Source organism: Haliotis cracherodii, unplaced genomic scaffold (assembly GCF_022045235.1).
Source record: "Haliotis cracherodii isolate W230 unplaced genomic scaffold, xgHalCrac1.p SCAF_4, whole genome shotgun sequence".
Taxonomy (NCBI): Eukaryota; Metazoa; Mollusca; class Gastropoda; order Lepetellida; family Haliotidae; genus Haliotis; species Haliotis cracherodii.
In genome coordinates, this window is record NW_027266297.1 from 12,917,424 (window position 1) to 12,989,512 (window position 72,089).

A 72,089-nucleotide genomic window follows, 5' to 3' on the forward strand; every position below is an offset into this window, starting at 1 on the left:
AAACTGTACAAGAGTTATCCGAAGATACCGGATGTTATTGTGTATGCACGGGATCTGTCAACTCATTTGTTGTATTTGAATTCTTCGTCAAAATATAATGAATTGTATATATATATGATTAAATTCCCTCGTTTGTTTCAAGAAAAGGATCATGCACTCCTTATCAACTCGTATAGTCCACGGCAAATCGACACACTGGTTGACCAGCCTGTGTTTGTACCCTTCGTCATCATTCGTTCAGTCGTGTCGGACTGGTCAAAGTACTGTTGAAGCAAGTCATGCAAAAAACATCTTGAATAGCTTTATAAGAGTATTGAACAATATGTCTAATATACGGTTGTGTAACCCATCATTTTGAACCCGAGGATGGATCTTTCAGTCATTTAAATTTATCGATGTTGACACCACCATTTAATAACGATTGTACGATAAAGCCTATACCAACCATCCCTAACTTAACAGTTTTGTACGTTTGTCATCATTTCTCGAATTTTACATGTGAAACGCAAGGTCAACTGACAAAGATCATTTCTAGTCAATTGGTGTCTTGGACACTACGGTAGTAAGGTTATTACAATTTACGTAAGAATTCATTACATTTTACCGCAAGTGGAGATTATTACAATTTACGTCAGTTTTTATTACAATTTGCGTATTACAATTTACGTCAAATATTATTACAATTTACGTTGTTATTACAATTTACGTCAAAATTATTACAATCTACTTCAAGTATTACAATTTAGCTTTTTATTACAATTTACGTAGTAACACGGCCTATGTTATACTTTTTGTTTTGTTCGTAAATGCGTGTTTCCTTCAGACAGAAAAGGGGTGTTGTATCGTAAAGGCTATAGCGCGGTAATTGAGCGGATGGTAGCGCTCAGTAAACTGCATTGTTGCCGAGCAAGCCCCCAAAGCCCCCAAATGGCAAACTCAACGGAACGCAAATAAGAACGGCAGATTGGGGTTTAGAAGATTTAGCTCCAAATAAAAAATAAGCCATACTCACACTCAAATAAAAGGAAAGTTAAAGTAGCTATCCCACGCCTCAGACTCAAAAAGTACAATGACAAGGGATGTCGATCTTGCATCAGGCGAACACATCCAAGCTGATGGTTGAATACTTTTGTTCAGACAGATATGGGATGGATTCCTCCCATAGTTAGACAGTGGATGACAGACAGACAGACAGTTTATTAGGGTCTCACCTCATGTACAGCAATATATACATAAAAATGATATACATCTATTATCAAAGTACACAAGCCAATCTAAAAGAATTGCGAGAGACCATATATAAAACAGGTTACACATAATATATTTAAAACAGCATTCCCTGAAATAAAATAGAAATACATAATAAAAGCCCTCTTCGCCTGGTTAAGATTAAATACAAGGTTTTGGCCGAAATTAAAACTAAGCTAATAAATGACAGTAAAACACACATCTTATCAATATCAGACAGAGAGTTGTATTGCGGTAATAGCAGCGTTGCGTTCTGCTCTAGCTTGTACCTCAGGTCTGAATATACTGCACAATGTAAAAGGACCTGTATCTCATCTTCGATGCAGTTGTCACAAAAGGGGCATAACCGTTGTTGAATGGACAGTCCTTCATATCGGCCCGTTTCAATAGTATTACGTATGGGGGCGACACCACAGCGAAATTGACTTAATGCACTCCTGAAGTTTTGGGGCATGTTAACTTGAGTATAAGGTTCCATACAGTAATCTTGTTTGAAAAGACGATAAGTTCTCAATTTTCTATCATTTTGCCGAATGTTGTCTCTCCATGCTTCCAATATTTTCAGTTGATAGTCATTAATAACACTATCGATCACATTCTTGGATATAATAGTTTCAACGTTCTAGGAATTACTCGACCCTTGGTTTTCAAAGAACTTAAATTCTGTAGTTTCATATCTTAAATCTTGTTACTCAGTAATTGTCCAGTAAGATGAATATTCTTCTATTCAATCTATCCACATTCATGTTCACCAATCTTTTCCACTGACGTAACGCGGCTTTTCACAGGTCGACACACATAGGGGCCCATCCCATCTCCCCCTGTACTGCATTATTAGAAGTATATTTTCCGACTCCAAGAATATTTGACACGCTCTGTTTTGAATCTTTGTAATTGTGGAAAATCCTCGAGTTCCCCAAACTGATGCACCATACGTAATCACAGGTAGCACAATTGCATCATATAGGTTTGAAATATGCATCGTAGGGCAGACCACCCAGGGCTTTACTCTTAGCAATGATAAGACCCAGGGCTCTACTCGCTGACTATGCTTTTGCCGTCGGGTTAAAATCCAGGAATTCATCAATTAAAAGTCTGAGATAGTTGTATGATGAAACTGTCCTTAAAGGGGTCGTCACCGTAGTAAAAAATACAATTCGTTCTGCTGCACGATGGGTTATGAAAATGTACAACACCAGTCTTTTCTCTGTTTAAACACATCTTGTTATCGACACACCACTTGTGAACATGACTTAGCATTATTTGGAGATACGTTTCATTCTCCGTGAGTAATACAAAGTAAAACACATACTAACTCGTCGTTTATTGTCAAATCCTTTCCCAAGCGCCTTTAAAGTGATTGTTAGAACATTAATATGCGTACTGAAAAGTAATGGAGACAACATTCAACCCCGTTTAATACCACAATGTATTTTAAACCAGTCCGTTTTAAAACAATTTATTCTCACACAACTTGGGGCGTTTGTACATAACTCACGTACTATCTGTAGTATGTTTCCACCCAGACCGAGTTGGTGTAGCTTCTCCCACAATATTCATCTGTCCACTGATTCATACGCCTTTTTAAAGTCTATGAGTACTGCATATGTTGACAATTTCTTTTTTTTTTCTCAGCTCCACAATCGATGTCAGAGTGTTTAAATGATCAACTGTACTTCTTCCCTTTCTGAATCCATTTTGTTCTCCAACTAAAATGCCATTTTGTTCAACCCAATCAGTAAGTCTATAGTTAAGAAATTTGCAAAACAGTTTATTCATAACATTTATGAGAGAAATGCCTCTATATGACATTGGATCTCGCATGTCTGCTGTAGATGCTTAGGGGATTGGTTTGATGATACTGTCAACGCGCATGTGTTGACGGGGAAATTAGCTCAGATTGAAGACGAAGAATACGTTGAGTCCAAACTTTTTTTAGTCGGCAATTAAACAAAATACAATTAGAAATATGTCGAGCGGAAATTCCAACTCAACAAGTACAAGTGAAGTCCAGCAAGCAGGCGTATCCTACTCGCGGCTGTACATACAGGTGCTGTCGGAATACCAGACTGACTAACAGTAAAGATGAAAACATATATATACACTATAGGACAACAATAGACAGACAATGAAACAATGGCGTTGCCCTTGATATGGGGCTTATGGATGTGGTTACAGACACGGCCCGGGGAAAATGGATTAAGGCTATAAATGTCATAATGTGAAATGCTGTGTTAGACAATGGTTCAACTGACCGCCGTTACGCATGGATTACATCATGTTAAAATAGTTCAGATTTCCTAAACGATACTGTACAAAAAGGGATGTTTTTCAGAAGCTACAATTCTTTAACATTGCGTTCTCCAGAGTGCAGGTAAGTCACTCTGTGACAATTGCCGCCCTCTCGAGAAAGACATGTCCTCATGTCGAGATAAGTCGCTATTCAAATGTTCAAATATAAACGTGAAATTGTCAGTTATCATAATATTAAAAATAATTATCCCGAATGCGAACGATCTGTTGCACTCTGGCCCGATGTTCCTGCATGTAGGCCACGTGGGCATCATATGGGGATTCTTCATATGGTTTAGGCCCAGGTACACATTTTTCATTAGTGTCCAGGTATGCTACGGCGACACTGTCAAGATTAGCCTCGGGGATCCAGGTGTTTTTGTTGTTGGGTAGATTCTGCCATTTGATGAGAAATTCGGGTTTGTTGTTCTTGACTCGCCGCTTAAGAACTCTTTCTGTAATTCGGGTAGATCTGGGTTGGTTAGGTGGCGACTGTGTAGTTGTTTTAGTTTTCAGCACTGACGTTGCAGTTTCCATTTTAGTTGAGGTCTGAGAACAAACACTGGCAAACGAGACCGGGTTCGTCATGGTCCCAATGTTGACTGATGTGGACTTCACAGATTGACATGACGCATCACTGTACGTAGGTGTTGCCTTCTTGTTGATATACTTGGCAACTGTACTGACACTATTTACGTTTGGGGTGCTCAGCGAGGGACATTCATCAGCATGGAGTTTGGCACACTTTCTCTTCATATAACTGTTATGGCGTTTCCTATCTCGCTCCATTTTGGCCCGCGACTTCATGGTTGACGACTTTATTATGACATTACTCACTGTGGCTGCTGGCTGTTTCCTCCATTTTAGGTTCACTTGAAGGTTGTCCATACTTTCTTGGATGGTCCATTCAAGATGAAGGTGCTGGAGATCCATGTTGATCAGGACGCTAGCGATTTCATGGGGCAGACACAGGACTTGGGGATTCATCCTCGATATATACACGTATGTAGATGGTAGGCAAGTGGAGAGGTTAGGGGATCGGGAGTAAGCTCAAAAGTTACTCCAGCCGGATTCTAACACCAGTTGTCAACGCGCATGTGTTGACGGGGAAATTAGCTCAGATTGAAGACGAAGAATACGTTGAGTCCAAACTTTTTTTAGTCGGCAATAAAGCAAAATACAATTAGAAATATGTCGAGCGGAAATTCCAACTCAACAAGTACAAGTGAAGTCCAGCAAGCAGGCGTATCCTACTCGCGGCTGTACATACAGGTGCTGTCGGAATACCAGACTGACTAACAGTAAAGATGAAAACATATATATACACTATAGGACAACAATAGACAGACAATGAAACAATGGCGTTGCCCTTGATATGGGGCTTATGGATGTGGTTACAGACACGGCCCGGGGAAAATGGATTAAGGCTATAAATGTCATAATGTGAAATGCTGTGTTAGACAATGGTTCAACTGACCGCCGTTACGCATGGATTACATCATGTTAAAATAGTTCAGATTTCCTAAACGATACTGTACAAAAAGGGATGTTTTTCAGAAGCTACAATTCTTTAACATTGCGTTCTCCAGAGTGCAGGTAAGTCACTCTGTGACAATACCTTGTCGCCATGAATCAGGAATTACGCCACTGCTAAAATATTTGTTGAAAGGCTCAGAAGAAATGCATGCGAAAGTCCATAACGTAATACTTCAATTGGTATTTCATCACTTCCGGTTTCTTTCCCATTTTCCATACTAGAGATGGCACGGGATAATTCTTCCTCCGTTATGGGAATATTCAAAGTATGATCAATATTAGGTAGCTGCATATCTGTGGAGAGATTAATATCAGAGTCTGCGTGAACATTTAAAAGATTTCTAAAATCGGTTTTTTCCATTTGCCCATTACAAAATCAAATGAGTTGGATACAGTCCCATCATCCTTAATCACTTCCATAGGGATTGTCTTTCTGAGTTCATTACCCACGCCCACTTTTCGTGTAGCATACACATAAACTATGTTGAAAGTTCAGTTCTTTATGTGTAACGGATATCCATAGAATATCATCAGTGTTCCTATCTAAAACATCAAGCACATATTATTTTAAAACACAATCCTTTATCAAGAAACCAACCCCACCTGATCCGGACTTGGCCTTACGGTTAACCCTAGTCCGTTATGTCCCACCCATTTGTAACCCGGGGACACATATAACTTTATCTCTTCTTAAATGAGTTTCGCTAAGTCCAGTAATGTCATATTTACCATCTTCTATACAAGCATTACGGACCGAATGCTTATCTGAGTTTATGTTAGTGTTCCACCCGTTGACATTCCAAAACCCTTCCTTACGTTTCGGTGTAGATCCTAACACCTTTATCAAGCAATTCTATTGCTTTATAAAGCTGTTAGGATCTACACCGAAACGTCTCACTAATTGAAATAAAGAAGTTGTTCATCCATAGAACTCGTCTAACTTCATATGAAAGGTTTTCAATATTTTATGTGTTCTGAAACAAGCGCCTTATCTGTAAAACTATCTGCTTCGTGAGTAGACTCATTGTAACTGAAAACATAGTCAAGAACTCTTCAGCAGTCTTTATCTTCTTAAGCGCTTTCTGTACCCATTCACGGCTAATCCATGGATGTGGCACTCGCGGTACCAACAGTAAAACTCTGTGTTCTGCATTCGCAGGGCTATCTGCTGTTCAAATGTGGCGTTTCCGGCCCATAACCGGTTTCTCTATCAGTTCTAATCCTGAAACCAGTAAAAGCAATTGTTAAGCCAATCACAATCACAACAGATTCGGGAGGAAATTCAAATAGGAGTCAAACTACTTATTGTGAAATTTCTTATTTCATATGTACCATTTTGCTATCTTAGAAAGAATACAAAATTGCTACCATCATCTTACATGGACCCTTTGGGGAGCAAATAATATACTAGAAGTCAATTTCTTCTCAAATAAACATTCTTGTTCTTTTGCCTTGAAAGCAAGATTGTAATGGAACTGACTATCCTCAAACAAAAGCAAATTCTACAGTTGATACATTTTAAAAAGGTTATGCCACTTCTTGAAAGAATGATATTTTTGATAATATTAAAGCTTTATGGATTAGATGGTATTTTACAAAAAGGTGGTAAAACATATGTTACACTTGTTGTTGTTTTCATATATCTTAGGGCGGTCGGGTAGCCTAGTGGTTAAAGCGTTCGCTCGTCACGCCGAAGACCCGGGTCCATTCCCGACATGGGCACAATGTGTGAAGCCCATTTCTGGTGTCCCCCGCCGTGATATTGCTGGAATAATGCTAAAAGCGGCGTAAAATCAAACTCACTCACTCACTCATTCATATATCTTACTTAGTTCCATTATATCCATATGTCCCATGTATGAATCCCTGGATTGGTCAAGATTCGATTATTCACAGGCCCCAATCATGCAGCTGGAATATTGACAAGTGCAGTGTCAAACAAGAAACAAATAATCTGCTTCGTTTTGTGACACATTACTTGGAACAGTATTTCAGGCATATCATGGCATGTCACATTAATGGGAGATGAATGCCGAACATGATGCAAGTTGAAGGCGTTTACCACTCTGATGAAAATCAAGAAGACAGGTATTCTGCTGCCAAACCAAGAAACATAACCTGGACAATTCCATGACTTGAACCCACAATCATAGTATTCTGGCATGTATAAGGGAAACGACTCTGCACAGCTAATTGCATGCCTTGGATGACTAGATCTAGTCTGCCATACAGACCCTGAAACAATTATATCCAAAAGAGTCTCTCCTTTTTATTATATTTTTAAAACTATAATTTAACAAATGTTTTGATCTATAAAATATGTTCATTTCAGAGACAAGGTGTTTGTCTAGACTGGGCCATATGTGCTTCTGGAACCCCTAAAAACTGAGAATCTGAGCTACTAGTCAAAGTATACCCATACTTTAAAGAAGGTGTCCTGAGGTTATAATGTGTTGTTTTTTGGTTGTATCACATGTAACGGGTCTACATATCTACAGCTTTCCATATGCCTGTATCTGATGATCTGTTGTTGAACTTCTTTTCTTGGCCAATGACCTTCGCATCATAATAATATCTATCAGCATATAGAGAAAATGTAAATGGTTAGTTTGTAAACGATGAAGGCGTAACAGTATGGTTCTTTAAGATAATATTATCATTATTATTGTGTTGTCATTTAGTTCTGTCTGCACCAAGTAGTCATGACTGTATGGCAGCAATATGGTAAGCTAGTTTGAATCCTGCAATAAAATGTGGGACAAAAAGAAAACATGCCTTATTTTGAAAGGCAGTTATTCTCATTGTCACTTAGTATATAAGTTTTGTAGATATCAGCTTAAAGACTGTTTGAAAATAATGATATGAATATTCTCTTTACAGCCAGACTCTAAACAGAATTTTGCGCAGTTGTTGTGATTGAGCACAAGGTACAAAACAGTGTTGCTCGTTATAACACTTTGTCAAATACTGCTTCTTGCAACTGCCGCACTTGAATATGTTTTTGTTTTGGAAGCTGCATCATTGGCTTGCCACAACATTATCGATTAGAAAGATCAGTGTTAGTGATACTCATAGGTTATCTGTAACTTAGACATACACTCCAGACAAGTGGACATTACAAAAGTTAAAACATAACTTTGCCATATACAATCATATCTAAATTTCACAGATTTACAAATTATTTCACAAAATATTATTAAATCTTCTTTTGTGTACATTCCCATAGGGAATTCAAATAATTCCAGTAAAGTAAAATTATTAACTATATGAGCTAATCACCTTGCTTAAATTTACACTGAGGTTCTCACACCCTTCATAGAGCCAGTTCCTTCTTGGAATTCAAGTATCAACAATCTTCTGAGCAGCGAGAGATATGAACAGACAACTATTCAGTAGTAATTAGGGAATCCTCTGGTGACATGTCTTTATGGCTAGCGTGTACTGTCAGTGCTAGCAGTAGCTTGCCTGTATTCAGTTGTTTGAGCCCTCAACAGACCAATGAACTCTTCAGTATAAACTATCAATATCCACGTCCCCAGTTTGGCATTAGCAAGTCTAGAAATAGACAAATACACATTTCCAAGGAAGGTGGTAATACATCAATCAATACAGATGTTCACAGGTCATAATCAAATCAGAAATGGGATAACACCTTTAAACACTACAATTAAGGTAATCTTAATATTTCCTTTTGGCTACTGATGGTAAATCACATTTCTAACTTGTGAGCAAAATCTGAATGCTATTGGCCAATATTTTTAATTTTAAGAGATTTTTTGCTATTTTATTACTCATATCCCCTCGACCAAAATGGGATAACACCTATAAAATCTACAGTTAACGGAATCTGAAGATTTTCTTTTGGCTGCGCATAGCAAATCACATTTCTAGCTTGTGAGCAGAATCTGAATGCTATGGGTCAATATTTCTATTTTTAAGAATATTTCTACTATATTATTACTCATCTCCTCTCAACCAGAAATTGGATAAAGTCTATAAACTCGACAAATAATGGAATCTTAAGATTTCTTCTTGGCTGATGATAGTAAATAACATGTTTAGCCCCTGAGCAAAGCCTGAACACTATGAGTCAAGATTTCTAATTTTAAGAGATTTTCTACTATATTAATATTCTTATAACCTTGACCGGAAATGGGATAACACCTACAAACTCGACAAATAATGGAATCTTAAGATTTTCTTTTGGCTGATGATAGTAAATCTTATTTCAAACTTGTGAGCAGAATTTGAGTGCTATGGGTCAATATTTCTAATTTTAAAAGATTTTTTTACTATATTATTACTCATATCCCCCTCAATTGGAAATGTGATAAGACCCTTAAAATCTACACTTAATGGAATCTTAAGATTTCTTCTAGGCTGATGATAGTAAATAACATTTCAAACTTGTGAGCAGAATCTGAATGCTATGGGTCAATATTGCTAATGTTAAGAGATTGTTGACTATGTTATTACTCACATCCCCTCGACCAGAAGTGGCATAAATGTAATGCTTTCAAGAATGAAAGGAATCTTGAGATTTCTGTTTTCTGAACATTGTCATTCTCATTTACTACCTTTGATAAACATGTAGTTTGACAATAAGCTTTGCATATGAAACTACATAGTTTTAAAAAAAGCTTCGTCCCCATCACAGCTGTAATGGGCTAACTGATCATCATGGAGGGACTGACTGCACACTATATGACATTGTGCTAGGTCTGTACCTGCCTTGATAGAAACCACAGAAAAAGAGAGAGTAAAAAGTAAAGGTATAATGACTTACCTTGACATTCTCCTCTTTCAAAGAAATATTATCTTAGAAACTTCCGCCACTTGGCCTTCAACAGCAAGGACCAGACGACCATTTTGATCAAGTTGTCAAGGGAGGATAACTCTTACTGTTGCTTTGTCTTGCAAATATTAATGTCAATGATGAAAGAGCATGAGATAACAAGTTCAGTTCTTTATTAGTAATGGGTTTATTAAATATATGTTATCTGTCTTAAGTTGGTAATTGTGAAACCTTTCTAAATATTTCAGTCATATTAAATAATATCATTTAGATTCCATATGATCTCCCCAGAAATATGAGGACATTTTGCTGGCAAAACGGTTATGAAAGCTTCAACGTATATATGTCAATAAGCTACCAGGAATGGTTCAATGGGTTTCCAAGTTATTTCAACGCTGACCAGGAAGGAGAATTAGTCATACCGAGTATTACATATGGTATATGGTATGTTTTTCCTTTAAAACAATGAGAAAAAGAATAGGGTGGTGGGTGAATCAAAGGAACATTAAAGAAATCTTTTTCAACAAGAGAAATCTTTTTCAACAATTTCTACTCTAATATTGCTATATGTGATTAGTTTCTTTTATTTTTTAAGTCAGACTTCTAAGATGAAGCACAAACTCTCTCACATCCTGCATCTGCTATGCCTGGAAGCAGTTACATGCACCTCCAACATTAATATAAAAAAATAGCTGCTTTTATCATCATGTACACATGTACAATAATCTAACATGATAATGATAGTAATATTTACAAAAAATGACTTTGGGACTTGAGAATACAAACAAAAATACACGCATCAGTTGCCAGAGGGCTGTGAGGTATTGGGGCTTAGAAATACCTTGAATAGTACAAATTTAACTGTATCTCTTTCAACCCTGACAGGCTGAGTATTCATTGTTTGATGTTTAATGACACACTTAGTTATATTCAAAATAATTAATTTTATTATATTGATGTACATACCCTCCCACATATATATGAACATCATCGCCTATTGTACAATGTCATGAGTGTTTATTCTTAGACATTTACCTGCAATGTTAATGTGTATGAGAAAAAATATGTCCAACTCTTATAACTTTTGAAAAATACCATAACACAAACAATCATATGAACTTGAATTATTACTCTTGTATCCCCACCAATGAGTGGCATAACATCTTTAAAATACATAAATTAGAGAATAGTTTTATTTTCATTTGGCTTTTGCTATATTGTAGGAAAACACTGTGTTCAGAAGTGGCCAAGATAGCTATTTAACAGAAATTTTACTCTGTTATTAAACATGTCACCAACTCACAAAGGTTGTGATATGATAGACAATTAAATAATACATTTGGGAGTGATATCATGGTTAGAAATTAAACATAGCAATGGGCAGTAATTACAGATAATAAGCAACACGACCATTTTTATAGGAATTGCATTTTTTCATGAGCGATCTGCTTAAAATGAAGAAATTGTATTCCGCGTTAGTTCCGCATTACCACTTTTACACGCTGCTATATTTAGCTGCAAATGTCGGATATCGAGTCAGTAGCATTGCCATTGGCGCACTTTGCAGAATGGAGTAAAAATACAAAACACAAGAAGTGCAGATGATTTTGCTCTTATTAAATGTTTGTCAATTAAACACATAGTTGCATGCCACAGATATAATTCTCTACGGTGTTTATCCCAGTTCTGGTCACTACAAACGTCGCTCAATACGTGACCAGTCTTCACCGCTATTCCCGCTCTCTGTGCCGAAGTCATGTCTTCTTGACGTGGTGTAGCGGTTCTCGGATGAGTCGTACCTATCGCCTCTTGCACGGACGCTTTCATGACGGCTGTTGTTGTGATTGCTTGTACTGACCTTTTAGACACAATGGATGTGTATTGTTTGACAGTATTGTCGTTTTACTAAAATGTCCCTTAGATAAAATATGTATGTTTTATGTGGTCTGAACCGTATGCTGGTGGACTGGAATTTTCGTGTGAGGGAGGGCAAAGCTGAACGAATGGGGTCTGAATTTATGGGAATGTTACTGTGAAAAGTGTAGTTGTACGTGTCCGTGATATATGCACGGAAACGTATGTGTCTGATTGGAATGAAGTGTTATGCAAGCCTGGCTGAAGAACGGGTGGTTTAAAAAATAGAATGTTTAAAGGTGTCTTAGGGTGTGAAAGTTATGTAAGTATGTATGTACCGCTCCTCTTAAGTTGGAAATAAAGTCTCTCGTAACCCTTTACGGGTGGCTCACTTTTATGTCCTGTTATATGCATCCTTGCATATATTTTCGTGAGGTGAGACTCAAATACACTATCTGTCTGTTTGTCTGTCCAAACCACGGTTCACTGGCTAATCCGCCATCTTGTCATTCGTCTCTTTCCTCGTCCTGTTTCCCCCCGCTTTGTCATGTCCATGCTTGAATATTTGAACTTCAGTTTGAATGGGTTCATGCAAGTGTGAATGATTTGAAAGCGCTGATTAATGGCTTGGCCGAATGATATTGCAACAATGATTGCTTTGTCGGTATTTTTGCCGGCTCTCGGTCACAAACTTTTCCCGTATCATACTCAGTAACGCAAAGAAATAAAGTTCTTTGACTATATACAACATAAGCTGAAAATATGTCAACATCAACATAATGTTATTTTCTGAACAAATTTACAAATAACACGTGGGATTAATCTATTCTTAAAACATGATAACAGGAGAGTGAATAAAAATATAAACATGACTCGATGCAATGAGGCAAGGTCAACCTTCGAGAGCTGATTTATATATGACGTCACTGAATTTTGTAAAGAGGTGCATTTAGAGTCGAACGGGATCATAAGAATTTACTTACTGCTTACTGTGAAATTTAGGGAACAGGAAAACACCCCGAGGCATGAAAGCTCTCATGGCACTCGCAAATTAGGAATATGATTGATTTGTGGAGGTGTTGCTTGTGTTTGGATAATCGCAAACCAATTCGGACGATTTGGAATGTTTGTTTGTTTGTTGTTTAACGCCGCACTCAGCAATATTCCAGCTATATGATGGCGGTCGGTAAATAATCGAGTCTCAAACAGACAATCCAGTGATTGACATCATGAGCATCGATCCACGCAATTGGGATACGACCACATGCATCAACCAAGTCAGCGAGCCTGACCACCCGATCCAGTTAGTCGCCTCTTAAGACAAGCAAAGTCGCCTTTAACCGATGTGGAATGGACTGGTGGTGATTGAACGGAGTGCTCTAAAACTTGTGTGTTTTGTGTTTGGACGTCAGAGTGTGTTATGTTTGGAAAACAAAGCATCAAAGTCAATATCGTTCCCCTAAGTAATTTTGCAGATTTCATTTTTTTCCCTTGCGTTACTAGTGTCCATAGATAGCCATTCAATATCCAAATCACCATTTTGTTTCATGGAACAGACGACAACAAACACCAGAACCAAAGCATTTTGCATTTTAAATCGGATAAAATGTTACAGGACAAGGCAAAAATATTAAATTAATTATAATGCTGGAAAATGCAGGCATTAATTGTAACACAGAGACTTCGGAGTAACCCCGGAAAGTAGTTCCGGCCAATGTTCACACGTGAGAACTTTTCTGACCGTTCACAGGCGTGTGAACTCCAAATATCAGATCAGGTGACTACCCATTCAGCCACTCAGCATAAAAGAAACAGTGTAAACTTTAAAGTATGACATTATATAGAGTTTTACGGTTCATATAGTGTTTCACACTTTTATTTAGCATGTTATTTGTTTGTCGATCCACGCAATTGGGATATGATGACATGCATCCACCAAGTCAGCGAGCCTGCCGCAACCGATCCCGCCTCGGACGACATGCATCGTCGCCTTTTACGGCAAGAATGGGTTGCTGAAGACCTATTCTAACCCGGATCTTCACGGGTCAGTATATACTTGTATATGACTTTGTTTATAAATGTACTTAATGCACAAGCAACTTGTGAAAACAACAACACAAACTCTGAAAGACATTCACCACGTTCATCTTCTGGCATATCTATTTTGCATATGCTTCGACGGCATCCGTTATTATTTATCGTTTAAAGAAATTTGATTTTCCTTTGGAACAGTCAACATTTAGACTAATCTAATCTAATACATTTACATGCCTAAAGATGTCACACTTTAAGTGGGAAAGACTGATATCAATGACTATATTATGTCCTGTTCCACACCTTTTCTCATCTATTGAATGCAACATATACGTGTAATACAGTTTGCTTTAACGTCACTTCGAACAGTTTCAGTTATCACGCCATGTCTTGATGTGAGAGGAAAGACCAACCTGAAGCGAGTCTTTGAGGTTTAGCACTTTGGTGAAACCCATGACCATGGTTATGGTGCTGACAAACCCAGAATCAGGGCAAACTTGGATTCGAACCCATGATTAACTTTAATGGCCGCAACTCTGCACAGCAAATTCTGATACATTGCAAAATAAACCTGATTCCCAACCTCAATGATACTTATAAAGATGTAAAATGCCATTTTAGCTTTACATATGTTCCACAACGTGAAACTATTTGATATATAATACAGTAGAGTTTAAGGAAAAATGTGCCTGGAATTATGATCTCTGGCATGTACATGTATATGATTTCAGGCTGTACCAATAAAAATATATTAAGGATCTTCTTATTCGTTACTTTCTGGCAAAAAAACCCCTGAAACTATAAAAAGAGACACCTACAACAGGTTTCGCCACAATCCTTTATTTTTCAATTCATTAAGGTAACTCAATATTACATTCACTTTCACTACATTCATCCCAAGTCCATAATGCTGACCATCAAAACTCGTCATTCCATCCGCCATCTTGAAGGTATCGAAAATAGGAACTTTCCAAGTTCTAAGGAAACTCTCCATGTTGCCATTGTATCGTTTTACACTGTCGTACGACTGGGCCAACACTTTCGGGGACTTCAACGCACCCGGAGCATGACTCGCTGCCCACAGTACTTTTGGCCAAGATCTAGCATTGTTGCGTATATAGGAAAGTGTTGGTAACAAAAACTTCTTTTGAACTTCCTTATGGTTAAAATGATCGTGTGGACCTATACCTACAAAAAGTAATGACTTGTTATTTAAATTTGCAACACTTTGTTTCAATTGTGGGCCATATGCTGCAGAGAAGAAGTACTTCAGTACCAGGTTAACTGTACCGTTGCAAGCACGAAGCTGATACCTCAGATGCAGTCGACACAATTTTTCTGTGAACATATACATTCCGCTACACAAGTTCGTAACATCTGAAAAACAAGATCAACAAGTCGAAGAAAAAATAATCAATATTCCAAATGTATATATTATCAATGGAGCGGTTGTCTATGAATTGTTTAATACTACAACTTCTTCTGCACACAAATGTATCGGTCAGTAAAGAACAGACCTTGATACGTTTGTTGACGTACACGGTATTCCAAAAGAATGATCTCGAATATAGTTTTCTCAAATAATGATCAAATCATATTCATAAGATATACGTTTGACGACAAAGTGCATATATATTATAGGAAAGTGTTCATCACATGTGTACAGTATCAAATATAATCAGAAAATTTAAGAAAATGACGTTTTCCTCCGACATGTTACATTGATATCCTCAATTTTATTGTTTCATCTATTAAACTGTTTTCTTTTATTCTTTTCACTTTGCCATTGCTGTGTACATGTATAAATATGTTTCTCAATTTCAGACCTCAAGTTCTCACACAATAAATTATTTGAACTTACTCTGTGGTACATTTTCATTCATGGGTCCATCTTTCATATTCTCTGTAACAAGCAGTACCATAGCTGTATATACATGGCGAACAAGAGAATCCCCAACAAACAGAATCATGTTTCCGGTGAGGATGCTGCAAGCTTCTTGGGGGCTGTGTTCCTTGTAGCCATATCTTGGGTCTAAAGGGATCCAGGTGGAATATTCAGCATGTTTCTGGTTCCGCATGTCATAGCAATCAGGACACACACATTCCTCCACAGACTTCATAGCACATTTATTGTTGAAGCAGCACGGGGTTGTTCCTCTAGGATCACACAAGGCTCTTATCCACTCAGCAGTTTTAGATCCTGTGTGGGTAACATTTCCACAGAGACCGTCAATCCTTTGATAGGTAAGGTATAGCGGACATTTACGTCAGACAGAAAGTTCAATATATCTTCATCTTCCTTTTTTTTGTCAAAGGACGTGTTTTCCAGTGCCCTGTCAATAAATGCGATAGGATACTCGAATGTTGAGCGAATGGTGTGATGTTTTTAGGTATAGGATAAACCGATATAATACTTGATGGAGGATACTCTTGGAAAATGTGTCTTGAAATATTGCCGAGAATGTCAGAGGTCATGATGTTGGAGTTGCTCATGTACGTAACAAGAGCTACAAACGGTGTTATCAATAACATCATTACGAATACCTTCTGGTATGGAGCCATGGCGCCAACGCTGAAACAAAACAAAACTTATATTCTTTATATTGACATGTTCTACACAGAACTTTACATTAAACAGTTTTGTTATAGCAGATCGTTTGATAAAAATGTCAAGTAAAAAAGGTTGTGTCATGACTCACAAAACCGATTGTTTGCTTATTGCCTAAGGTGCCACAAAAAGATTATGCACTGTGTAAAACTAATCTTTAACTATATATGACATGCTTCATGTTTTTGTGGTTTTCTCTCTGATATTTTTTAACCAATCCACATCGAGTATTTTACAAGCATAGGTTTCAAATCACAATAACACTCTCTGATTGAAGCAGCCTATTTGAAGGCTGCATCACTGAAGAAGCTAAAAACTTTTTTTGGGGGAAAATGGTAAAGCAACCCCAACTGCAGCAACCGTTGCCAAGCAACCCATGTTGCTTATCAATGCAGCGCCCGCTGCCCTGCAAGTACCGATGCCAAGCAACCCATGTTGCTTACCAATGCAGCGCCCGCTGCCCTGCAACTACCGGTGCCAAGCAACCCATGTTGCTTACCAATGCAGCGCCCGCTGCCCTGCAACTACCGTTGCCAAGCAACCCATGTTGCTATGCAGCTATCGCTGCCAGGCAAGTACCATTGCCAAACCATGAGCGAAGGCAACTATAGTTGCCAAGCTGACCATCCGCTGTAAAGCGGACACTAAGCCATCTGCTGTAAAGCAGAATGGATAAATTGTTTCCTGCTGTAAAGCGGGCAGCCCTATCCTAAATAATTTATAATTTGGGATGTATCCCAAGACGCCAAATGTAACTTGTAATGCAGTCCACCAGCACCCCGCCCATCCGCAACATTTTATTCATGACAACATCATTATATACAAACATTATGCTCCAGTAAAATTACACCAACTGCAAAGCTTGAATAACTTGGAATTAAGGATAACAGTGCAACGAACTATAGATGAATGCGCGAATATAACTATGTGTTGTACGGCTGAAAGCTGGAGAGCAAGTGCTGCGTGAGCTGATGTCACGCTACAACAGGTCATAGAAAATATAAACAAACGCTACTTTACCGGACGTGCCAAGAGCGGATCTAGGCCAGAGACGATGGCACCATGCAAAACAGCACGTAGCCACACGGAATGAGTGAGTGAGTGAGTTGGGTTTAACGCCGCTTTTAACAGTATTCCAGTTATATCACGGCGTGTCAGCTTAATGTGGGAGGAAAGCCCGAAGTGATGCAGGTCTCAGACGTTTACCACTTCGGTGAAACCCACGAGCACGGGTATGGTGCAGACAAACCTAGAAACATAATCGGGGCGAAGCGGGATTCGAACCCACAATCATAGGTTTCTGGCGTGACCAAGGGACGCAACTCTGCACAGCGAATCGCGGCGCCTTAGACGACTGGGCCACCCGTGCCCCCCACACGGAATGAAGGTATTTCGCTGTAATAATATTAGCAACTGTGCCAAGCCTAACATAAAGGCATTTAGTTCTAGTCACTAAATGCTATTATATAAGGACATATCCATGGCTGCATTATGACAGGCTCCGCTATCATGCATGATAGCGGTACTTCAATTTAAGACAAGAGATATTATTGGATGACATGGTCGCGGATGTGGAGGTACTGGTGGACTGCAGAAATGAGCTTAACCCCTGTTAAGCAACCCCAACTGCAGCAACCGTTGCCAAGCAACCCATGTTGCTTATCAATGCAGCGCCCGCTGCCCTGCAACTACCGATGCCAAGCAACCCACGTTGCTTACCAATGCAGCGCCCGCTGCCCTGCAACTACCGGTGCCAAGCAACCCATGTTGCTTACCAATGCAGCGCCCGCTGCCCTGCAACTACCGGTGCCAAGCAACCCATGTTGCTTACCAATGCAGCGCCCGCTGCCCTGCAACTACCGTTGCCAAGCAACCCATGATGCTATGCAGCTATCGCTGCCAGGCAAGTACCATTGCCAAACCATGAGCGAAGGCAACTATAGTTGCCAAGCTGACCATCCGCTGTAAAGCGGACACTAAGCCATCTGCTGTAAAGCAGAATGGATAAATTGTTTCAACTGCATCAACCGCTGCCCTGCAACACCCGTTGCCAAGCAACCCATGTTGCTTACCAATGCAGCGCCCGCTGCCCTGCAACTACCGGTGCCAAGCAACCCATGTTGCTTACCAATGCCGCGCCCGCTGCCCTGTAACTACCGTTGCCAAGCAACCCATGTTGCTATGCAGCTATCGCTGCCAGGCAAGTACCATTGCCAAACCATGAGCTAGGGCAACTATTGTTGCCAAGCTGACCATCCGCTGTAAAGCGGACACTCAGCCATCTGCTGTAAAGCAGAATGGATAAATTGGTTCCTGCTGTAAAGCGGGCAGCCCTATCCTAAATAATTTATAATTTGGGATGTATCCCAAGACGCCAAATGTAACTTGTAATGCAGTCCACCAGCACCCCACCACAAGCACCAAGGTGCTTCCCCACAACCATGACCATTCGCGCTCATGTACACCCACCGTGTTATCCTATACTGAAAATGTTTCCTACAGGCATACTGCGGAAAGGGAGCTGCCAATGTTTTGTGTGAATAGATCAAGTCCGGCCGGTGACAAATGAACCCTGTCACACAGGTCCAGTGGCTGCTCTTGCCGGTTGAACACTGTGTGGGGAACCCGTATCCCCCCAAGCTCACTGGCCCTGTTCCCCACTCGTCTGTTCAGCTTCTGCCTGGCCCCGTCCAGGTCCCGGGCACGGCTGGCTACATGCCAGTACCTCCGTGGCAGCATGGAGTGCCAGCTTGATCTCATGATATAGCTGACACGTGTTTACCTTACCCAGGTCGTTCGAACCCATGTGAATCACCACCGCCTTTGGTGGTGTCTGCATTGCTTTGACCTGGGCATCTATCAGCTTGGTCAGCTCCTCCCACCTCATGCCGCCCCTTGCCAACCAGAGACATCCCCCTGGAATACCGAAGTCACTGTCCTGTAGGTGCTCTCTCGCCCGGGTCAGGAAGCTGGACCCAACCAACCATACTGAAAACATGAATCAATAGGAAGAAAACTGTTCTTGCATGGTTGGCGATTTAAATGTTTGCAGTTATGCGTATATAGCTTTTATAACATTCTGACCCCCACCTACCAAAGTGCAGTATCAACTCACTCCGTTACCGGCTGCTGTCGTTTCTGCGCCAATCCTGAAGGAATGCGAAGAGTATGCTGCTGTGCAGATGCAGCTATGCGCCAGTGCTCTTTTTAGCACGGCCTGAAATTGATACCTTGTCAGGGGAGATTTATCAAAGTGTACCAAAGCTTGAGTCTGACCCTGTGATCGAACTGTTAGGTATGCTTTAACTGCAGCCACTGGACACAGATTGTGGCCAGGTATGGCGGAAATGGAAACAACTATACCATGTGACTGCCTGTCCGTTTTTGAATGCCTTACAGCGAATGTTACTGTCTTAGTAGTGTCTTGGACTTCTAGGTCTAAGAAAGCACAACCACAGGCCAGCATATCGTGTATGATTGCGTTGATATTTACAATCTTTTCCTGTGGTATTCTAACCTGCATCCTGACTGTCGATTTCAAGACCTAGGAATGTTAAGCAGGATGCAGGATCTACTGTCTTCTCATGTGCTACGGGTACGCCCAGCTCCTGGAAAGTACTGAGACATGTATCAAGGTTATCACCACAGTCTTTCGTTCCTGCAGTTCCGCCTGTGAGAAAATCATCAAGGTAATGCATGAGTTGGTGGTTAGGCAACTTTTGCTGGACACACCATTGCAAAAAGGTGCTGAATTTTTCAAACACTGAGCATGATATGGAACAGCCAAACGGCAAGCATTTATCAAAGTAGTATTTACCTTGAAAGCACGGAGTATGCTTCGCTGTCTATGTTGTCGTTGATTGATCTGCCTTGAGGATAAGAAAGGTGGTGTATTAAACGAAAATCGTCTGTCCCCAGCAAGGACTGACTCTTACCCGTTTGCTTTTTGGGGACGAGACCGATGGGTGAAACTTGTAGGTTCAGCAGGAGTTAGCTCCCCTTGGTAGCTCGCCTGGGTTGGGAGGCTCGCTTGGGTTTCGCGGTTCGTTTCGAGTGTTGCCAATAAATGTCATCAAGTGTTTACCTGTGTCCTGTCGATGTGTGACAAGTGTACAGTTCCTCTTAACCTAACTTGCGCTGACCTCTTTCATGTTTTAAGATCCTAAACATGTCTCGATAAACATTTACTTCTTTAAAAGGAGCAGCCCATATTTGTTTTATTGAGTTTAAGCAATTGCGATACTACACACTTGTTTATGGCAAAAATGTATCGCTGCAGCTGGGTCAATAATGACAGACAGACAGAGAGATATTATGTATTCAGTGTAAGGCCAGAGGCCCATAATACACTCATTTAATAACATTTGGAGACGCATGCTTGTTTGATTTACATTTTGTGGATACTTAAGAGCACAGTTGTACAAGTTGCGTGACAGGTTCAACTTTCCTTAATTACTATATAATGATACAGGCTTACATTTTACAATACTTCATTCTTCGAAGATGCCAATAGATTTACATGGTGATAGACAGATAGACAGATAGACAGATAGATAGATAGATAGATAGATAGATACTGATAATTTACATGTGTTAGATGGTTGCTTAGATAGATTTCCCTTAATAGATTTTACTACTACATCTACATGTTGCTAAAGCAGACTTTAAGTAAACAGGGATATTTTATGAAAGGAACAATTTAACATTTAAAAGACTTAAACTGTGCATAGTACCTACACTTTGATGAATTGGACATGTCGGTAATCCAGGCTTGCTAGAGATTATCAACGAGTATTTTCTGAAAAATAGTTATAGAACTGTTTATATTTCCAACATTTTGGGCTATCCACTCAAATCCAAAACCGAACAGAAAAAGTATATTTTTTGAATGGATAACCCAATTAACACATCCACTTTCATCCACGGATAACATCTGATATCATTGGTACGGTAATCTATTTTGACTCAGATTTATAATTTTACACCAATATTTCACTGCTCTAGTCATATAAACAAACTGGAGAGGAACTCAACATTCACCAAGAACCATACTTTTTTAAGTTTTATCACCCACTTTCAGCAACCATTTACATAGTTTTACTTGTATTTTTTCAATTTCTTTACAATATTTTACTCCCCATATTTCTGAAACATAACGCAATATGGGGACAAGCATACTATCAAATTTTTTGAACAGATACTACCTCTATTTGATTACCATTAAAAAAACATTTTTTTATAATTACGCAAAGGGCCACCATAAACCATAATTTTATTTTTGTTAAAATTTACTTTCCTACCCTTGGCATCACAAAATTTCTCCAAGGCATTGATTTTCTTTTGTAATTGTAAACAAGAATCAGCCATTGGTAATATATCATCTTCAAACCTTAAAGCAAACACATTATCGCAACGTAGTGAGACAAATATGCCTCTACCACCACAGTCTTCCATGACTTTAACAAGTCGATTTATGAAAATGATAAATAGTCGAGAGCTTAAAATGCAACCCCTGGTGGGTACCGATATTACAATCAAAGTAATTTGAAAGGCCATTCTAAATCCTTACACAAGCACTGAGCTTAGAATACACTGATATTATAATTTGTTTGATAGGCATTACTTACAAGTTGACGGATGACAAGATAGACACAATTTTATGGATAACAACTTCTTTAATACTGTGAAAAGCAGTATTAAAAAACTTGTTATCCATAAAATTGTGTCTATCTTGATATTATATTGTCAAGAAATCTATCTATCTATTTGAGGCTGTCAAATAAAACATTGTGTTTTAAAGTCAACTGTCCTTGGCAAAAATCAATAAATACACACTATAACCTACCTTACTTTTACCAGCATACTTCTGGACAATAGAATGTAACGAGAATATATTAGCACTTTTTGAATACTTAGATCTGAAGCCTCCTTGTACCCCATCTATAACATTATTTGCATCACACCATCCCTGCAGTCTGAAGTTAAGAATAGAACAGAAAAAACTTACAAACCGCATCAATCAATTACTTACCTCGATAGCTGTTGGGATTATCATTATCCCCAGACTTAAACCAGGGACACACTATACTCTTCCTCACGTCATCTGGGATTTGACCACTGTCAAATATCTTGTTCAAAGTAATAACAATAAAGGCTTAGATATTTTCAAAATTCTGCAGCCACGCCATCTGGGCCAGATCTATTATTACCAATATTATAATAAATTATTTCCAAAATAGTCAGAGGAGAATTCAATTCGCTTACCGGGAAATCTTGCATTATCGGATTTATTTCTGAAGTGTTGACATTATCCTTTCCATCCACCGATCCCACGTTTAATAGACTAGAAAAGCCTTTTGCCAAACCATCACTTCTCATCTTACCTGCAATGTGTATAACCCATAATCCAACTGTTTTCCGCTCTTAAGCGCACACGAGGCGAAATAATTTGTCTTAATGCCACCCTTTTCGGCGCATTATTATTGATGTCAATATATTTTACCAAAATCTCTTTCTGCTAATCTCGTTCACCTATTTCATTCGTGCAGGATAACATCGCTTCAAGCGCACAAGAGATGAGAGTGTTGACGGAATTGTTGTGCTGTTGACATGAAGACTAATGCATCGATCCACGCAATTGGGACACGATGACGTGCATCAACCAGGTCAACGAACCTGACAACCCGATCCTGTTAGTCGTCTCTAACGATATGCCTTTTACGGCAAGCATGGGTTGCTGAAGACCTATTCGACCACGGATATTCTGCTCGATGAAAAGTGCTTTTTTGTTCTGTGTTTATTGTGTTGGTTAACGCCGCACTGAAGGCATCAGTCAATCAATAATGTAGTATTGTGTGCCTTCAGTCTCGCAATGCCTCGAAAGAGACACCTAGCAATCCCTGGATACCCGGGTGACTTAATTGGATCGGGTCATGTATATATATTCTCAAGACTGTTTCTATTCAAACGCTCGGTGAATGTACATATAAAACAACCATACTAGAGAATATGCAGTCGCGATTATCCTCCGAAACAGATTCATTTGGGCGTAAAAGGCAAAGTAGCGGTGACAATTGTGTGAATGGATCACTGAAAAATAACTAATTTACATCCAAACTACCACCAGATACCAGTTCTACCAGGTCAAACCAGACAATATTGAAAAATGTGACAGACAGCAACAAAGACCAACGAGGACCTCATATATAAGAATTATATATATCGAAGCCCGGTCCAAATGAATATCCTACCTTAACAGGTGCACGATGATATTAATATCTGGTGTAGGGTTCCTACGTATATATGTATGAACATGCCTATGTATATATGTGTGAACATGCCTATGTATGTATGTGTGAACATGTCTATGTATATATTTGTGAACATACCTATGTATGTATGTGTGAACATTCCTATGCATGCATGTATGTGTGTATTGCTCTGTATATATGTGTGAACATGCCTATGTTTATAAGTGTGAACATGCCCATGTATATATGTGTGAACATGCCTATGTATGTATGTGTGAACATACCTATGTATGTATGTGTGAACATGCCTATGTATATAAGTGTGAACATGCCTATGTATGTGTGTGAACAGGCCTATGTATGTATGTGTAAACATACTTATGTATATATGTGTGAACAAACCTATGTATGTATGTATGTGTGAACATTCCTATGTATATAAGTGTGAACATGCCTATGTATTTATGTGTGAACATTCCTATGTATATATGTGTGAATATGCCTATGTATGTATGTGTGAACATGTCGATGTATATATGTGTAAACATTCCTATATATATGTTTGTGAACATACCTATGTATGTATGTGTGAACATGCCTATGTATATATGTGTGAACATGGCAATGTATGTATGTGTGCATTGCTATGTATGTATGTGTGAACATTCCTATGTATGTATGTGTGAACATTCCTATGCATGTATGTATGTGTGTATTGCTATGTATATATGTGTGAACATGCCTATGTATATATGTGTGAACATACCTATGTATATATGTGTGAACATCCCTATGTATGTATGCATGTGTGAACATACCTATGTATATATGTGTGAACATACCTATGTATGTATGTGTGAACATGCCTATGTATGTATGTGTGAAATGCCTATGTATATATGTGTGAACATACCTATGTATATATGTGTGAACATTCCCATGTATATATGTGTGAATATGCCTATGTATGTATGTGTGAACATGTCTATGCATGTATGTATGTGTGTATTGCTATGTATATATGTGTGAACATACCTATGTATATATGTGTGAACATTCCTATGCATGTATGTATGTGTGTATTGCTATGTATATATGTGTGAACATACCTATGTATATATGTGTGAACATACCTATGTACATATGTGTAAACATTCCAATGTATATATGTGTGAACATACCTATGTATGTATGCGTGAACATGCCCATGTATATATGTGTGAACATGCCTATATATGTATGTGTGAACATGCCTATGTATATATTTGTGAACATACCTATGTATGTATGTGTGAACATTCCTATGTATGTATGTATGTGTGAACATTCCTATGCATGTATGTATGTGTGTATTGCTATGTATATATGTGTGAACAGTCCTATGTATTTATGTGTGGACATTCCTATGCATGTATGTATGTGTGTATTGCTATGTATATATGTGTGAACATGCCTATATATAAAAGTGTGAACATGGCTATGTATGTATGTTTGTATTCCTGGTTTATGTGAATGGATGATGTATTGATCTGTATGACAAGAACTTGGTGTAGAGTGAGAAATACGACTATGGCTTCTGTGTATGCAGTGGGTGTGTGTACGTACTACCTATTCAATAGTCTTTCTTGTGTACAAGTTACTGTATGAACAGCATGGTCTATATCATTGGAGGGTGTACTGCTGGATACTGACGGTGCATATGACTGGATTATGTAACGATGGCGATATGTATAGCATTGCTTATATGTATTCTGTGCGGGTAATTAGTATGTGATTTACTTGAATGGATAATGTATTGGACTTTATGGCCTTGTTAATAGAACCTGATATAAAGTAAAAGATGTGACTGAGATTCATATGTTTGCAAATAGGTTTATGTATTAGAATACTGTATATGATAGTGTATTTTATTGTTTAACAATGATTTTAACTGTGTTGCGTTGTTTCTGTTGAGATTCGGTCGACGCTCATTGCATTGTATTTGGGCAGTTTTGTTTGTTTGTTTGTTCTATTAACGCCGCACTCAGCAATATTCCAGCTATGTGACGGCGGTCTGTAAATAATCGAGTTTCGACCAGACAATCCAGTGATTGGTATCATGACCATCGATCCACGCAATTGGGATCGATGACATGCATCAACCAAGTCAGCGAGCCTGACCACCCGATCCCATTAGTCGCCTTTTACAGTAAGCATGGGTTGTTGAAGACCTATTCTATCCCGGATTTTCACGGGTCAGGAATGAAGTGCCATTTAATTTAAGCACTAGTCTGGAAGTTACTAGATTTAGATGCTAGTGTTGTATGTAAACTTCCGGTTACTGCGGACGGTGATAGAATGTCATGGAAACATCTTTAATGTTCTCGTTCCGATGGACTGAGGGCACTACATGGAAAATACCAGTGCCTGTTGATGTAGCTCTCACCCACACGCATTTGCATCGCTTTGGGAACAGCGATGTGGGGATCGTTCATCATCCCTGATTCCCTGCCGAGCGCATCTCGGAAGCCTGTCAGTGACCACTGTCGCTGCTGGGTAAATATATTTTTTATCACTGAATGTTGCTTTCACCACTGTATTTTTGTTTTTGATACTAACCACTGCCATCATATTATGTATTGCCATTGAATATTGTATTACCACTCTTATGTTTACTGGGGCGGTCGGGTAGCCTAGTGGTTAAAGCGTTCGCTCGTCACGATTCGGGTTCGATTCCCGACATGGGTACAATGTGTGAAGCCCATTTCTTGTGTCCCCCGCCGTGATATTGCTGGAATATTGCTAAAAGCGGCGTAAAACCAAACTCACTCACTTGTATACAATTTGTTTGTTGGTTTCACACCAAGTTTTTTTACGTACAGATTTCTAGGTTAACATATTGTTTCAATTTGGGAATTGACACGTAACAATATTCATGTATATGACTTTGTTAATAAATAGACATGATGTACCAGCAACTTGGGAAACGTACAAACCTCTGAAAGACATACAACACGTTCATCTTCTCTTTTGGTATATCTGTTTTACATATGCTTCGACAGCACGACTGAAGATGCCACTCTTTTGACTGATATCAATCACATGCCTTTTCCAAACCCGGGAGACAGATATGTTTGTATTGTCCTGCATAATCCAACTTTATTATGTCCTGTTCCACACCTTTTCTCATCTGTTCATAACTGAATGCAACATACACACGTGGGCGAGGATGCTGTAACGTCACAGTTTCAGTTATCACGTCATGTCTTGATGTGGGAGGAAAGACCGACGTGAAGCGGGTCTTAGAGGTTTAGCACGTTGGTGAAACCAGTGAGCATGGTTATGGTGCTGACAAACCAAGAATCAGGGCTAACTTGGATTCGAACCCACGTTCAATATTTTCGCAGGCGTGCCTAATGGCCGCAACTCTGCAAGCTAATTCTGATACGTTACAAGATGAATGATTACCAAACCCAATGATACTTATGAAAATGTAAAATGCCATTTTAGTTTTACATATGTTCCACAACGTGAAACTATTGATACATAATACAGTAGAGTTATGGAACATGTGCCTGGATTTTTGAATCTCTGGCATGTTTTTAATTTCAGACTTTACCAATAAAAATATACTTCTTTTTCGTTATCTTATGGCAAAACGAAGCTAAAACTATAAAAAGAGACACCTACAACAGGTTTCACCACAATCCTTTATTTTTCAATTCATTTAGGTAACTCAATATTACATTCGCTTTCACTACATTCATCCCAAGTCCATAATGCTGACCATCAAAACTCGTCATTCCATCCGTCATGTTAAAGGTATCGAAAATAGGAACTTTCCAAGTTCTAAGGAAACTCTCCATGTTGCCATTGTATCGTTTTACACTGTCGTACGACTGGGCCAACACTTTCGGGGACTTCAACGCACCCGGAGCATGACTCGCTGCCCACAGTACTTTTGGCCAAGGTCTAGCATTGTTGCGTAAATAGGACAGTGTTGGTAACACAAACTTCTTTTGAACTTCCTTATGGTTAAAAAGATTGTGTGGACCTATACCTACAAAAAGTAATGACTTGTTATTTAAATTTGCAACACTTTGTTTCAATTGTGGGCCATATGCTGCAGAGAAGAAGTACTTCAGTTCCAGGTTAACTGTACCGTTGCAAGCACGAAGCTGAAACCTCAGATGCAGTCGACACAATTTTTCTGTGAACATATACATTCCGCTACACAAGTTCTTAACATCTGAAACACAAGATCAACAAGTCAAAGCAATAATCAACATTCCAAATATATATATTATCAATGGAGCGGTTGTCTATGACTTTTTTAATACTACTACTGCTTCTGAACACAAATGTATCTAAAAGAATGATCTCGAATATAGTTTTCTCAAATAATGATCAAATCGTATTAATCAAATTTACGTTTGACGTCGAAGTGCATATATAATATAGGAAAGTATCCATCACATGTGTTCAGTATCAAATATATACAGAACATTAAAAAAATGACATTTTCCTCCGACGTGTGGCATTGATATCCTCAGTTATATTGTTTCATCTATTTTAAATATTTTGTTTTATTCTTTTAACTTTGCCATAGCTGTGTACGTGTATCAATATAAGTTTCTCAATTTCAGACCTCAAGTTCTTACAAAATGAATAATTTGAACTTACTCTGTGGTACTTTTTCGTTCATGGCTCCATCTTTCATATTCCCTGTAACAAGCAGCACCATGGCTGTATATACATGGCGAACAAGAGAATCCCCAACAAACAAAATGGTGCTGCCACTGAGGATGCTGCAAGCTTCATGGGGGCTGTGTTCCTTGTAGCCATATCTTGGGTCTGAAGGGGTCCAGGTGGAATATTCAGCATGTTTCTGGTTCCGCATGTCATAGCAATCAGGACACACACATTCCTCCACAGACTTCATAGCACATTTATTGTTGAAGCAGCACGGGGTTGTTCCTTTAGGATCACACAAGGCTCTTATCCACTCAGCAGTTTTAGATCCTGTGTGGGTAACATTTCCACAGAGACCATCAATCCTTTGATAATTCTTTGGTAAGGTGTAACGGACATTTACGTCAGACAGAAAGTTCAATATGTCTTCATCTTCCTTTTTTGTCAAAGGACGTGTTTTCCAGTGCCCTGTTAATAAATGCGATAGGATACTCGAATGTTGATCGAATGGTGTGATAATTTTAGGTATAGAATAAACCGATATAATGCTTGCTGGAGGATACTCTTTGAAAATGTGTCTTGATATATTGCCGAGAATGTCAGAGGTCATGATGTTGGAGCTGCTCATGTACGTAACAAGAGCTACAAACGGTGTTATCAATAACATCATTACGAATACCTTCTTGTATGGAGCCATGGCGCCAACACTAAAACAAAACAAACATGTTATACACACAAATGTACCGGTAGCACCCGCCACTTTGTTGCCTGACAAGGGTGTCTGACAAGTGAATTTAAACTGGAAAATAACCAGACTATTTAATATTAATTGTAAAGACAACACTTCGGATATTAATTTTATTATACGTATGTATTATGAAGAATATGTATCGCCTTCTTTGGGTGCCTGTTACGTCTGTGACATATATTTAATTTAAGCTATATGAGGTGAGGTGAAATGGGGTTTAACGTCGCGTCCAAGATTATTGCACTTAGATAGCGACGTGAGTAGTTGGTAGCGGTACTTTAGGACCGCTCCTGGCTTCTGATTGGTCGAGAGGATCACGTGACCTCTGTGACGTCACTTCCGGTCTCGGTTTGGTCATGTGACCTGCGCATGCGCACAGGGCATGATGGGACCTGCGCGCGCATCCAAGATGGCGTCGCATCCGTTTCCGGGGGTGTGCTCCTTCAAGATGGCGTCGCATCCGTGTCCGGTGGCGTGCGCACCTCCAAGAGGGCTGCGCCTCCGTTTCCGGTGGCGAGCACCTCCAAGATGGCGTCGCCTCCGTTTCCGGGAGGGAGGGAGGGAGGAGGAGGAGGGTTCTTTGTTTGGGTTTGAGGGTCGTCAAAGCAAAGGATGAAAGCGTTCTTTCGGGAGAGACGGGTGGCCCTGAAAAGGGCCGTTTTGAAGAAGATGACTTCTTCATATGCAGGTACACGCAACGGCGCAAAGGCACGGGTGGGCTTTAATCTGGCGTCCCACAGGACACCTACTTGTGTGTGTTAAACGACGCATGTAGGTGTCCTTCAGCACAGTGTTGCAATACACGCATTGGAAAGTCCCATCCCATGCCCTTGTACTAAGGGCGTACACTGGGAGGCACCCTTGGCATCTACCACATTGTCATGGAGGTAACGATGCTGTTTCATTATAGTGCTAGCTCACTGAGATACCATGCCGCAGTTTAACATAAATACCCCACTTAGACACAGTATACTGACTCCGAGCCGACCAGTCCTTGTTTTAGCCCCTTAATGCCGAGCGCCAGACAGGGTAACAACAAGTACAATCGTTTAACGTCTTTTGGTATGACGCGGCCGGGGATCGAACCCCGGACCTTCCGCTCTCCGGGCGGACGCTCTACCACTAGACCTCGGAGGCGATCTAAACTATATGAACTATGTAAACATTATGAATTTGAATAGTACTTAATCATGTGATGTAGTGATATCCTGGCCATCCTAATAAACATTTATTTCTTTAAAAGGAGAAGCCAACATTTGGTTTATTGAATTTAAGCAATTGCAATACTACACATTTGTTTACAGCAAAACATGTATCGCTGCAGCTGGGTCGATAATAGTGGAAAGTAAGTATGGAATTAAGATATTTTTCGACGTTTGAGTTGATGACACTAGCCTGTAATGTTTATGACCCATGTTTCAACTGTTCTTCCTCCATTAAGCGAACACGAATCGAAATAGTTAGACTGTCGTATGCCCTCGCGCTGGCTTCAACAAACTACTCGATGAATAATGCTCTTTTGTTATGTTTGATGGTGAACGCAACACAAGATCAATTGATAAGTAGAGGGGTACTATGTGCCTTCAGTCTCACAATACCTCGAAAGACACGCATAGCAATCCCCAGACACCCACCCAGGCCAGATTACCCAGGTGATTTGTTGGCAGGGGTGACAGAACTGGGTCGGGTCATGTACCGAAATACTGAAGAGTGTTTGTGTTTCCACACAATGTATGAATGTAAATATAAAACGACCCTAACAGTCTCGATTATCCTCCGAAACAGATTCAACTGGGCGTAAAACGCAAAATAGAAGTGAAAATGATATGAATGGATCACTGAAAATAACTAATTTACATCCAAACTACCACCAGATACGAATTCCACATGGTCTAATCAGGAAAATATTATTTTGATCATTTTAGAACAAGGTGAAATGCTGAAAACAATAGAGTCTGGCCGAATGCGTATATATCTAACACTGAACAAACAAACAATAACATTTTGACTACTCCAACACCGTGTCCAACTTCACCTAGGAACAGCAGTGATAGGTAGTAATATTAGCAGTCACTGAGCCACGAAGTATGTGTTTTGCAACAGTAGTCATAAAGGGAGAAGTCAAAATGGGAAGACACCAGGGAAACATCGTGCTTGGCCACGTGCCAAGTTAATATTTCATGCTATCTCTTAATAATGCAAAAGTAGCTTTTGTTGCATTTTCCGCAAACTCTCTTATTGCTATAGTGAATATCCTGTCATGTTTCTTAGTAAGGTATTCTCTGTAACTGTTGTAAAATAAAAGCGACAAAACTCTTTCCATTTTCATAAGACATCGCTGCCAAAAGCAATAAAAAAGAACAAATAATGCATAGAAAATAACAACATCTATCATTAGACATTTGTTCACGTATATATGGGCAGAGCACAGATGGGTAGAGTAGTCCTAAATTCCATATTTTGGCTTTTTTTTAAATCCTTCTTCTTCAGAAGTCATAACGAGAATCCCTATAATAGGGGAGTTGTTTTGAGGACTTGGCTTGTTTGGGCCAATGAGCAGTTGGGGCAAAATTGGATTAAAATCAGTCGAAACCAGCTTTGATATTTTTGTCATGTTTAAGCTAGAAAACTTAATGATATTGTATCTGTCAGACCAGCAGTTACTGGTTACCCTAATCACACAGATGCACGATTTCAATTTCAAACTAGGCACTAATAACAACGTCCAGATTTAGACTGGAAATGGGCTCCAGAACGTGAAGCATAGTTACAATTTTGTTAATCGAAAACGGGACTTCTGTATGACGAGGGAACGCTTTATAACCACTAGATCGGTGTCCTCCCACTTACCCAACTCCTATAGGTTAGAGTTACAAGACTGATCAGGCGTATTAATGCCCAAGAACAAATGGTGTTTCCGTTACATCGGCCCTGAGCATTGTATCAGATCAGATTCTGAACACCGGATTGAGAGTATTGGAAACTCGAGAAAGGCCTCTACTGTATAGTTTTAGACATGTTGAGGAATAACCGTTCGTAAAATGGTAATTTGCTTATCTAATTTATTGAGAACATTAAAAGCACAATAAATATGCAGTGAGCAAAAAATAATACTGAAACGTTTAAGGAATACATAATTGTGATTTGGGAATGAACACAAAGGAATCAGTACGTGCTACTTACAGATCAGTGGAACGTCATAAAGTGTATACTTGTTGACATTGGAAACACAACACGTGACAGACAGCAACAAAGTCCAACGGGGACCTCATATATATAACAAGTATCGAAGCCCGGCCCATTCATGCCTATATATAAGCGTGGATTCCCAGCATGGTACAGCATTGTAGTCACCACTGCATATCGTGATTGTGCACTGTGCGACACATAAATAAACTAATTTTCTCCTAAAAATTATGATCACAGCATGATTAAGCAGGGATATGTTCTGTTCTTACAAACATTATCAGAGGAAACATGTTCCCAGATAACCTTCCAAATATGATAACAAATGATAACACCAAACACATTCTCATTACATTCCTGTTACATCAAGTCATTGTACCAGCTGAATGGAGAAAACACCTGTGTTCAAGCATATTTTGTCTTGGTACAAATACATCTGTAGATCTATAATTTTGTAAAACGGTTATATATTATTTTTACCAATTTAAAAACCTGAAATATTAATTCATCAAAGCCCTTTAACCGGAAGAAATGCTCATACATTGGCAATTATAATTCATGCACTGATCCAAGATCTATGCCGCTGAACGCTCCTTTGTGCAAACATAAACTAAGGTATGTATACTCAGGACAGATAAAGACGTGAGGAGAGTGAAAGGGTTGGGGCGTGAAAGGAGTCCAGTTAAGTATTGGACGGTGGCCAACTGATTTTCCACTAACAGTTGTACAAGGCGGAGCAAAAAAGCATTTTCCCTTCCATTTTAGGCTTGAAAAACTCGATGCTTTTCCGGACGCTCACGAATTTATCAATTTAAATGAATTTTGAGTAATTTTTCCGACCAATGGCCAATATACGGAATAAAAGACGTTTTCTTGTTTGCAGTGTATGAATGCAACATACGCATATGACATTATAACAAACCCAAATCTTCCAGCACAATAAAGTTATTGCGAGTAAATCGCTTGAAAATCTGGAAGTCGGCCGGTCTGTGAGCGTGGCTGAGCTAGGTTACATGTAAGAGAGAAATCGTTAAACGAAATAAAATTTGAAGCGTTTCGAATACTTCCAACTATCGTGATACAAATTTCCACATCTCGGTGCATTCACATGGGGATCTCAACTGTTTCGCCCGACTTGGCCCGGGCGGTCAAATCCAACTTAAACGTCACTGATGTATCATCAAACCTGATTAAATCTATAGAATAGTATTATATCTACCCGAATACCAATTTATATTGTCACCGTTCACCGCATTGAAAGCAAACACGTTGCTCTAAGCGAAGCCGTCTTTTCTATTCTCTCAACATAGTCTTAAACGTCAAATATGTTTGTCTAAAGACTAGTATATCTACTCAAACAACAGACTTTCATGTCACTGTTCATCGTATTAAAAGCAAAAACGTTACTTAAAGTGATTCCCTTTTCCTCTGCATTCTTAACATAGCCTCTTACGACGTAAATTGTAATAAAAAGGTAAATTGTAATACTTGCAGTAAATTGTAATAATTTTGACGTAAATTGTAATAACAACGTAAATTGTAATAAAATTTGACGTAAATTGTAATACGCAAATTGTAATAAAAATTGACGTAAATTGTAACAATCTCAACTTGCGGTAAAATGTAATAACTTTTTACGTAAATTGTAATAACCTTATAAGTTTAGTGTCAAAGGCGTTAAATGACTAGAACCTATCCTTGTCAGGGTTGGTACAGGGTTTATCGTACAATCGTCATTAAAGTATTGGATTGGGGGAGGATGGAGGTCGTTATCGTACATTGTTGTATAATTATATGTATATATAAACGCATTGGAATTTCATTTCTATGGTTGTCCAGAAGAGGATTAATTACTAGAATGAACTATTTATTTGAGAAATACTCTGTGTGTTTTGTATTATATTTTGACAAAGAATTCAAATACAACAAATGAGTGACCGATCTCCTGTGCAATGTCAAATGAAAAAAAAACAGTCGGCAGCAAATGCAGCATAGATTTCCCATGCATGGGAAAGAAGAATACTTAATACATAACATTATATACAATTTGTTTTATTATTATCAAAAGAGGGGCGTGGATATTCTTTACCTACATTGCATATACTATTAGATATTGTGTATTCTCGATCTCTGTGAACTTCTCACAGATAAAGAAATAATAATAAATAAATGCAAACCATGTTAACTTATGCAATATTTGTAGCAATGTATGATTTACATATGGATCATTAATATAACATAAAATATTTCCTTTCATAGGAAGAAGTATATTTAATGAAATAAATGAATAAATGTAACTGTCTGGATTCCTTTCATATGTCATGAAGAACTAACAACAACTTACTGACAACTTTTGCTGGGATAATAACTCCTTGCCCCAACAACAAAAACAGAATCCATCGTGATAACGGCACGAAATCATAATTCAAACCATACACAAATAATATCCGGTATATTCGGGCATGTCTTGTTGAGTTTCAAAGAGCATCAGAATGTATAATAAATTTGTTGCAATCAATTATTGCTGAAATATATCTGTTTTGATCAAAATTGAAAGGATGGAAAATCTATAATGAAAAGGGTTTTGTAACTAACGTAAATATTCTCTTTGACCTCATACGAAGAGTATTATAAGATCATTAAACTCGGCAATCGTTGGTGGATTGCGCCAAGCAACCTTGATACCAAATTTGGTACCTCACGTATATTGCGGTACATAATTTTCGAAACAGATAATTACGTTTTTCAAAAGTAATCACTAATTTGTGACATATATACGGACAAAAATTACCTCAGAGGATATCTTCTCTGGGGGTTTAAGAGGATTAAAATAATTCCAGCTAACATAAAGCACTTTAATAAAATACCTTCTGAACATTCCAATGTAAAGAATATATTGCTGGAATATTGCTAAAAGCGGCGTTAAACCATACTCACTTACTCACTCCAAGTGAAAGATGAGTGACACTACTTTAATTTGTGAGAGGTCCCACAAAAATGCTGATATGAGCAATTAAAGGTTATACAAAATGTAACAAATGAACAAAGTAAGATATTTTAAAAGATAAAATAGCAACACAAACCTGTAGATATACGAATTAGAATGTAGCAAATATATTAGATAAACGTATCTTCTACGTAGATAAAAGTATGTCCGACGAAGACATAAGTATATTCTTCGTAGATAATACGTTTTTCATTTTTTATCACTAATTTGAGACAGACAATAATTCCCTGAAAGCATAACCTCCTCTGGGGGTTTAAGAGGATTAAAGTAATTCCAACAAACAACAAGCACTGTAATGAAATTACAACATACTTTGTTAAAATTCTGATGAAAAGACTAGTAACTATCTAAAATACCGAATCATACTGTTGCTGCGATACTTGGGCCTCTTCAGCATAGACACACAAACACAAACATACACAAACATACACAAACACACACACATTCACACATACACACGCACCCCCCCCCCCCCCCCACACACACACACACAAACACATGTTGCACACACTACACACCCAAACAACCCCCCCCCCCCCCAACACTATGACGCAGATTGTAGTATCTTCTACGTAGATGATAGCATGCCACAAACATCACATCACTTCCAATGAATGTCTTTCACTATGTTGACACCACCCTTTAATGTCGATTGTACGATAAAGCCTATACCAACCATCCTTAACTTAACAGTTTTGTACATTTGTCATCATACACAGTATTTCTCGAATTGTACATGTGAAACGAAAGCTCAACTGACAAAGACAATTTCTAGTCATTTGGCGTCTTGGACACTACGGTAGTAAGGTTATTACAATTTATGTAAGAATTTATTACATTTTACCGCAAGTAGGGATTATTACAATTTACGTCAAATATTATTACAATTTACGTTGTTATTACAATTTACGTCAAAATTATTACAATTTACTGCAAGTATTACAATTTACGTCGTAACATAGCCTCTATCAATTGTTCAATAGGGGGCATTGTTAAGATGTTGACGGAGTAGACTCAATTTATGTGAGTGAGTGAGTTTGGTTTATCGCCCCTTATAACAGTATTCCAGTTATATCACGGCGTGTCAGCTTAATGTGGGAGGAAGCCCGAAGTGATGCAGGTCTCAGACGTTTACCACTTCGGTGAAACCTAGAAACGTAATCGGGGGGAACTGGGATTCGAACACACAATCATAGGTTTCTGGCGTGCCCAAGGTACGCAACTCTGCACAGCGAATCGCGGCGCCTTAGACGACTGGGCCACCCGTGACCCGCCCCCCCCACCCCCCCCCCCACCCCCCCCCCCCCCCACCCCCACCCCCACCCCCACCCCCCTTCCCCTCCCCCCAACTTCTTTATTTTCTGTAATTTACTGTAAGAGCCTCTATCAAAAATGTTCGGTCCGACTTGGCCCGGGGGGTCAATAACAACTAAAACCTTACAGACGTATCATTAAACGTATTCACCTCTGTAGAATAGTATTGATATCTACCTAAATACCACTTTATAATGTAACTGTTCATCGTATTTAAATAAAAGGGTAAAAAAGTACAGTTGTAAAATACAAATACGGCCAGGGTTGTCTAATTCCTATAACACGAAATACACAGCTGCAGCTACAGCGCAGAACGAATAATTCGAACTAACTTTATGCAAATGCTTGTTAACTGCAGACACATCAAAGCGCAATATGCATTAATTCTAAATTTATCACTGAGTAATTATAATAGAATACTTTAAGTGAGATCGAAAAGGGGTCTTTGGTCGAAGAGCGTGATCCACGGTAACGGTATAGCGAGACCGCGGCCGCGCTATAGCGCGGTATGTGAGCGGGTCGTAGCGGTCGGGCTGTACCCGATAAACTGCATTGTTGCCAGTGTTTGATAGTCACGTGATTACCATGTGCATTGACTTCCCTAATACCAGAGAGAGAGAGAGAGAGAGAGAGAGAGAGAGAGAGAGAGAGAGAGAGAGAGAGAGAGAGAGAGAAAGGGAGATATAAGGCAGTTTGATGAATCCAACATAAGTTACATTTTCCTTTTTAAGACGTACTTGTGAATCAATGTAGGCACATTGACAGACAGATTTGCGAATATTCACAAACAGTAGACACGCACTTTTACTGGCATTATATTTCAAATGCCATCCATTAGCATATGTGTATATATCATTCAGCAGACACTGCAGTCCGTCAGGGCACCTGCGTAGTATCGTTTGCGCGCGCGCGCGCGTGTGTGTGTGTGTGTGTGCGTGCGTGCGTGCGTGCGTGCGTGTGTGTGTGTGAATGTGAGTGTATAGCAATTATGTTTCCGATACAATGCTTTAATGTAAACATAAACGTTAACAATTGAATATATAATGCACTTAATGTGAATGGTCAAACAAGAATTATAGCTAAAATTATCATAACAATGCTTGAATGTTATCAGAAATCTGCGGACCACTGTAACGCACTTAATGATATTAAAACACAAAACAGTGTGTGTGTGCAGAATAGTCGGTTACAATAATATAATCTACGACACTTCTATCTTTACAGGTATAACTGCCAACATTCTGTCTTAGCTGCATCTCCCATTCAGAATAAAGATGGATGTTGCCCTACATAATTCAACTACATTTTGACCATACCTATTTACATTATTAGCCTTAGATGTCCTTTCACGTGGAAACCACATGATTTTAACACTGCAGTAATGTCACCAAACTCATCAAAATGAAATTCTTGGAGTCCAATGTTATATCCTGTGTTAGTGTCACTTTCACAGATATCGTCCAGACTGGAAATGCGGGAAATATAATCTCTACCCCAAAATATATTAGTACTTATTATTATTACATCGTGTGAACTTTCTTTTTTTGTCCGTTCACAGGTGTGTGAACTCCAAATATCAGATCTCGTGACTACCCTTTAATCAATCAGCAAGAAAGAAACAGTGTAAACTTCAAAGTATGAAATTATTCGCAATATGTTACAAATATTCAGTGTAATATCAGTATTTGTTTCTTTGTATTTCCCAAGTATTAACATATTTGAAGTAATTTAGCTAGAATGTTTAAACATATTCAACAATCTCACCTGTGGAAACGGTTCTGTACACAATGATAATTCCTATTCGTGTTGGCCCTTCGCAAAGCACTGCAATAGCCAACGCGAACGCATTGCGAAACAGCCACCGCTATTCATTCTCCACTAGACACGCCCAGCCAGAAGTGTATTTGGAGTGTCACATAATATTATCAGCTCAAAACCGGTTAGAATACGAACACGGCTATCCTCTATATACATGCATAAAGACATGTTACCATAGAAACCTTGGGATGAAACATATCATGTATCCTGTAACATTCGTATAGCGGGCAGAAATATCCCGTTTCGGCCCTGCTTGCAGTAACGACGGGATTGAATGTGGCTCCCTGTCCACCGGGTATCGATATCGTCCCTGGTGTCGGTTCGCAAATGTCAGTTATGGCTTCACACAATGACTTTGGGGTGGACTGTTCGTGTTGACGATAATGGGTGGTTATAAGAATCAGTTTATTCTCAAAAACCACAAAAGGTGATACAAGAGCATATTACAATAAATAATTATATTTATGTACAAATAGCAGAACAGATGGCAGTTTATAACAACATGTGATTACCTTGCATTTTTAATACTAATAGACATTTTTACAATAAATCTCGATCAGTTCTTTAGATCCTGTGTGTTCTTTGTTGATAAGAGTTTTACAAATTATATAATATTTGGCCCTTCAGTATAATATGATGATAGAAATGTTTGCCTCTCTCTTTAAAACCCCCGAAAAAACATCTGAATAAGTAGTGCAATTCATCAGCACTAGATGGAGAATTGCATAATTTACAGGTTCTATTTTCCTTTGGAATATTTTTCCATCGGCCAGTCTCATCAGGTAAATTATGATTACAGGTTCGAAATCGTAGTATTGGAATTGATATTCGTTTTGGCAATAGAAGATATTTATCGAGAACCGGAGTGTCCTTTAAATGTTTATAATATAATCCTTTAGAACTAGAATTAATGTCACTTCTCTATTTCTGAAAAAATCATTGATCTTTAAGTATTTGCTCTACTTCTGACACTAGCAACTTTGTTGTGCAAATTGACGGATTATTAAATACATAAGATAATCCAATACTGTCTAGTATATCCATGACACATCTAACCCAGGGATGTGTTGATGAAATAGTCTTGTTCCTATTAAAGTGACAAATATTGATATAACAGCTGTGAAAGTTTATACACACCAGTTTGATATGTTAATTTGTGCCAGAAATATAATTTCGCCATATATTATATAAAGATAAAAAAGATTCTGGAAGAATACCCTTTTTCAAATATCAGGTTAAATAGTTCAACTGACAAAAGGTTTAATTAATCAATACTATCAATATAATAATCATTTTCTATAAAATCAATACCGGATGCTTTATTTCAACACCACTATAACGGTGGGTATCGGTGATGTAAACACTAGCTAAAGCAAAGTTGACCACACAATTAATTTTACCTGAAATGTAAATATGATAAATGTTCTGAGAAGTGCCTTTTCAAATGATACCAGATGTAATGTCTCATGAGACCCAGAGAGCTTATAGAAAGTCCCTGACACTAAGCAGGAACATTTCAAAGACAGAGGGCTGGTCAAAAAGTTCTAAGCCTGACCAACTTTCAACTATGGGTCAAAACAAAGTGAACTAGTCAATGTCGTACATTGTCTGAGTTGTTCATTGCAAGTGTATTTGGTCTGTTGAACTTTTTGACCAACCCTTGTACAATGTCATCACAAAGGATAATGCATGATAAAGTTCATAATGCGTATTTTCCTGTTTCCTTTTACACATTATTCTCCACACTAGATTTTAATTCAACTTCCCGTTTGAATACATATCACAGGTTACATTGCCTGGTCTGGTTTCGCAGGTGTTATTGTATAGTATAGAATTTAGGAATTAGAAATTCTCCACATGTCAATGCTGAAATAACAGCATTTGAACCAACTTTAGAAATATACTGAAACAACTGAACATATATTAAAAACCGAGTATATTACGTTAGGTAGATCTAAATCAATCTTATTTCGTGTAACATTTGCTATTTGAATACAACCCACATAGACATTACCTGCCCTTGCGCTCCTACAATGTTACTATAAGCTTGCGGATGCTCCTACATGTAGGTCAGGCAACCAGAATTTATACCACGCTGTATTGACGTTACACCCACACACACACCCTAGGCTACCCCAGAGCCCAAATCCCAGGTGATTGTTTGGACAGTATTGCCCGGTGATGGTGACCCTGGTAATTGTCTCACTAATGTTTCACAGTGATTACTATCAAGTTAACGACCCAGGATACAGTCAACAATATTGCCAGGTGTTAAACATTGAAATTTATTGATAGCGCTGGAGATTAAGGGTCCTGTTCGGAGGGGCTTATGATAAGAGGGGATTCGCCGAATGTTTGCTGAATATGATAAACAGACAAAGGGCATACAATTTCGGTGCACTTGGAAACATATTGAACCAGTTAGGCATTTAGATAAATGAAATGTTAAATAAGTATTGAAATCGTTTGCACTATAACACTTGCATCGCAACCAGAGGCGGATTGACATTTTGGCATGTTCATGTTTTTTTTTATGAAATCACGCATTTTCTGAAGTCAGTATGGCAAATCAAAACATTTGTACACTTACAGGATTCTTTTATCTGTTGCAAACCGAAATTGTTTCAGATTTGGTAAAAAACATAACTTTGCATTAAATCTTATTCAATGTCACAGGAACTTTTCTTGTTCAGTATAGTTTTTGTCGCTTTGTATTTATGGCATGGATATATTGGTTCGTATTAATTATAACAGTCTGCAGAAATTGACATTGATAGTCCTGGCACATTGGTATCAAGTAGTGATCATTGTCCCAAGACAATGGACTTCAGCTTTCTTTGTCTGACACGAAGATACAATGTCCCAAGACAATGGACTTTAGGTGTCTTTGTCTGACACGAAGATACAATGTCCCAAGACAATGGACTTCAGCTTTCTTTGTCTGACACGAAGATACAATGTCCCAAGACAATGGACTTCAGGTGTCTTTGTCTGACACGAAGATACAATGTCCCAAGACAATGGACTTCAGCTTTCTTTGTCTGACACGAACATACAATGTCCCAAGACAATGGACTTCAGGTGTCTTTGTCTGACACAAAGATACAATGTCCCAAGACAATGGACTTCAGGTGTCTTTGTCTGACACGACGATACAATGTCCCAAGACAATGGACTTCAGCTTTCTTTGTCTGACACGAAGATACAATGTCCCAAGACAATGGACTTCAGCTTTCTTTGTCTGACACGAAGATACAATGTCCCAAGACAATGGACCTCAGGTTTCTTTGTCTGACACGAAGATACAATGTCCCAAGACAATGGACTTCAGGTGCCTTTGTCTGACACGAAGATACAATGTCCCAAGACAATGGACTTCAGCTTTCTTTGTCTGACACGAAGATACAATGTCCCAAGACAATGGACTTCAGCTTTCTTTGTCTGACACGAAGATACAATGTCCCATGACAATGGACTTCAGGTGTCTTTGTCTGACACGAAGATACAATGTCCCAAGACAATGGACTTCAGGTGTCTTTGTCTGACACGAAGATACAATGTCCCAAGACAATAGACTTCAGGTTTCTTTGTCTGTCACAAGATACAATGCCCCAAGACAATGGACTTCAGGTGTCTTTGTCTGACACGAAGATACAATGTCCCAAGACAATGGACTTAAGCTTTCTTTGTCTGACACGAACATACAATGTCCCAAGACAATGGACTTCAGGTGTCTTTGTCTGACACGAAGATACAATGTCCTAGGACAATGGACTTCAGGTTTCTTTGTCTGACACGAAGATACAATGTCCCAAGACAATGGACTTTAGGTGTCTTTGTCTGACACGAAGATACAATGTCCCAAGACAATGGACTTCAGGTTTCTTTGTCTGACACGAAGATACAATGTCCCAAGACAATGGACTTCAGCTTTCTTTGTCTGACACGAAGATACAATGTCCCAAGACAATGGACCTCAGGTTTCTTTGTCTGACACGAAGATACAATGTTCCAAGACAATGGACTTCAGCTTTCTTTGTCTGACACGAACATACAATGGACTTCAGGTGTCTTTGTCTGACACGAAGATACAATGTCCCAAGACAATGGACTTCAGCTTTCTTTGTCTGACACGAACATACAATGTCCCAAGACAATGGACTTCAGGTGTCTTTGTCTGACACGAAGATACAATGTCCCAAGAAAATGGACTTCAGCTTTCTTTGTCTGTCACGAAGATACAATGTCCCAAGACAATGGACTTCAGGTTTCTTTGTCTGACACGAAGATACAATGTCCCAAGACATTGCAATGTATTGTATGTTACTCGGGCATCCATCGAGATGGGTTCCAGGGAGGGATTTAGGTCAAACCTGTAACGCGCATTCAATCTTTCAACTTTACACTGTTGCAACTAATTGTTCAACACGATAAATACCAGGCTTCTATAAAGTATGACTTTGTTCAATAAACAACGCACGATCAGTTGTCTCCATAATTACATGCATGGCACTTGCTCGGCATAGCTGACCACAGTATTGTTTCAAGTAGTTCACTGTATGTAGTGTATGATTCATACCGTTTCAAGCGGCGGACATTAAACACTCGTTCTTTGCGTCTGGATACATAAGAAATCAACAGGTTGTTATGTAGTTTGCAATTATTTTCCTAAAAAATAATACGGTTGCATGATATAGTCACGTTGTTTGTGTTGAACATAGTAACATTCTTCTAAACATACCTCAAACCTAAACCGGAAGTAATCACAACACAAACCCAGTTAACCAAACGGAACCGTACACGAGAGTGAGTGAGGGCGTTGGGTTTAACGCCGTTTTGAATAGTATTCCGTGTCAGCTTGATGTGGGAGGAAAACCCGAAGTGATGCAGGACTTAGACGTTCACCACTTTGGTGAAACCCACGAGCACGGGTTTTGTGCTGACAACAAAATCGGGGCGAACCGGGATTCAAACGTACTGTTATAGGTTTCTGGTGTGCCCAAGGGCCAACAGTGCCCCCGTACACAACTGTCAGAAACTATCATACAACAAAGGTGGTTTAGATGAGATATGTATTGCGTAACATTCCATGTAGAAACAGTCGCAATTTTACAAAATCATGATCACAAACTACAAAATATATGCACAATAAGTGACAATTAAAACACACAGGTACATTCAACATACAAAGAAGGTACATTATAACTATTATATTTCAAAACAAGAGTATTATAATGAAATGGAAACAATATGAGAATTGAGCAAAACTATGGTAATGTTGTAGATACAAGGAATTTGTTTGTAATTGTTGATATGATGACATATCTTGGAAGTTGTTTCTGGATAACTGTTGGTAAAATTATTAAGAACTGTTTATTTTTATAGAGTGTACCAAATTCTTTATCATGATTGGGGATTATTTGGAATTCTCTTTCTTGGTTGTATTTTATACAAGACGGTGCGTAGTGTTGCATCACATGTTTCACGGAGACGTTGTTCCAATGGGGTTGGTGTTTTTGTTTTAGTTTTTGATTACTTGAACGATATTTTGAGAAATGTGACCTATGATCATTGTTTTTACAATATGTAAGATAATTCTCAATACTTATAGATGATTTGACCAACCTGTGTGTTCTTAACTTGCTGTTAGATAAATCGGAATCCCTTAATGAATGCGTGAACTGAAGTTTATTCAGTGGATTCATCACATTTTTTTGTGTTTACTATTTCAAAAGTTTGTTTCATTTAACCAAACCAACATTTTGACCAGAAATATTGATATTTGTTGCCAACGCATGTTTTAGAATGACATTATTTTTATATATTATTGGTATAAAGAGTGGGAATATGTCAAGTTTTGCCTGACAGGACCAGTTTTCTTGCCTGTGTTTTCCTTGTGCTGACCATTTAAAGATATTTTTTCTTTTCTTGTGATTTCCAAAGCTAACTACATTAATAACAACCAATTTGTACTTTACACCAATTCTCTCCTCCCACAGCTCACGCTTCCTTCCTCTGCATTTTACAATATATGGCGGGTAACAATTGATGCTCTGCAGCAATCTCTACTTGTTTGTTTGTTATTTAACGCCGCACTCAGCAATATTCCAGCCTTATGACGGCGGTCTGTAAAATAATCAAGTCTGGACCAGACAATCCAGTGATTGACATAATGAGCATCGACCCACGCAATTGGGATCGATGACATGTATCAACCAAGTCAGCGAGCCTGACCCCCGATCCCGTTAGTCGCCTTTAACGACAAGCAAAGTCGCCTTTTACGGCATGCATGGGTTGCTGAAGACCTATTCAACCCCGGCCCATATGGCCCAAAATACTGAATAAAGAATCTTGAAAAAATGTTCAACCCCGGAATCTTCACGGGTCCAATCTCTACTTGTACAGTACTATACCTCACCGGTATAAACTTGATATTATGTCACATGAGGTACATAAAAGGTACACAGTTGTTGATGAGATATATGTAAGAGTGCATGTTTCACAAATCCTTTGCTCATAGCGAAGGCATAATGTACAGAATCAGTGATGTTAAGAAGTATTTTTTGTCCAGGTTGATGTTGCCAGTCAGGAAGGTCATACACATAATAATAGCTTTCAGATCTAGTCTCGGACAAGAAAATAGGTAATGTAAAGCACTTTCATTAAAAAAAACCACATGAACATTCAGCACTATCCCTGGTCCAGACTCGATTATTTTACAGACCGCCGTCATATAGCTGGAATACTGCTGAGTGCGGCGTTAAACAACAAACCAATCAAAGCGGTGTAAAACCCACCCTCATCACTCCCTTTTATAAAGACGTCAACGACAGTGTCATTGTCTGGAACTATAGCGCGCTCGGTTCTCCATAGTGCCACAGGTCGTTCGGAGGGATTCTATTTTGAAATTATTTCCATTACGTGAGTAGAACACTGGTTCCAGTCGTGACTGTCCATTGTGTAATTAGTGTTAATCGTATATTAATTTGGACTGTGTTCAAATGTCGTCATGTTGTACGAACTACACACAAGCATGATCACGTGGTGCACTATTACAGTGAAATTAATACCACGACACTTATATCACGAACCCCGTGGGAGTCCATGGTTAGAATAGCTCCCCGGGGGCACGGGTGGCCCAGTCGTCTAAGGCGACGCGATTCGCAGTGCAGAGTTGCGTCCCTTGGACACGCCAGAAACCTATGTTTGTGGGTTCGAATCCCTGTTCACCCCGATTATGTTTCTAGGTTCGTCAGCACCATACCCGTGCTCGTGGGTTTAACCGAAAGGGTAAACATCTGAGACCTTCGGGCTTTCCTCCCACATGAAGCTGACACGCCGTGATTTAACTGGTATACTCTTACAAGCGGCGTTAAACCCAACTCACTCACTCACTAGAATACCTCCCCAGTCATCAATGATGGTCGTAAAAGGCGACCACAATAGAGCAGCAGTCAAGAGCGCTTTGGTCAAACGAACAAGGTACCGAACACAGGAACATTTACTGTGTAACCAACATATTCATATATGGATGTCTGCCGGGGACCCCCCGCTGCGTGTGGCCCCTGGCCCCTCAAAAGAAGGGACCATTCAAGGGCTGGATCAAACATTGGAGGTACCACATGAAAGTAAGTGTAAATGAACTGGTTCATCTCACAGAGTACAGAATGTGCCACACCAGACAAATCTTCCTCTTAATAAGGCCTGCCAGACACTCTCAGAGAGGGTCCCAAAATTTGGGCTGGGTTAAACATTGGAGGTACCACATGAAATCAACATAAAATGAACTATTACACTCAACTAAGTATAAAATACCCATTGCCAGACAAATCGTCTGCTGCGTAAGGCCCAAATTTTGGGACCCTCTTGAGGGGTATGGCGGACCTTATGCAGAGGAAAATTTGTCAGGTATGGGCCGTTTTGTACTCAGTAACATGTACCTATTCATCTAAACTTACTTTCATCTGGTACTTTGAATGTATACTCTAGTCAAATTTTACCAGAGTGTCCACTGAGTGCATCAAGGGTCAACATTTGGGGGTGTCTGGAGGGCCTTATGCAGCAGACGATTTGTCTGGCAATGGGTATTTTATACTTAGTAGAGTGTAATAGCAACTTGTAAGAAGTATATAAACCATGCCATTCAAACACTAACTACATCCTGTGAATTCTCACTGTTGGGATCAAGACGAGAGTTCTACTCACTTATGTCATCACTGATCACACCTGCAAGTCCAGACAGACGCCACCCACGCAACACGGTGTCTTTGTTTTTTGCGACTGCGTCGCAATCATATTGAGTCGCACTTTTGGCTAGGGGAAAATAATTTCACGATTGACAGTATGTGAATTGCTGGATTTTCGATTGACCATATCTTTTGTCATATATGGTGATATTACATCATATTTTTTCCTTCTCTATAGACATGTGAAATGACGTTTACATTGAGATTTCACAGCGATAGGTGCTACCGACAGAGCTGGATATGCTTAATCCTTTCCGAGAACAACTGGTGTCATACTTAAATTTCAGTGATCCATTCATGTACTGTTCATCACTATCATTCATTTGTAAAGGGGGCGGTCGGGTAGCCTTGTGGTTCAAGCGTTCGCTCGTCTAGTCGAAGACCAGGGTTCTATTCCCGACATGGGTACAATGTGTGGAGCTCATTTCTGGTGTCCCCCTCCATGATATTGCTGGAATATTGCTAAAAGCGGCGTAAAACCATACTCACTCGCTTACTCATTTGTATCGTCCCAAGGAATCGGCTTCGGCAGATATTCGGCAGACTGATATTATTGTCTGGCGTTGACATTTCGTTTTACGTCACATAGGAATTCGCAAACATTGTTAGTGCTTTGGGAAATAATCGCGACTCGATACACCTTATAGACGCCTCGCCCCAGAGTGAGTGAGTGAGTGAGTTGGGTTTAACGCCGCTTTTAACAGTATTCCAGTTATATCACGGCGTGTCAGGTTCATGTGGGAGGAAAGCCCGAAGGTCTCAGATGTTTACCCTTTCGGTTAAACCCACGAGCACGGGTATGGTGCTGACGAACCTAGAAACATAATCGGGGTGAACAGGGATTCGAACCCACAATCATAGGTTTCTGGCGTGTCCAAGGGACGCAACTCTGCACAGCGAATCGCGGCGCCTTAGACGACTGGGCCACCCGTGCCCCCGCCTCGCCCCAGAAACCCCTGAAGATAATTTTCTATTTTGCCATGAACTGATTCCGATGAAAGCAAACTATAGCAGTAGGCCTCGAATGTGTCCATAGCGATCATGACAACGCAAACTACATGAGGTAAATCCATAAATTAACACTCTGAAACCATGAAGTTTCAACACAGACGTAGGTGAATTCGACTGAAGCCACATTAACTTATCAACGAATTAAATTCAGGAAAGTAGTCGATCATTATCTGACCATACGTGAAGGTCATCGCCATGACGTGACTGACCTTGAATTCGATCTCACACGTGTTTGATACCAGTTATCTCTAATCGGTTTCGCAGGTGTGTAAGAAAGGTGAATTCTACCTGTTTTCGCGTGTTCCGGTTCATACTTCTAAATACATTTGCAAAGTACTATTTTGGACTGAAAGCCAGTTTAATGAGGTAAGTAGACATGAGTTACCTCCCTTTAACTGTAATCTACTACCCTGGAGGTCATAGCTGCAGTTCTGTCTGTCGCATTACCGACAGAGAAGTAAGAGAAATAGTTTATTTATGTGTCACGCGTTACAATTACAATATACATATAAAGGATAAAACTGTCAAAGATTAAAAAAACCAATTTATACAAATGAATAAAAAGTAACGCGCAGCTATAAGGCTTATGAGACACGGCAAAGCCTTGTATACAATTTTACATAACTATATCTTTTAAATATATGAATTTTAAAAATTCATGTGTAAAATATATAAAATAATACATGAAATTTCTTGATTTAAAATATCGATATTCAAAGAGGTGTTTACACAAAGAAAGATTTCGCTTATACATATTTAAAAGGGTTCTCTGATAAAATTGGATGAATACAACTATTTTTAATTCATTTAATTAATTGCTACTTTTCAAAATGTTCAGATTTTTAAGATGTGTAATAATATTACTTGCTTTAAAAAAAAATTTTTTCTTTCAAATCAGAATAAAAAGGACAAAACTTAAAAAGTGCGTCTCATCTTCAACAGTGCAAGTGTTAAAAGAGTTAAAACAAGGCAGGGAACCACATCTAAACATTGCTTAAACTCGGCTTTGGTCCCTAAAATTAATATTCAATACATAAGGTTCAATGGCATTAAAAGATTTAAACTGTCTATATGTTCTTAATTTTTGGCCATTTACTGAGCTGCGATCATCCCATAAATCCTGGTTCCAATTACTAACATAAATGTCATTGTTCAATCAAATCTTTTTTTTTCTTCTCTTTTGCAAAAGTTGACTATAAAATAGATTACAATGTTGTAGCGGATTGCTAATTTGTCTACTCTCCTGGCCTTAGATTTACAGTTATGTTCAGACCAATTAAAAAATTCTGTCACATGACTGTTGTCCAAACTTGATAAAAAGTCTAGAAACATTAGTATGCACTCAGGAAAACATGCTCTGTTTAGTAAGATATTAACTTGCATACATTTGTTTATACCCCATATTATGATCCATGGCTGACTCAACCAGAGATTCAAATGAATTAACCTATACAAGGTAAGACATTCCTCCTGCCGAATCAAAAAGGGATGTACAGAGTTCTCTAACAGTTTTTCACATATTTTCTCATTGAATCATAGATATATCGTATTTCCGAAGGCCATCTAAAGTGTACAATATTTTTTTTGTTGCTATGAAAAGTTAATGCCAACGTTTGCAGCAGTCATTTAAGACATAAAACAGATTGTAGAGACGCTTCATCTGGGGCAATGAGCGCGACACCATTCAGCATATAACAACACAGATAACATTACATAAGAGGTGAGCTGACATGGTTATAGCACTTATATAGCGATTTGCATGCACGTGTGTCTGTGGCTGCTTGTACTAGTCCGTACTGATGCCGATTTATAGTGCTAGCACACTGAGATACCATGCCACAGTTTAACATGATGGCCCACTCAGACACAGTATACTGACTCCGAGCCGACTAGTCCGTGTTTTTGCCCCTTAATGCCGAGCGCCAGGCAGGGTAACAACAAGTACCATCTTTTAACGTCTTTTCCTATATCGCGGCCGGGGATCGAACCCCGAACCTTCCCCGGACGCTCTCCGGGCGGACGCTCTACCACTAGACCACGGAGGCGGTCCATTACATAAGACATTGTTTTACCACTGCCCCCATGCAAACACACCCAAGAAGTGTTGTTGGTATATTGAATTATCAATGATGCATTTAGTTAAATTTCATCTTCTGTGGCAGATTTTACAGTTATTTTGGTTTAAGTGAAGTCACTTGTATTTGTACGTTACATTTTACAAACTCTATTTCATAAATAAATTTGCTCATTGTGTAATATTTAATTCATTTTGCATAGTGTGGTTCTGTGTAGGGCTGGGACGAGTACAAATTTACTACCCAGGTACATGTACCCACTCCCTAGTACCCGACCAAACTCGGGTAGCCACTGTAGGTCTCAGGAGATACACAATTTCCGATTGGGAATTTATTTACCACAGCACTTGCAAATCGTATATAGCTACATGTTTTAAACGGTCTGGTCATGCATGCACTGAAGCTGACTTAGGTTATATCTTTATTCAACCATATGAAAAGTCAGAAGGAATGGGTGCATAGTCAGAAAGATATTCGAACATTAGTGACTTGTAGTGTAACCATAGAGTTCTAGATACTTTTTTGTCATTAAACAATATACCACGTGACTAACCACGGGTCCGGGTAGTCCTGTGGGTACCCGGGTCCTACTCAGTACCCATACGACCCGGGTACCAGAGTTACCCGTCCCAGCCCTAGTTCTGTGATATAACTACTTAAACTAAATATGGATAGGTGATAAGAGGATTAGGGAAATTGTTCATATATAAATGCAAACGATGTTTTCTTCGGCGTTTGTGAAAAACGATAGACCCATCCATCGTCAAAAGACACAGCGTATAATCTTCTTACTTGTGTAGTCCCAATTGTACCAGACTTAGAGGCAACAGATCTTCCACGTAGTGGTATCTTTTGTTCTTCGTCCTTTCTTGTGACGATGACAACGTCGATGTCTTTAGGATGCCGTAAACAGGCACAATTCATTGGCGTCGTATATTTTGTCAAAACATTCACAAGACATTGGTGTCCATCACAGTCGAATCCCATTATTTTTTCTGGACATCTTTAAAGGTAGACAGTATTTAAGTCTATAAGAGGGATGCTATATTTGATCTAATATCCTAACTTTCATGCAAAAGATGGAGTGATTTTCAGAATTTTAATGTTGGAAGCTCTTAAAATAACTTTATACATTTCAACATATTATGAAAGTCCACTTGTGAAATATGAAATTCACGATGTTATTATAAACTTTGAATTAATTATAAGTAATGTTGTTGTATGAGGAGTATTAATAGAATTTTGTGAGACAAAACAGCAATAATATGGTCTAAGGCTTATGAAAATCAGTTGTTCAGTTCCTCCTTTCAGAGAAATAATGCGAGTTTTGATTTTGTTTTGTTTGTTGTTTAACGCCGCACCAAGCAATATTCTAGCTATATGACGGCGGTATGTAAATAATTGAGTCTGGACCAGACAATCCAGTGATTGACATCACGAGCAACGATCCACACAATTGGGATACAATGACATGAATCAAGCAAGTCAGCGAGCCTGACCACCCGATCTCGTTAGTCGCATGTTACGACAAGCATGCATGTTTTAAAGCACAAATAGCAATGTATACTGTCTCTGACCAAATTGGGTTGCCTTTTGCTGCCAGCAATGGGATGCGAGGGACCTTTTCTGATTCTGGTCCAAACTGACCTTGCGCCTTCAAAGTGTTCTGAGAAACTGTTTCATGGTACAGAACTACTTATTTGGGTACCCATTATTTGTAGGCTACATTTTCCTTGCAGTGAATAAATAATAAAAAGTACATCTGAAACATACCGCGTTTGGTGTGAGTTCGTTGGGCGTAGTGGATAATGCAGCTTCATGATCAAGTATGTATGAAGTTGTCTGTTCCATAGTTAGTGAGTGAGTGTGGTTTTACGCCGCCTTTAGCAATATCCCAGTAGTAAAATGAGTTGGGACCCTGAAGCTAAACAACTGGACTTTTTATGCAAAATGCATCCTAAGCACGATTAGAGCTTAGGATGTTAAAAACCTGAACACACACTTTTACAGTCTATAAATGTGGTAACATTTTTTGGACACGACCCTTAAAATTTAGCTTTGCAGCAGACAACAAATACAACTATTTTATTTATAATAGAATATACAAGATTGAAAGGGGATAGAAATCATTATAAAGTTAATGAAGGGTATTATATACTCGTATGAATGACAGATTTTGTTCATATGTGTGCATGTAGCACGCAAAACACAGTTAGTATTAATACAGGGAACATGTACCTTTTCCGCATATTGTCAGCACAAAATTTACACATCCTGGAAGGATATCATATTCATCATTAACAATCGGATTTATTGGGCACATTTTGATAACATATTGCCATTTTCTTCAAAATGCACACAAGTGATTTGGAATATCAACACTATCACGTCATCATTAGACGGGCCGGCTCATTTTGACATATCAAAAAGTTTGGTTGATAACACTAATAACACATTGCGTTTTTTTAGAAATGTCTGCCAGGCTGTAATTTAAATATACTAATATTTCAAGTCTACTATGTGTAAAATATCATAAAATTTATGAGAAAACGGACCTCAATGCGCACATTACCTTTTTAGGGGACTTTATTTGATTTTCTCTTGTTTTACAACATAAATGTGCATTTTGACCTCAAAACAGTATTTCACCACAACAATCATTTTCTAGTCTGATGTATAAAAAACCCATCAAAGTTTGCTTTGTTTAACTTAGGGGTTTGTCGGCAGTTTGAGGGTCTGGCCACAACTCTAATAGGACCAGGGCCGCAAGTGTGTCTGCAGCCCACACACTCCAAGTACCTGATGACTACATTCTTGATAAAGCAGGATGGTCTTCTCCCAAGCCTTTCGCAAAATATTATCACAAGCCAATTGCCATGATTGACCAAACTATCAATGCGGACAGTATGTGTTGTCAGCTCAGTATTGTTGGTTATCTTGGCAGCTGTCCCCTGTCAAATGGGCTTCTACTGGCTTCTACTGGCTGCACATTGTTGTTCGATTGTGTGAGCAATTCAACGAACTGATTTACATTGTAATGTCTTCTCAAGAACTGTCAAGAAATATTTTACACATATTATTGTTTCATGATATGAAGATTATTTTTGTAGTTGAGTCAGACAGATTTGTAATGTATGCGCCTAGAAGATGGCTTTGAAGATCTCATGCGATAGCCCTAGCAAGGGATTGGTTGGTGGAATTAGAAAATTAAACGAGACTTACCTGTTAGGTGATGTTTTATTGTACTTTTGCCAATCAATCCAGAGTGCTGATGGATCCCATGTTCTCATAGCATCTTACTCTCCCAGTGTGACCCCTCTCTTCTGCGCGTGCATACAGAGTTGAGGTCTGACCACGCGCATGCGCACTTGCAATATCATGTGACCTCTAAGCACTCTGGATTGGTTGGTTGAATTACAATCAAATTCACCTTACAGGTAAGTCTCGTTTAATTTTCTAATTATATACGAATACAGAAGGCATATACATTATCCCGGTGTAGCTAGATTAACTCTCCAAAATTAATCCCTTTTTAGTCAAAGGTTTCAAGAATTAATTTTATGGACACATACATGTACGTGTTTATCATTGTAATATAATAATAATACACCACCTGTTCACCACCTGCCACTTAATTTACAGGAAGCATCCGGCGCATGGAGGGAAATAACTAATATTAACATATTTCAAATAATGATCTGTTAGATACGAATCGTGTATAAGTTGTATAGACAATTTTATTAACATAACAATATCATACTTTTATTGAACCTTTCGCGTTAAAAGGAGATTATTTATCTATTATCTATTTATGTCTACGGTGCGTGTGGTGTCAGTCATCTAAATTGGATCTGGACAAAAATAAGGTTAAACTTACTAAACTACATGTAGTTTGATGAGCTAAAGAGAAATATTTCATTTTTCATATGATGAACATATAATGTCTTGTGTTTTGCAAGGGTAAAACGTACACCATTTAAATAACAGAAATTGTCGTAATGTAGAAAATCTGTAGTACGCTGTACTACCGAGTAGTATTCTGTTTGGTTTTATATCGCACTGAGCAATGTTCTAGCAATTTAAGACGGCTACATGTAAGTAGTAAGACGAGTTCTATGGATGAACAATTCTTTATTACAATTAGTGCGACGTTTCGGTGTAGATCCTAACACCTTCATCAAGCAAGTGATGGATAGGGCTTACTTACTTACTTACTTTGGAGATTTAACGTGCGCTTTCCGACTGATTCGTATTTCGCACACGGGCCCGGCCAGTCCATTTAATGTGTTTCCGAAAGGGGCGAAAGTGGGGTGTGCAAACCAAGAGGGGGCTTTAGGGGTTGCTTATATAGAATTTGGGAATTTTGAGATTTGGAATAGATGCCGATGGGGTTGGGGAGGAGAACTAAGGGAGCTGGGTATGGTAGATGTTTGTGTGTTTATGTAATTTTGATTTGGTAGATTATAGTGTTTTAGATGCGTTTTATTAGTTCCGTTTTGATTAAGAATACGCCTAAAGCCCTGAAGTTTTCTAGTTTATTTTGTGGGTTTAGTATTGCTTCTAGAGTGAGAGCCTTGTTTAGATTGAGGGTGGTTTGTAATGCGGTTCGATGTATTAGGTAGTGTGTGCAGTGGATGAGTGCGTGTTCTGGGGTTTCTAGTTGTTTGCAGTGTGGGCAGTTACCTGTAGTATGTTTTTTAATTTTTTTTAGATGGTTATTTAGGTTGGTGTGTCCTGTTTGGAGTTTAGTGATTACTCTGTCGATTTTTTTTGATGGATGGAGAATTTTTGGTTTGGTTAGTGGTTTGCTGAGTACATTTTTTGATTTGGCTATTTGAGTTTAGATATTGGTTATGCCATTTTTGGTGATTTTTTGCTTGTTTACGCTTTTAATTTCTGATTTTGAGATTGGTAAGTTTAAGCTTATTTCTGGGATTTTGAGGGATAGTTTAGCTGCTTTATCGGCATTTTCATTACCGTATATTCCTACGTGGGCGGGTATCCACAAGAAGGTTATTTGTTTGCCTGCCTTAGTTAGGTCGTTGGAGCTTTTAAGTATTAGATTTATTAATTTAGGTCGGTTTTTGGTATTTTTGTTTTGGAGGGCTTGCAGTCCACTTAGGGAGTCGGTAAGTATTAGGATTTTTTTTTGTTTTTTTTTATTCTTGATTATGGAGGGCTGAGGCCATGCCCATTAGTTCTGCCGTGAATATTGATTGGTTGTTTGGGAGTCGGAAGGATTGTGTGGTTTTAGTTGGTTGTGTGGTATGGACTCCGAAACTTGTGTGTTTGGAGGTCGGATCTGAAGATCCGTCCGTGTAAATGTGACACCAATTTGGCCAATTTTCGTGTATGTATGCTAGTGTGGTGGTTTTATCTATGTTTGGGTCGGTTTGTTTATTTATTTGGCTAGCTAGTGTTGTGTCTATTTTGGGTATTTTAAGTTTAGGGGTGAAGATATTTGATTATTTGCAGTTTTGTTTAAGACTTTTAATTTGGTGTTCATTTAGGTAGTTTATTATTCTTTGGGATATTGGGGTAAGTAAGGGGTGTTTACCAGCTAGAGCTTGGTTTTTGGGGCTGATATTTTGGTTTATGAAGTTTTGGATTAGAGGGTTTGATTGGGACGCGGCCCAGAAATTTAAGCTTAGCTGTTCCCTGCGTAGACTTAGTGGCATTTCTCATGTTAAGGCCTGAAGTGAAGTGTAGGAGGTGCCATGTTGGGTGCGTGTAATTAGTTTGAGGGCCTGATATTGTATTGAGTCAAGTTTTTTAGATAGAGAGTTGTTTAGGGTGTTGTATATGGCGCAGCCGTAGTCTAGTTTTGATCTAATTAGTGATATGGTTACAGGCCGGCAAAGCCACATTTCGAAAATAGATAGCCCAAATTGATGTGGCTCTCGCGGCAATGCTTATGGTGGCGTGATTGTATAATGTGGCTCTCGCGGCTATGCTGTCAAAACATGCTCTGTGATTCTAACAGGTTACCGTATATAACAAAACAAGTCTTGTTTTCTCTTTTTTTATTGAACAAGGATAACATATTCATCAAAACTTTACATTGATGAATATGAATAGCATATGAATATCATAATGGATTTAATGTCATTACTGCAGATGAAGGAGGTCGCCCACGTGGTCAACATATTCCATCTCACTCAGGTGTTGGTTCAGAAGCTGGATCTTGAGGGACGCAATACGTACATCGATTGCCTTGTACTTCTTTCTTCGTGAAGTTTCTGACCACTGGTGAGAGAGTCTCAGGACTGCAACCTCTTTGAGTGACTGCTCTCGCTGAAATAGCTTCACTACCTCGTAGGCGTAGTCTGGATATCTCCTCTCCGTAGATAGTGGGTATAGGTGTCGTTTCTGTCCTCGCTCTCTCCATCAGTCCAGCCTTAAAGGCATCAACCTCAAACTCGAATGGTAGTGGGTCGTGGGAGTGACCCATGATCTCAATGGCGTGGAGCAACTCCCCCAGAGTTGTGATCCTTGCAGTGCACTCCTTGACAATACAGGACCAGTATCTTCTTTCACCACGACTGCTCTTACACCGAAACTTAGAGCCATCATAGTACAAATGTACGCCTCCTCTGACACTTTCAATGAACTTTATTTGAACTTGTGCACTTACTTACTTTGGAGATTTAACGTGCGCTTTCCGACTGATGCGTATTTCGCACACGGGCCCGGCCAGGCCATTTAATGTGTTTCCGAAAGGGGCGAGGGTGGTCTGTGCAACCCAAGAGGGGGCTTTTGGGGTTGCTTATATAGAATTTGGGAATTTTGAGATTTGGAATAGATGCTGATGGGGTTGGGGAGGAGAACTAAGGGAGCTGGGTATGGTGGATGATTGTTTGTTTATGTGATTTTGATTTGGTAGGTTATTATGGTTTTAGATGCGTTTTATTAGTTCCGTTTTTATTAAGAATACGCCTAAGGCCTTGAAGTTTTCTAGTTTATTTTGTGGGTTTAGTATTGCTTCTAGAGTGAGAGCCTTGTTTAGATTGAGGGTGGTTTGTAATTCGGTTCGATGTGTTAGGTAGTGTGTGCAGTGGATGAGTGCGTGTTCTGGGGTTTCTGGTTGTTTGCAGTGTGGGCAGTTACCTGTAGTGTGTTTTTTAAAATTTTTTAGGTGGTTATTTAGGTTGGTGTGTCCTGTTTGGAGTTTAGTGATTACTCTGTCGATTTTTTTTGATGGATGGAGAATTTTTGGTTTGGTTAGTGGTTTGCTGAGCACTCTTTTGATTTTGCTATTTGAGTTTAGATATAGGTTATGCCATTTTTTTGTGATTTTTTGTTTGTTTACACTTTTAATTTCTGATTTTGAGATGGGTAAGTTTAAGCTTATTTCTGGGATTTTAAGGGATAGTTTAGCTGCTTTATCGGCGTTTTCATTACCGTATATTCCTACGTGGGCGGGTATCCACAAGAAGGTTATTTGTTTGCCTGCTTTTGTTAGGTCGTTGGAGCTTTTAAGTATTTGATTTATTAATTTAGGTCGGTTTTTGGTATTTTTGTTTTGGAGGGCTTGTAGTCCACTTAGGGAGTCAGTAAGTATTAGGATTTTTTGGTTGTTTTTGGATTCTTGATTGTGGAGGGCTGAGGCCATGCCCATTAGTTCGGCCGTGAATATTGATTGGTTATTTGGGAGTCGGAAGGATTGTGTGGTTTTAGTTGGTTGTGTGGTATGGACTCCGAAACCCGTGTGTTTGGAGGTCGGATCTGAGGATCCGTCCGTGTAAATGTGACACCAATTTGGCCAATTTTTGTGTATGTATGCTAGTGTGGTAGTTTTAGCTATGTTTGAGTCGGTTTGTTTATTTATTTGGCTAGCTAGTGTTGTGTCTATTTTGGGTATTTTAAGTTTAGGGGTGAAGATATTTGATTGTTTGCAGTTTTGTTTAAGATTTTTAATTTGGTGTTCATTTAGGTAGTTTGTTATTCTTTGGGATATTGGGGTAAGTAAGGGGTGTTTACGAGCTAGAGCTTGGTTTTTAGGGCTGATGTTTTGGTTTATTAAGTTTTGGATGAGAGGGTTTGATTGGGACGCGGCCCAGAAATTTAAGCTTAGCTGTTCCCTGCGTAGACTTAGTGGCATTTCTCCTGTTAAGGCCTGAAGTGAGGTGTAGGAGGTGCCATGTTGGGTGCGTGTAATGAGTTTGAGAGCCTGATATTGTATTGAGTCAAGTTTTTTGGATAGAGAGTTGTTTAGGGTGTTGTATATGGCGCAGCCGTAGTCTAGTTTTGATCTAATTAGGGATATGTAGAGAGAGAGGAGAGTATCTTTGGAGGCTCCCCAGTTAGAGCCAGTTAGGCATCTTAGGGTGTTTAGGTCTTTACTGCATTTAGTTGTTAGGTTTTGGATGTGAGCATCCCAGGTGAGATGTTCATCGAAAATAAGTCCTAAGAATTTGGTTTGTTTTTGAAATTTGATTGTTTGGTTGTTTAGCTGGAGGATTGGGGAGGCGGGTTTCATGTTTTTATGTTTGAATACTATTCCTGTTGTTTTTTCTGAGTTAAGGGAGAAGCCCCATTTGTCAGCCCATTGTTGTATTTTATTAAGAGATTTTTGGAGTAGATTTGTGGCCATTTTCATGCTTTTAGTGCGGATCCAGATGGCTCCATCATCCGCTAATTTTGATGTGTTTACTTTAGGGGATAGACCCTCGAATAGATCGTTTATCATTATATTGAAGAGGGTGGGGCTGAGGATACTGCCCTGTGGAGTGCCATTTTCTAGGGGACATTGGTCCGATAGAGTTTGGTCTATACACACGGTTATTTTACGATTGTTTAGGAAGTCCTGGATGTAGTTTATTATCTGACCTTTGAGTCCTATTTTTTTAAGTTTTTGTATTAGCCCATCGTGCCATACCATGTCGAAAGCTTTAGAGAAGTCTAAGAAGATGCCTGTGGTATATTGTTTATTTAGTTGTCCTGTCTTAATATCTTGTTCTAGTCGGGCGAGGTTATCTAGGGTTGAGCGGCCAGGAGTGAAACCGCTTTGATCTGGGTTTATGGTGTTATTTTGGGTTAAGTAATGTTGTAATCTATTTTTAGCCATTGATTCCATTACTTTACATAAGTTTGAAGTTAGGGATATTGGTCTATATGAGTTAGCTTGATTAGCTGGTTTATTAGGTTTAGGGATTGGTATGACTAGGGCCTGTTTCCAGGGTGTAGGAACCTGTCCGTTTAGGTAGATGAGATTGTATAGTTTGAGTAGTGCCTGGAGCAGTTTTAGGGGGAGTTTTTTAATTATTTGGTAAGAGGTTAGGTCTAATCCTGGGGCTGTGCCCTTTTTCCTGTTTTGGATTACGTAGAGGAGCTCCTCCATTGTGTAGGGTTGATTTATTTCTAGATTGTTATTGTTTGGTTCTTTTGTGGGTTTGTTTTCTGTTTTAAGTTTATCTTGGAATTTTTGGCTGAAGTTGCTGTTACTGCTAACGGCCGAAAAGTGGTTGGCGAGATTATTTGCTTTTTGGGCGGGGTTGGTTGAGTTGTTAATGTTAGGGTTTTTTTTATGTCGTTTTAAGCCTCTAATGGCGTGGATTTTGCGCCAGACCGTTCTGGCATCTGTACGGTTATTTATACCTTCGCAGAATTTTTTCCAGTCTCTACTTTTGGCTATTTGGACTAGTTTTTGAACCTGGTGGTTTAGTTCGTGGGCTATGTTTAAATATTTGTAGTCGCGTTTTGCTTTATTGAAGGCTGATTTACGTTTTCGTCTAGTCTGTTCTATTTCCTCATTCCACCATGGTACCGTCGGTTTGCCTGTCTTAGATACTTTGAAGGGGATGGAGGTTTTGGCTGCGTTTATTATATAGTCTGTTAGGTTTTTACAATAGGTTTCTGGATCATTATTTTCTATTTCGTTTAAGTTAGCTTCGTTGCAGATATCTTGGAATTGGTCCCAGTTAGCTTTGTTGTAATGGAATTTTGGTTCTTGGTTTTCTGTTTGGATTGGTACGTTTGTATTTCCTATGGTTATGTTTATGGGGAAGTGGTCGCTACCTAGCGGGACGTCGTGCACTTCCCATTGAGTGCTTTGGGCTAGATCTGCGGTGCATATGGTTAGGTCGATAGCCGACATTTTTTGGTTTATCTTATCGTACCTCGTGGGTTGGTTGCTATTAAGGAGTACTAGGTCGTTTGTTTCTATCCATTCGGAGATTAATTTGCCATGATTATCTATTTTATCATCTATGCTCCATGTAGGATGGTGAGCGTTAAAGTCTCCTAGGAATATAGTAGATTTATCGCTTATTTTGAGTAGTTTGTTTAGATCCTCAGGTTGGACTTTTTGTTCCGCCCAGTGGTAAATATTTATGATGTTTATGTTTCGGTTATTTAATGTGAATTTAATGCCGTTGGCTTCTAGGTTTGGCGTGTCTATTTTTATTTCTTCGTAATTTATATCTTCCCTGATAAATATGATTAGTCCTCCTGCGGCTCTTCTTGTTTTCGGTTTAGCTCTGTCAGTTCTAACTGAGTTGTAGTTAGGTAGTGTGAATTTCGATTTTTTTGAGAATTTGGTTTCCTGTATACAAGCAATGTGAGGGCCTTTATTTAGTTTAAATTTAGTTTTTAGTTCATGGCCGTGGGAGGTGAGTCCGTTGGCGTTCCACTGAAAAATATTTAGTCCTTCGAATATTGGGTTCGGGTGATTGGTGATTTAGTTTTTAGTTTTTATTTTATTCGGTGAGTTCTTTTAGATGGAGGTTAAAGAGGAAGAAGGGAAGATCGGTTAATTTTAGATTGAAAGCTACTTTGTGGAAGGATTCCATACTAGCTTTTGGTGAGTTTTGACTATGCATATATGCTAGGAGTAAGGTGAGGTTATTTAGGTTTGGGGTGTTGGCTGGTTGGGAAGTTTGGTTTGTTTTAGTTGGAGTAGTGTCTATTGTTTCCTCAGTAGTGGAGAAATCTTCGTCATGGGTTGGATTAGGTTTAGCTGGTTGAGTTTCCATGGGGGAGGCATGTGATGTGGAGGGTTGTGAAGGTGTTGGCGGGATGGGTGTAGCTGATGTTTTCTTAGTGTTTGTGTTTTGTTGTTGTGCTTGCTTGTGGGAGAGCGTTGTTGCCATATGGGCTGTAGGGTGCTTGGATGAGGGTCGTGTTGTGGTGGTCATTTTGAGGTTTGTTTTGCATGCGGGGGTTGATGTTTTGGGAGGGTTCGTGGTTGGTTGAGTGGCTGCTTGTGTGTGTGAGGTGGGTGCGGTTTCTCGGTAGGGGTCCCAGACAGAGCTGTCGGTTATGGGTGTGGTGTTTGTTTGTGGGATGGTGTTTGGGTGTGGTGTAGGGAGGAGTGGTTTAGATGCAGGTGTAGCAGATTTTCGTGTTTGGATTTTAGCCGTTTCTATGTTTATGTGTTTGTTGGCCTGCTGGGTGAGTGTGTGTCTGTGTGGGCATTGGTTTGAAAGTGAAGTGTGTTGGGTGGATTTGCAGTGGATGCACCAGGGTGTGCATGTGCCTGGGCAGTCTGTTTGTGCGCATTTTTTACATTTAGTTTTAGGGTAGGTGCATTGGGAAGCAGTGTGGTTGTATTTGAGGCACTTTGAACATTGCTTAACCTGCTTTATATAGGGTTTGACTTCTAAGTTTGTGTGGGCTCCGAAGGATATGTGTTTGGGGGCTTCAGGGAATTTAGCGGTTTTTTTAAAGTTGATTATGACAATGGAGGTTGGGACCGTTTTTCCGTTTCTAGTTGAGGTTATTCTGCGCGTGCTGGTGATTAGGGGTTGAGGGTTTTGGTCTTGGTTTATGTTAGCTTCTAGAGAGTATAATTGTAAGTCCTCAGTTGTTTCCCTTGGGTTAACCCTAATTACGCCTCGTGTATATTGTTGCCAATTAGGTGTTTGTTTGATTACCGTGACGTGGAATATTTGAGTTATTTTATTTGCTGCGTTGTAAGATTCTCGGTTAGGAAAGATTATCTGGTATCCTTTGTTGGCTTTTTTAATATTGTTGTAATTTATTTTTTGTCTTTTGAACCAAAGTCCTATTTGAACTTGTGCATTTGCCATGGTTCTGATATGGAGTGAACCACGCTTAGTAATTTATATGTGGGACACTTTTAAAGGTATCTCTAAAGAACACCACGCTTAGTAATTTAAATGTGGGACACTCATATAAAGGTATCGGTAATCGGATTAATTAATTAGCCGCTAGAATAGGTGAAATGCACTCAGCTGAAAATGTGGCTCTACCGGCAATAGCCATTTCTGAAATGTGGCTCTCCCGGCTAGACACCAGTGATATGTAGAGAGAGAGGAGGGTATCTTTGGAGGCTCCCCAGTTAGAGCCAGTTAGGCATCTTAGGGTGTTTAGGTCTTTACTGCATTTAGTTGTTAGGTTTTGGATGTGAGCATCCCAGGTGAGATGTTCATCGAAAATAAGTCCTAAGAATTTGGTTTGTTTTTGAAATTTGATTGTTTGGTTGTTTAGCTGGAGGATTGGGGAGGCGGGTTTCATGTTTTTATGTTTGAAAACTATTCCTGTTGTTTTTTCTGGGTTAAGGGAGAAGCCCCACACAGCAAAAAAAGTGTAGGTTTCCGTCTTCCGGAAACCTTCCGGAAACCTTCCGGATACCTTCCCATTTTGGATCCGGCCCGGATACCTTCCGGAAACCTTCCAAAAAAAATGTCAAAATTTGGGGGGTGCATTTTGTTCACTTAAGTGTGAAACACATAAAAAAATTAACTTGAAAATACCAAGCAATTTGAAGGTTGTTGAAGGCATCTGGAAGGTTTCCGGAAGGTTTCCGGAAGGTTTCCGGAAGGTATCCGGATACAAATTTTCTTCATGACTTGCTTCTGGTAAATAATGTTAGCCTGTGCATTACAGATACCTGTTGTAATATTCTGTGTTATTTTAATGGTAAATATCCTCCTAAAACATTTTTGGAGAAGAAAATTGTTCAATTTCATATTTTGTCCTTTTTGGATGTTAATGGTATTTAATGAACAAACATCAGTTCTTGTATAATGATATCCTTAAATTTCATGTCCAGACTTCCAGTTTGTACTGAGAAAAAGAAAAAGTCATTGACAATGTGCTCACTTGGGCCTTTGGTCCTAGTGAGATGATAATAAGACTATTTGTAACGGTACATGTACTTGTTATATCCAAAATACTAACTTCATTGACATTTGCCTCACCCTAGTTTTATGGTACTACAGTAAGCTCTTCCTCAGTTACTGTGAATTATTTTATTAAAAGGGATTGACAGTTAATTTGACACTGGAGTTGTAACCACTGCACATATATGTGTATTCAAATAATATAACAACGATGTGCTTAATACTTCACAAATATCTCCAGAAATAGGCATTTTAGTTATAATTGCAGAAATACTTTATGAATGACCCCTTCACTGTTGCCTTGATCTTACACTTCAACCCCTCATGAGTTATCACTTTTGAGTGTGAATTTGACCTTCAATATCAGTGATAAATATTTCAAAAACATTTCAAAGAGCTATCCAGCACATAAACCAAATATGCAGTCCTTTGGTAGAATTCAACATATCATTGACCAAAATATGGAAGTAATGTAACCAGTATATGTATAAGAGTTACTAAGACTTCTGTAGAAAAGGCAATTTAAGGGAAAATGTAGTATATATAGATCACACACGACCTTTTTCCAACTTCGACCCCTGCCCAAAGGAAGAGTTAGACCACAAACAAACTTTTTGTCTGGTTGTGACTTTAACCTTTGACATAACAGATCAATGTGTCATCAGACGTTTTCAGAGCAAAGGAAACATGTGTTATTTATCTTGAGATGCCCAAGCAATGCATGGTTTCATAAGATAAGTGTGGCTATTAAACTGAGGCAAAATCATGAAACATCCCCAATTACACAGCTGGTAAATGAAACATAAGCAACAATCAAATTATCAATTTCTTTTATTCATATGCCTATAGTATATCGCACATTGAACAGTGTTCACATGATGGTTCCTGATGCAGTATGCAATTTCATCCTATTCTTCAATACTCATAACAGAGTGTGATAACTGTTCGCTTGACAGTACCTACGGATTATGTTCACCAGTTCAGATAACTTACTTTCCCTCAATCCTCCTTTTCTTTCTATATTGCCATGGATGAACAGGAACCAGGATGAGGGGATAACAGTTAGATCTCTGCTGCATTGTGTTAGTAGAATTGTGAACTTTCCATTTGGTGTTTGGGTCCACATTTAAAGACAATAAGTCCCATTTATCATTCCTTTCAAGTGTTTACAAGAATTTCCTGAATGTCCTGGAAGAATTACACTCCAGCTTGGCATTGGTTGGTCTTCTCACATTAGCCAGACCAGCCTTTGTGTGTCCCAGTACCATTTGGCATACAATTTCTCGGTCGGCCTCCATTGAAATAACAGGACCCTCATCATCGCTGTCTGCAAATCACCTCTGATATCTGAAGGGGTGCAGCCTCTGTTTAGGACTCCCTTGTCTGGTCCTTCCAGACTGTCAACCTGGAGTACTCATCCAGGGATCTCAAGCAGGACTTCAGTTTCTGCAGCATTATGTAAAAAGATTTTAGCAATCAAAAAGAATTGTTGCCACATGTACTTACAGATAGAAGGCAGCAAAATCACTTAAGTTGTCATATGTGAGTCTTGTTATATGCTAAACATTTAAGATAATCACATCTCAAATCTCAACCAGACAAACCAGTGACTAATGTTATGAACTCGGTCCAGACAAACCGATGATAACTATCATGGACAATATCCCACATCACTGTGGTATGATTACATGTGATCAATAAGCCTACTCAATCACAACCTTATCTATTAATGAGGCTTGGAATGCTGGGAATCTTTTAAAGAGATGTCATTTAGTGATTGTTTCAACTCATCAACATGGAAAAATATATATTCACAATCCTTGTCATATAGCCAAACTATTGCTGGATGCAGTGTTAAATAAATTATTTGGCTTTAACACTGCTTTGAACAGTATTCCAGATATATCACCGCATGTTAGTTTGATGTGGGAAGAAAGTCCTAAGTGATGCAGGTCTTTGATGAATCCCACGAGTATGTGTATAATGCTGACAAACCTAGCAACATAATCGGGGAGAACCAGGATTTGAACCCATGGCTATAGGTTTCTGCTAAGCCCAAGAGATGCAACTCTGCACAGAAAATTGTAGTGCCTTAGATAATAGGACATCCATGCCTACAGCGATAAGGAACAAACTGAAGACATATTTGCAAAATAACCATATGAACCAAACAGAATAATTTCAAAATATTTACCACTCACTGTTGCTCTTCTATGGTCTTTCTTTGCATTGATGCTGCACGGATGACTGTCTCTTTTATTCATCCGGACATTCTACAAACATAAGTAGCATTCACATCACAGAAATGTCCAAACTGTACATGTTGTACATTTGATTCAAATGAAAAAACCCCGGTTGTGATTCCGACTTAGAACTACCCTAATCATAATAATTCATGTCAAACATTCAGAGATGACATTTATCCCCATATTTAACAAATGTTAAAACAATATTTTGACAACAAAGTCAGGGTCATTCAACACATACATTACATAGGAAATAACTTGTTCGACAATGCAGAGAGATCCTCACCGAGGTGAATATCATTCCATGAATTATTGCCTCATTTTCTTGAAATGCAGATTAATGCAATGCAGTATTTACTTTTATTTCTAGGCTATTTGTTTGGCTTTTCCATGGCACTGTTTTGACAGAGATCTAACCTTGATATGACACTTTGTTCAGAAATGATATAAATAAGAGAATACTTTATTATTCCAGAGAAAATTTGAGTTACATAGTAAAAGCACAGAGAAACAAGTATAAGATTCATGATTTAAGTTAAGTACACTCGACCCGTGAAGATTCCGGGGTAGACTAGGTCTTCAGCAACCCATGCTTGCCGTAAAAGGCCATTATGCTTGTCGTAAAAGGCGACTAACGGGATCGGGTGGTCAGACTCTCTGACTTGGTTGATGCATGTCATTGATCTAAATTCCGTGGCTTGATGCTCATGATATGAATCACTGGGTTGTCTGATCCAGACTCGATTATTTACAGACCGCCGTCATATAGCTGAGTGCGGCGTTAAACAACAAACCAACCTAAATACACTCACACATACACACACAAACACAACATCCAAACACCAGGGTTAGAAATTGGCACTAGTCATTTTGACATTTTAAAGGTTTTGCTATATGCTATCATTTTAGGACTAGTGGACTGAAAGTGTTAGTTTCTACCGCTGCAAACACTAATCAACTAATGAATTGAGTGGTCAGACTAGGTTGTCATCATACTCTGAGGGCATGGATCTTTGCTGAAAATAACAATCACTAGATTGCCTGGTCCATGTTCAATTATTTACAGGCTGCCATCACAGAGCTGGACTATTGTGAGTGTGATGTTTCACATTACATTGAAATATACCATGATGAATACATGTAGTTTGTATTTATCACAAACAAAAATACTCACTCAATACTTGGTATCCTCCCTGAGGATGTCTGTGAACCTCCCCACAAACCCTGAACATGCTGAAACAGAAAACAACTAACTTGTCTTTATCCTTTCAATGTTTCAGTGTGAATTTGTTAAAGATTGATAAGCTGTCATTGTAATCCATATCTCACTTTCAGGTGGTTCAGGTGGCAACACATGATTGGAATTGAATGCCACGTTTTGTTTGACATGCACTTTGCCAGATTTATACCCTTGGTAACTAACCCTCATCATCAAATCCCAGCGTTATATTGAGAATAAGGACACGACCCTTAAAAGTCCTGCACCTGTAGCTCTTATGCAATCCCAAATAGAAATATCATGTCACAACAAACACTTGATCATAATAATAACAAAGGGTTTCCGAAAACAACAAAACTAAAAGGGCCCTTGACGTTTACAGTAGTAACATGGAGATCAAGAAAATATCTAAATCAATCCATTCCATAAGATCTCTGTATAGAAATCATGGAACATTATGTCTCGAAGCCCTGCTACGTACCTGGCATCTGCAAGCTGCTCTTCCTTCCTTCGGCTGTCAATCGAGTTTTCGAAATACTTGACGTCCTCGTTGTGGATGGCTCAGGTGGATTTCGACCGGGATTTCCGAGTTAGAGGTGATTGAAAACAATGTATCGATACACGAGGTAAGCATATCGCAATCAAGCATCACGGTGTACATCGATTACACGAGGTTGGAGTGTTTGTTTACATTTGTGTTCCAAAATGGTGCCCTCGGCCATACAGGGAATTATGGGTAGACTTGCTTGTCCCGGAATAACACGAGTTGGTCACGAATGACGAGCGGTCATTTCTGCAGCAGTTACGGAAAGAGACGAGGTTGGCCGATTACAGTTCATACAGGCCATATTGGGAGCCGCGGGGATTTCGACAGTGTGTATTAGGAAGTATACCTATGTGGTGTATGGAATATGCGTTTGCCTACCATGCCAGGCAGTGTGACAAGGGATATCTCAGCGGATGTAATATTCCTACAGCAGAAATGTTTCACAACCTCGACTGCAGGGAACTGAAGATGTGACATATTCAGACAGAGACCATTATACATAGACTGTTATATGGTCTCTGATTCAGGTAAGGAATATGTTAATAATATTGATCACGTATTAAAGTTATTTATCTTCTGTAAGCCACTTATTCTGTTTTATATATGTTAGTAAATGTGTGATTTAATTTTTGTAGGATAAGCTAACTTATGTTAATCCTTGCTAATGTATATGATGTAGAAATATGTTTGCTTATTTATATTCCTTTATCTAGATACTCTATAGTGACTCATTTTTTTAGTTCATACCGTACCGACTAAACTTACTTTTGCAGGTGTGAATAATCAAGAACAAATTAAATGACAGGAGTTTTGCAACAGTGAACATTGTGAAGTGGAAGATAAGACATTTGAAAGGTATGGATATTTTCACTTGAACTTGTTGAAGAATACTGTGATGACAACTTTATCATGTTGGGAATTTTGGCGGTGGGGTAGTCTAGTGGTTGAAGTGCTGAAGACCAAGGTTCGATTCTTGTCATGGGTACAATGTGTGAAGTCTATGTCAGGTGTCCCTTGCTGTGGTATTGCTAAAAACAGCGTAAAACCATACCCACTCATTTGGGGATTCCAGGTTGGAATTGGTCCCCATCAACCTATGCTAGTTGTAAGAGAGGGTTATACTATAAAGGGAAATAGTACCTCGCCTACTATTGCCTGGTGAAAACAGCACCTTGTTATATTTTTTTACCTTGGGTCTGAATATTCCCGAATACATGAAATTAAACTTGCATGGTCACTTGTAAACACAAATAACTGAGAAATGTTCAAAAAGGTTTACATTAAAAACTAGCATCTACTTGCCGACTCTGATTTGGAGATGCAACTAAACTTATTGTGAAAATATAATATGCTTTGATTTCTTTAAAGTAAAATAAATGCAATTAAACTTGCAAACACAAATAATTGTTAAATGTTAGTCACCTAAAAATAGTTTACATTAGAAATTAGCCTCTGCTCAAATTTACTCATGATTCTGATTGGGAGGTACAACTAAACTTATCATTGAAAGATCACATGCTGTGAAGTTTTAAGTAGCTTTACTCAGATTAGCTCAATGTCAAGCTGAACCTGAGTCTGGCGAAAATGTCAAGAAACTGGACAACAGGTATACTATATATGTCATATTTATTTTAGTAAGTAGGAAATAAATAGTAATTTTATAGAAATTTCATTTATATATATTTCGGCCAGGAATCAACATGTCTCTCCAGATAACAGACAACAATTAGTAGCCTTTTTTGCCAAATCAAGGTGCTGTTTTCGTTGGAGAAATCAGTGACATTTTGCTGAGGTGCCGTTTTAGCCTCACCCATAAGAGATAACCTATTAGATCAGGTGATCAGGCTCAGTGACCTGGTTCATGGCATCTGACAGTGACCATCTAACATTCTGGATTGATGTTCACAATATCAATCACTGGATTGTGTAGAATTTTGGGCCTACCTTTAGAATACAGTACCTAACTTTTCAAACAGGTCACAGTATCCTGTGATGTAATTCGTAGTATTCTGTTGCCTGGCACACTGGCAAAACAATGCATTGTGATGTCAGGGGTCATTGGATGTGCATATATATGCTCTTTTCAGTGGTCTATCGTCTCCACACACTATGTTGTTGCATTAGTTTAAATTATTTGTTTACTAAATATTGTTTTAAACATTTATATGTGAACTGGATGGGTAAACAAGCAAAAACTTATTTGAATACCGCTCCAGAATTAGAATACAATATGATATGACAAAAGTACAGTCAAGGAATGCAATTATATACATGTTCTTATTATAGAAACTACGTTGTCGGCGCTGTCAGGTCGCATTTTTAGTAGTAATAGTGTACTGCAATATACGGCAAGGAATAGTATTATAAATTTAAGATGCTATGTACAATCACAAAACCTATTGGATAGCTGAATGTAGTCTTCTACTGATTTAAGAATTTCTAAGTTTATTTTTGACGTCCTTTCAGGATTACCTAATAGAATTGAATTTAGATCATATCCCTTAACATAATAGTACATATTCTGTCTTAAATCATTGTAATTTGGGCATATGAGAAAGAAGTGAAGTGCATCTTCAGTGTGATGGCCACAGCTACATGCAGGATTATCTTATAAATATTGCCTGCGGATGCACATTTTATAACAAGTGCTTGTTTATTTTCTATATACTTTTATTTCATTTTTTACTTATTACAGTGGTTAAAATGATTATAAATATAAATTGAAACTAATAATGTGCAATAAGCGGGTTATAGCTGAAACGACACCTTAGCAAAACAGCACTGACTGGCGAAATACTCGCCGAAAGCGAAAACGGCGATTATTACTTGACGAAAATGACACCTTATTTTTTTTTTTACCTTGGTAAAATAAATGAAATTAAACTAGGATTGATAACTTGCAAACTTGCATTAGCCTCTACTCCAACTTATCCTATACCCGACTCAATTTATTGTGATAACATGCTTTGAAGTAAAATATATGGAATTAAACACACATCGTCTCATACAAACACAAATGCATGTAGTTGTTAAACGTTGAAACAAGTTTACCTTCGAAATTAGTCCCCTACTCCAATTTACTCACCGACTCTGATTGGCAGACACAGCTCACTTGTTGTGAATGTATTTTTCACTTTAAAGTTTAAAGTACTCAATGTCAAGCTGAAACTGTATTTAAGAATCCTAACATGGTGCAATTTTTCACAATGGCCTTTCGATGTGTCATTTGAACATGTTGAAAGGTTTTACAAGGGATATTTGTAACCCAATACTTTCCGTAACGGGCGACAATGCTCGTCTAAAGAGTTGACTAACGCCATCAGGCTCGGTGACTTGGTTGATGCATGTCATTGATCCCAATTGTGGGGGTCGATGCTCATGATGTCAATCACTGGACTGTGTGGTCCAGACTCGATTATTTACATATAGCCGGAATATTGCTTGAGTGCGGCATAAAACAGCAAACCAAATCATAAGTGTGGGATGAATGATTTGAAATTAGCAAGTTTAATGTGACCTTCAATCACTACAACCTGATCTGAGTCTTGAAAAGATATGACTTTGATTCAGTGAAAATTTGCATCATGATAGTTTCCACTGTAGATACAGTTAATCTGTTTTTTGTACAGTTTCTGTTTATTCAATATATATTTTGTTCAAATAAGCTTTGCCTCTTCACCAACCCTATTCCTCTTTTGGAATAAATAGTGTCTAATAATGCAAACATCATCACCATCATCCTAGTGAACACAACAAAGAAATGCACATCAAAAACGTCATTATTATTATTTCTGATCTCTGATAAATTAGAAAAAAACTGTTATCCAGCAAGATACATTTCCTTGGTCCCAAGAAGCATGTTACATAGTAAACTGACTCGATAACTGAATAGCAGTTGTAAAGGCACAACTGACTAAGCCGTCACTACTCAATTAAGTAATTAACAGACAATTGCAAGTACTAATACCCAACCCACACTAATTGCCCTGTTAATCCCTAGTCCACAATGAGTTGACATTGAGTTCATTTTGCTAATTAGCTGTTTTTAGAGTAGCAAGGTAATAAACATCAAAGGTGGGGCAGGCTTTGATCATGTGTTCTGTAGAAGAGATGATGTCACTTGTTTTATGTTTATTTAGGATTAGCTACATCCCTTGATGCTACCAAGGCAGCCCTTGAGATTATCAGACAGTTTGGCTAGACACAAACTGATGTCTCCCTTGTAGCACACTATGTGTCAGACACAGACTTTGACCACTCTGTGCAGATGCATATCAATGCATAAAGAACATTGGGTAGATGATTCAACAATGCCACAAGTCAAAGTTGGGTTTCACTGTATTTAGAAACAGACGATGGATCCAAAACTTTATAACAGTAATTATGATTAATTTAAACTTTGCCAGGCCAATATTTTGGCAGATTTGCATGTTATTGTTAATCTTCATTTAGTTAATTTTCAAAAAAGATAGGATGAATGATAAAATATGATAATGAGTCATGAATATTTGAATTCAGATCAGAACAAACAGGGAGGGTCACCCCAAAATGTGAGAGTCTCTAGGGGAGACTTTTGACAAAACGGACAATAAAATATAAAGTGCTTTGCATTTTCTTTCAGTGAGGGTTGTGTCAAAAATGAATGAGAACATACCGGTAATACATGACCGGCCCCTTTAATGTAATATACATAGTTTTTAGTTGATGGTTCAGGTTGTACTTTTCAGTTGAATTTCTTATCACTGTCTATGATGGACTACCAATTAACGGTAGATATTTAATATCCATAATAACTTAGATAAATGCTTCTACAGTCTCATCCTAATTTGTCAAAATTTGAATTTCGATATAGCTTCCATTAATGAATTAATGAATTTGGTGAGAATATCTATTGTCTGAATTCCTAATATACTTTCTTTTGTATTTGGTGTGCAAGGGTAGCCTAGTGGGTGAAACAGTCTCTGAAACCCGGGTTCAATTCACCACATGGGTACAATGTGTGAAGCCCATAGCTGGAATATTGCTAACAAGCTGCATGAAACTATACCAACTCACTCGCTCATTATGTTGTATTTTGAGATCACTTACATGACATGTGTTTTGATAATTATGAATAGTTGCATTTATGTATTTATGTATAAGAACCTATGTAACTTAGTTTTGCATAGTCTTGTTTACCCTTCCTTACATTTTGATGTAATGCAAACACTCAAGCAAAATTCAGGTGAACCTTGTGGTATTGTTTTCGAAGACCGCATACATTTTTGTATTTTCTGAACACTTTTCTGTTTGCAATGGC

General features: G+C 38.7%; 1 protein-coding gene, 2 long non-coding RNA genes and 1 pseudogene across 4 annotated transcripts in view; 1 reads left to right on the forward strand and 3 right to left on the reverse strand.

Moving 5' to 3' along the window:
* Nucleotides 1–14,573: 14,573 nt before the first annotated feature.
* On the reverse strand, nucleotides 14,574–52,958 carry LOC139479283 (uncharacterized; annotated as a pseudogene).
* Nucleotides 27,295–38,378, reverse strand: LOC139480116 (uncharacterized). Its single transcript, XM_071263143.1, has 3 exons — nucleotides 38,308–38,378; nucleotides 28,280–28,995; nucleotides 27,295–27,845 (listed from the first exon to the last, which is right to left on the reverse strand). Exons 2-3 carry the CDS (start codon nucleotides 28,983–28,985, stop codon nucleotides 27,295–27,297), a joined length of 1,257 nt encoding a protein of 418 aa, XP_071119244.1. The 5' UTR covers nucleotides 28,986–28,995; nucleotides 38,308–38,378.
* Nucleotides 52,959–63,022: 10,064 nt separating the features above from the next.
* Nucleotides 63,023–66,956, reverse strand: LOC139479897 (uncharacterized). Of its 2 annotated transcripts, none has more exons than XR_011654366.1 (4): nucleotides 66,725–66,956; nucleotides 66,199–66,257; nucleotides 64,980–65,051; nucleotides 63,023–64,224 (listed from the first exon to the last, which is right to left on the reverse strand). It is a non-coding gene; the product is annotated as an uncharacterized lncRNA (long non-coding RNA). The 2 variants fall into 2 exon arrangements; XR_011654367.1 differs by having other exon boundaries at nucleotides 64,973–65,051.
* Nucleotides 66,957–67,073: 117 nt separating this feature from the next.
* LOC139479874 (uncharacterized) overlaps nucleotides 67,074–72,089 on the forward strand; it is a 5,645-nt gene continuing 629 nt past the window's right edge. Inside the window, exons 1-2 of the long non-coding RNA XR_011654364.1 lie at nucleotides 67,074–67,317; nucleotides 67,564–67,645. This is a non-coding gene — a long non-coding RNA (uncharacterized lncRNA). The remainder of the gene's footprint in view (nucleotides 67,318–67,563; nucleotides 67,646–72,089) is intronic.

Bases quoted from the DNA above. Each gene is read 5' to 3' on its own strand.
- LOC139480116 (XM_071263143.1), bottom strand. From the start codon at position 28,985: ATGGCTCCATACAAGAAGGTATTCGTAATGATGTTATTGATAACACCG. The intron at 27,846-28,279 runs GTAAGTTCAAAT...CTTGTGTTTCAG, and splicing joins GAACGAAAAAGTACCACAGA to ATGTTAAGAACTTGTGTAGC.